General features: G+C 57.2%; 2 protein-coding genes and 1 long non-coding RNA gene across 8 annotated transcripts; 1 reads left to right on the plus strand and 2 right to left on the minus strand.

Annotated features, from left to right (window-relative positions):
- Positions 1-3,732: 3,732 nt before the first annotated feature.
- Positions 3,733-24,218, minus strand: SCARF2 (scavenger receptor class F member 2). Of its 3 annotated transcripts, none has more exons than XM_038152329.1 (12): positions 23,511-24,217; positions 18,298-18,356; positions 17,392-17,434; positions 16,703-16,804; positions 15,877-16,396; positions 15,561-15,779; positions 15,051-15,179; positions 12,618-12,721; positions 11,856-11,973; positions 10,353-10,474; positions 6,040-6,192; positions 4,528-5,729 (listed from the first exon to the last, which is right to left on the minus strand). In XM_038152329.1, the coding sequence occupies exons 5-12, from the start codon at positions 16,356-16,358 to the stop codon at positions 4,528-4,530; spliced, it is 2,529 nt and encodes an 842-aa protein (XP_038008257.1). In that variant the 5' UTR covers positions 16,359-16,396; positions 16,703-16,804; positions 17,392-17,434; positions 18,298-18,356; positions 23,511-24,217. The 3 variants fall into 3 exon arrangements, with proteins under 3 accessions (XP_038008256.1, XP_038008257.1, XP_038008258.1); XM_038152330.1 differs by lacking the exon at positions 23,511-24,217 and adding an exon at positions 20,481-23,492; XM_038152328.1 differs by lacking the exon at positions 17,392-17,434 and having other exon boundaries at positions 3,733-5,729; positions 23,511-24,218.
- Positions 24,219-27,900: 3,682 nt separating this feature from the next.
- On the minus strand, positions 27,901-39,500 carry LOC119707395 (proline dehydrogenase 1, mitochondrial-like). Of its 3 annotated transcripts, XM_038152331.1 has the most exons (14): positions 39,274-39,500; positions 38,545-38,732; positions 33,447-33,481; positions 32,992-33,141; positions 32,791-32,855; positions 32,333-32,449; positions 32,121-32,200; positions 31,773-31,854; positions 31,381-31,473; positions 31,151-31,297; positions 30,773-30,948; positions 30,594-30,692; positions 30,131-30,219; positions 27,901-28,839 (listed from the first exon to the last, which is right to left on the minus strand). In XM_038152331.1, the coding sequence occupies exons 2-14, from the start codon at positions 38,679-38,681 to the stop codon at positions 28,658-28,660; spliced, it is 1,452 nt and encodes a 483-aa protein (XP_038008259.1). In that variant the 5' UTR covers positions 38,682-38,732; positions 39,274-39,500; the 3' UTR covers positions 27,901-28,657. The 3 variants fall into 3 exon arrangements, with proteins under 3 accessions (XP_038008259.1, XP_038008260.1, XP_038008261.1); XM_038152332.1 differs by lacking the exons at positions 38,545-38,732; positions 39,274-39,500 and adding an exon at positions 37,337-38,494; XM_038152333.1 differs by lacking the exons at positions 38,545-38,732; positions 39,274-39,500 and adding an exon at positions 36,860-37,312.
- Positions 39,501-41,786: 2,286 nt separating this feature from the next.
- Positions 41,787-47,571, plus strand: LOC119707396. 2 transcript variants are annotated; one of them, XR_005258759.1, is made up of 2 exons: positions 41,787-44,059; positions 46,262-47,571. It is a non-coding gene; the product is annotated as an uncharacterized LOC119707396 (long non-coding RNA). The 2 variants fall into 2 exon arrangements; XR_005258760.1 differs by having other exon boundaries at positions 41,787-44,055.
- The last annotated feature ends 20,566 nt before the right edge of the window (positions 47,572-68,137 follow it).

Consider the following 68,137-nt stretch of genomic DNA (forward strand, 5'->3'; position numbering starts at 1 on the left):
GCCAAGCCAAAAACACGTGCTGTTGTCCAACCCAACAGCTCCTTCTCTGCTTTGGGAAATCAGGAGGAAACGAGAGGAAGATCAGTGTTGCAGTGTTGGTGGAGGGGAGGATAAGCCAAAAGTGTCACCGTGATCCTCTGACTCCATGGATGGTATGCTGGTGTGTCCTGGATTGTCAAGCAAATTTTATTCTGTTTACTGTAGAATGGCAGTTGTCTTCTGTTAAGTGGGCAGTTTTCTTTACTCTTCCACAACCAGGAGACATCTGCTGATAAGAGGCTATTGAGTGTCACTGCATGACTGATAAGAACTACAGCATCCCACTGGGAGAGGGGAGAGCCAAGCATTCTACCCGGGTATAATCTGGAGATTCTGGAACACCAACACGGCTTTTCTCCACTGGATTTCCCAAAAAAACAGCTGCTCTCTTCCCCTGAATCTTCAGAGAAAGACTACACCCTTTTTTACAGGATCCCTGCTCTGACAGAACCACACCTGACACTCCAGGAGGGCTGCAGCCACAATTCCAATTGGACTGTTGCCAACACCCTGACCCACAGGGTGTCAGGCTGTGTTCTGACTCTGTCAGTGTTGTTTTGGTTAAATGCATTGTTTATTTTATTCTTTTATTTTCTTTCCTATTAAAGAACTGTTATTCCTGCTCCCATATTTTTTCCCTGAGAGTCCCTGAATTTAAATTTTATAGCAATTCGGAGGGGGTGGGGGGAGTGTTTTACATTTTCCATTTCAAGGGAGGCTCCTGCCTTCCTCTGCAGGCACTGTCTTTCCAAACCAAGACATGGTGGAACGGAGGGCTGGTGGCTTCATCACAGCCACTCCCACAACTTTTCAGCCATGGCACCAGAAGCCCCGCCTGTCAGTCAGGGGAGGTGGATCCTGCTCTGTCTCCGGGGAAGCAGAACCCCTGATTTCTCCACATTATGACTGTGTTCAGCTGGTTTTTCCTTGAGGTCAAAGTTTTCTGCCTGCCCAAAACAGCCCCGAAAAGCAGCTCAGAGCAGCAAGTACATATCATTTCCTGGTGGAACTCATAGCTGCAGGAAAATTGTTTGATGGTTTTCAGCCTCTGCTGATTTGTAAACCCCTGAACAAGCCCTCCTCACCGGTGTCTGTCATGGGGAGCTGTCAGTCATAGATATCCAACATGCAGTGCTGGGAAGAAAGCCTGCAGGATGCCTGCAAAAGAGATTCATTAGCTCTTCCTGACACTGAGGTGTGGCAATGCCTCATCTGTGTCCTTCACATGGATGGCATCACAGGACATTACGGGAAGATTCTGGGCTGTCTGAGCTGGAAGAAGCCTGTTGAAAAGACCCTGGAAGCAACAGAGAACCTCAGGGTGGACATCAGCTTGTTTTTCCTCAGACTAAGGCAAAGCCCATGGTGGGAGCTGCTGGGAAGGGCCCAGGCAGATAGATGTCTGAAGGAAGTGTCCAGATGTGCTCTCCTAGTTCAAGAGGGATGTGAAGAAACTGGAGAGACCAAGGGATATCAACATGCTCATGGAGATGGCACACATTGCACCAGTGGGAGAGGGCAGGGCTGGGCTGGGGATAGGAATCTGAGAACAGTCAGTGACTAAGGTCACAGAATCACAGAATATCCTGAGCTGAAGGGACCCACAAGGACCATCCAGCCCAGCTCCTGGCCCTGCCCAGACCCCCCAACAATCCCACCCTAGGCATCCCTGGCAGCGCTGTCCAAACGCTCCTGTACCTCTGGCAGCCCCGGGGCCGTGCCCATTCCCTGGGGAGCCTGGGCAGTGCCAGCACCCTCTGGGGGTGTTAATCCCTGTTAATCATCTTAAATTTCCCCCAACATAGCTTCATGGTAAAGCTGAACCCTTCTTGGTGGTGCTGAATGATGCAATGGGGTAAACAGTCACCAGCTGAAGCTTGGAAGATTCAGGTTCAATCTTGGAATAAAATTCCTCCCCAGGAGAGTGATCCTGGAGCATTCAAAGGGAGCTGGGGCATCTCCACCCTTGGAGAATCCCAGGACTTAGCCTGATATTGTCCTGGCCACCCTGACATGATTGGGCTGGAGCCTCTGATGGCCTGCCTGTGACATGGGATTTTTGCACTCATCCATAGGCTGCTCACTTGCAGCTCTCCTCTGGCTGGCTCGGACTGTGACCGGAGCCCATGGATAGGCTTGTGCCTGGGTGATCCTTGGCTGTGCCAGGACAGCCAGAGGACCAGGGAGAGCTCACGGTGCCCACCTTTCCTGAGGCACCAGCCCCAGCTTTGCTGCCTGCACAAGCAAGAAAGTGAGCCAAGAGGAGGCTGGGGCAATTCCCAAATTCACCTTCCTGGGTCACCACCATGAGCATCATGGGTGGCTGCCCTGAGTGCTCTTCAGCTGACATGAAGAGACGTGTATAAGGACCAGGTGGTGTCTGTGACAAACCTTGCCTCTTAAACTGTATTTAATTTTGCACTTTTATTGCCTGGATTCACTCCTTTACTTCTCTTTTACTAACCTGTGAGTGGTTATCAATCTGAGTGTCTTGGAAGCCTCTTCAGTTTGTCCAACACAGCCTCCGTGGTGGAAGGAGGGGCTTGGATGCCATCCCAGGTCTCATGGATTCAGTATCTCAATTTTTCTATCGATTTTCTCTGTTTTGTATCTGGCGACATTGAGCTCATTCATTCACTCCTTTTTCTGCACTGGGTGATATCCCAGGACTAGTTTCAGCCATGGTCCTTCATCTTCCCAAATAAAACCTGAAGGAAAGGGGAGGGAAAGTGAAGGGACTCTGAAAGGTGACCAGGAGCCTGTGAAACAATGTTGGGATGTCATTCTTCAGCCTTGTGTTATGTGATGATGCTTCTCCAGACGGTGCCAGGCACTGTGCTGGCTCCAGCTACACGATGCTGAGCCATGCCCAGGTGTGGGCCAGAGCCCCAGCCCCTCCTGAGTGCTGTACTGGGCTGGCTGCAGTCCTGGTTCCGTGTGGTCTCATCCCATTCTGGTGTTCACCAGCTGCCTCCATCACCTCTGAGACTGCTGTGGTTGACCTTTTGGTCTGGTGGTCTTCTGGGACATCGGCCCTCACTGTGGGAACAGTTCAGGGTGGCTCAGTGGTGGGCACCAATGCTCCCAGCTGCCCTGGAAGCAGACAGCTCCAATTCTGACGTCAGGGACAGTCCTGGCTAGGAATCTTGGGCAGAAGCTGTGTGGGAGAAACCTCAGCTTCTGGGCTGCCCTGGGCTTGTCCCAGCCGTGTCCTCTGGCAGCATCCTGCCTGGGGCTGTGTGAAGACCCCAGATGCGGACAGAGCTAGCAGCCCCCAGGCAGGGGGTTACTCCCATGACCCCCCATTTGTGTCCCGGCACCCTGAGCACCCAGGGCTGGGCTCTCTGCTCAGTAGCCAGAGCTCTCTTGAACCTCAGGGTCTGACCCAGGCTACACAGAGCAGTGTCTGACCACGGGACCAGGAAGCCATTGGGACAATGCTGGATACTGAGAGAAGAGAGGCTCCTCATCTTGTCCTCAGGGCTCATCTTTGATGCCAGGTGAGCATGGGTAGCAGCAGTCCCAGTGGGGACCTGCCTCCCATTTGTCTGCTGCTTGTTACCACCTGCCTGTGCTGCTGCAAGGTCATCCATCTCCCCACTGCATCCCACTCAGGACCAGGGGGCACCCAAGCCAGCCTAGGCACGTTGCCCGCCCAGGGGAAGGCTGGGGCAGAGACAGATGGCACCCAGCTACAGAAGAAATACATTTTTATTAGGAAAGCGCTCTGCAGAGGTGCCAGGCTCTCTCATACCAAACTAATCCCTCCGAATCCATCGGATGGGATGCAGGAACCCGAAGGGCGTCCGCCTCCATCCATAAATAGTGCTTCCTCCTGGCCAGGAGCAGCGCCACGGCGGAGGGGAGGGAGGGTGGCATCGGTCGAAACCAGCTCGACCCCACTCCGGCATGCGCCGGCAGTGGAGAGCTGTGCCTGGAGGGCGCCGGGGCAGGGCAGCTGCTGCCAGCGGTGGATGTGGGGCACATCTCTGGCACTGCCCAGGGCACTGAGCAGCAGCTCCCTCCCTCTCCCGTGCTCCGCGACCCCGACAGACCGGAGCGGAGCGGGAAGCGAGCGGCGCGGTTACTGCAGAATATACCGTGGGCACGTCTAGTACAACAAGCGCTGCTTATGCGGTCGATAATACTGCTACAAAAAAAGGGGTGGGGGGGGGATACGCCACACACGGAGCCCCCCCGGGCTGGCGGCCGGGCCGGCTCCTTGCGGTCCCGCCCCGCACGGGGAGGGCGGGCGAACTGAGAGCCGGGCAGTGAGCAGGAGGAGGAGGGCACAGATCAAGGGACCGGGCCTAGGGCGGGGGAGACTACGGCAAAAAGGGGGATGAGTGAGGTGGAGGGGGATCAAGGGAGGATCAAGGCTCTTCCAGTGTCCCCAGCCCAGTCCAGGCTCCCACGTTCGCTGGTTGTGCTGGCAAATGTCCTTCTTCCCAGCAGGCGGCCGGTGCGGGGCCGGTGCCCGCTTCCCGGTCACTGCACCGCCTGAGCGGGCACAGCAGCTGCCCTGGGTGGCTCCAGGCTCGCTTCCCGGCTCTTCTTCCTGGGAGGCTTCTTAATGGGGGTTTTCTTGGCCGTCTGCTCAGTGGGGAGAGTCTGATCCTGGCCGCTGCAGGCACTCGGCTTCTCCATCCACTTGGGCTCCCCGGCTGCCGTCTCGGCCGCCGCAGGGATTAGTTTTTGCAGATGGGGAGAGGTGGGCAGCAAGGGTTTGTTGGTCTTCTGGCTGCCGGCAGCCGCCGAGCGCTTGGCTTTCTGTGGAGGGGTGGGCTTCTCCCGCTGGGCGCCGACCCCGTTGGCCCGGATGCCTCCGTCCCCCTTGTTGAGGCTTTGAGTCTTTTCCTTCAGCTGGGCGGCCAGCTCGGAGGCCAGCTGGGGATGCAGCGGCTCGGAGCGGGGCTTGCTGGTGCCGGGGCTACACGGAGCATCCCGGCTGTCCCCGGCCCGCCGCTCCGGCTGGAAGGCACCCATCTTTCGGAAGGCGTTCTGCACCGCCCCGTTGATGGTCTCCATCGGCTCGGAGCCGGCCTTGCTCCTCTGCCTGGGTTTGGAGGGTGACTGCGGCTCCCCGCAGAGGCCGGACTTGCCCTCGGGGACGCTGGGCTCCTTCGGCTGCTTCTGCGCTCTGTCCTTGCTCCGGGCGCCCTTCTCCTCCGCCCTGCCCTGCACGTGGGCCGACGTCTCGCTCGGACTCCTCTTCCTCTTCGCCAAAGCCTGGCTCTGCTCGGGGCTGCCGGAGCGGGCGGCCGCTTGCTCTGGGGACTGGCTGGGTGCCGGCAGCGAGTTGGACTGGCCGGAGCCGTACCTGCCGTGGATCCAGGAGACTTTGGGCTTCGTGGCCGGGTCTGGGGGACGGGGCTTGGTCCTTTCCGGGGATGGCGGCTTCCCGGGGCTGCGGGGCTCCACGGTAGCATCCTCCTCCTCCCTGGACTGTTTGGAGAGGCGGGCCACCCTGGCGTAGAGCGCGGCGCCGGCCGACCCCGAGCCGCAGGAGGAGCGCTCGCTGTCCGAGGACTTGAGCAGGGGGGTCTCACTGCTGTCGGTCGGGAAGGCTCTGACAGAGCCCGTCTCCTTCAGGAACGTGTATTCTCCTGCTTCCTCCCCGCTGACTGGGGCCACCAGCTTGTCCCCGGGACTGGCAGGTGTCCCTCTGTCCCTGCTGTCACCCATGCTCTCTGCGGGAAGAGGGCACAGCAGTGTCAGGTGGGATGTGCCTGAGGAGGGGAAGGACTGAGATGCTCCCGCAGGACAGTGTCCTACCAGTGAGGCTCCTAGTCAGAGATCTCCTGGCTCTTAACCCTGCAGCAGCAAATGCTGGAGGAGGGAGCTCTGAAACCGTGTGGGAGGCATGACTGGAACCTGCACTCCTTCCTGGGGCACCAGGAACCAGGGTGACACAGTCCCCACCGTGCAGGAGTGACAGCTCTCCATAGATCAGGCCCCTGGTATTGTCCCCCAAGTCCCCTGGGGATGCACCCTGCTCACCTTCGTGGGGGACACAGTACACGGGCCCCTCGTCTGTGGTGTCAAAGGAGGAGAAGGAGCCGCGGGAGGACCAGGATGGGGAAGGCTGTTCCACCATGGAGGGTGGCTCGATGAAGCTGCAGTTCAGGGTGTTTTCCAGGTCATGGTGGGCCACTGCGAGGGCAAGGGACTGTCGTTAGTGTCAGTTCTGCCAAACCCCCCAGTCCCTGCTGCCAGCCAGGAGGGTGGGAGGCTGCACAGCTCCCCACTGCCCAGCTTCCTGCTGGGTGTCAGGGACAGGGACAGCATCTGAGGCACGGGGACACTTCTTGCTGCACAGTCCCACCAGGTCCCTCAGCCCAGTGTCCACAAAAGCCATCAGCCAGCAGTAGTGGTGACCAGTGTCCCCCATGCTTGGGCTGTGGGCAGCAGAGTCTGTTCAAGCCTCACACTTCCATCTATCTCTATCTCCAGCTGCCCAAATTGAGGATTCACATGGGGGAGGGACAAGCCACCCAAACGCTGGGTCCCATGAGGACTTGGTGGTCACCCACGAACTGTGCAACCCGGCACAGCCACCCTGCAAAGAGGGTCCTGGCACTGTGACTGTCCCCTTCACAGGGAGAAAATTAGCTGCTGGCTTTAATTCCACAAATTCCCACTTCAGCATCACTGAATGACTGCATTTTCCTTTTCCATGTGCTTTTGCACATGGATTCAGGATGATCAAAGGAAGCCTGCAGCAGGGGGATGTACATTTTCCCTATTCTGCCACTTTCAATCCCTTTGCCAGCTTCTTCCCTCCTGAAGCTGAGTAGGAGTATCCCTCCCTTCCCGCCCTGGCACTGCCCCTTTGCCAAGGGGCCACCCACAGAGAAGCCAATTGGAAGAGAGAAATCAGTGGAAAAATGGTGCTAATAAAACAAAATAGAGAAGATGAGCAGTTGGGAGCTGTCTGGGCTTGAGTGCCTTTTTTTTCAGCTTGATAATTTTTAAGGCTTTTTTCTGCATAAGCTCATGTCCCAGCCCATCCTGAGGTGCTTCCCCAGGTGCCCACAGCTTCAGCAGCCTCCTCGGGTACCCGCAGAACTGAGGCAGCACCCAGCTGGGAGGAGGGACCCATCCTCCCAGAGAGCCATGCTGCAGTAGATGCACTTGTTCCCATCGCCTTCCACTGTCTTTTGACCCCTGGGACAGTGACAAGCTGCCTCCAAAGCACAGCAGAGTCTTGCTTTGGATGAAGGGCTGCAAAGGGGTGGTCCCAGAGGGTGCTGGCACTGCCCAGGCTCCCCAGGGAATGGGCATGGCCCCGAGGCTGCCAGAGCTCCAGGAGCCTTTGGACAATGCTCTCAGGCTCAGGGTGGGATTGTTGGGGTGTCTGTGTAGGGCCAGGAGCTGTGTAGGTCCCTCCTAGCTCAGGATATTCTGTGATTCCATGAAAACCCCATGCACAGAGAGGGTCCCAGCTGTACATGGGTATTGCCAGATATTTTAAACTTTTGACTGAACATCCCAATTGCATCCCAGTCATGCTGCAACTGCCTGCCTGGACTGTTTGAGCCTTGCAGTGCATCCCTGATTTACAATAAAATATCTTTCAGTGTAATTGGGATGCACACTGGAACGTTCATCCTTTACTAGGGAATCTGGCTTCAGACATGTAGGGCTGTTGAAATGACAGCAGTGCTACACACTCACCCCTGGATAGTTTGGCTTCTTGGAGCAAGGAGAAAAAAAAACCAAGCAGAGATATTTAAAGAGCAAATGGCTCAGAGAGGGGGAAGCGGCAGCTCCAACATGGCTTTCCTTGTAATAAAAACCAAAAAGAGAAAATTGAAAGCAGCCGTCTGGAAGCGGATGAAGGGAGACGCTTCCTGAGAGGAGGCGTGCCGAGCGGCTGGGACCCACGGCCACGAGGCGACTCCAGGACTTCAGAGAGACCCAGGACACAGCCAGATTATAAAACAAGCATTTGTAGTGCACCTGGAAGCTTTGGGAGCCTTGGGGGCTCCAGCATAGTTGCCAGGGATTTTTCTTCCCTGGCTGCTGAGGCTGAGAGAAATGCAGATGCTTCCCACATCTCTCTGTCACTGCTGCCCAAAATCCTCCTGAGCCACAGCAGCAGGATAACAACCCCAGCCCTGCCTGCACAGTGGCCAGTTGGTCTCAAGGCTGGGATGAGGCAGAGAAGAGCAGCAGAAGAACCATGAGAGAGGGATCCCAGAGTCCTCCTGGCCACCCCTTCCCACTCATGCCAAACTCCCCATGACTGGCATCACCCTTGGGGCTGGTTGAGCTTTGCTGCTTGGGGAGGACACATGGTGGGGTGCCAGGCTCAGGTTAGCCCTGGCATCTTCAGGGTGACATGAGCAAATCCCACACACAGGGGAACCCAAACGCTGGCCCTGTGGCTGCTGGTGTGAGCTCAGGGTGGCCCTGCAGGCTGCCAGCTCAGGTGCAATCCCTGGGGAGATGCTGTGGATCCAAAACTGGTGCCAAGGCTGGGGAGAACCTTTTGAGGGAGGAACCTGAGGCTCCAGGCACCTGATGAGCTTTAGTGGGGCTTCAAGACCTGCAGTCCCACCTGGGAATGTTCTACCATGAGCAGGCTTGTGCTTACTGGTGTTTGAGCCCAGAAGAGAAAACCCACCTGGTGTCAGCAAACACATGGCCACACGTGGGCAGATCCAGAGTGACCACTGCCCGGGCCAGCCAGCACCAGTTTCACTGTGACATCCCCACAAGGTCCTGAGCACCTCCAGCACTGACGTGACCCTTGGGATGAGGCACTTCAGAAACACTGGGACCCCCCTGCTGGGGCAGCACCAGCGTGGGGAACAAATGGCCTCTGCAGGTGGATGCTGGCTGCTGTGGCTTCCACAGCACCAGGTGCGGTCATGACGTGGCACCCTGGTCACTGGGCATCAGGGAGGCAGCTACTGTACGCAACCCAACAGGGCACTGTCACCCTGGGGCCCTCAGACCCTGTGGGGGCTGGAGGCACTGCCAGACCACGTGTCAGTGGGAGTGGGAGCTGCTGGAGCCCACACGGACTCCACTGTGCCAGATAACATAAGGCAAGCCCTGACCAAAGTCTTTCCCTCCAAGGAGATGCCAACTCTCAGCTCCATGACAGACTCCAGGAACAGCCCCAGCCCTGCTGGGACCTGAGACCATCCTGAGCACCCTCAGCCCTTCCCGGGGCCGCTGCTGCCCTGTGTACACAGAGCAGCTGGACTGCAGCCAGCTACCTGCAGGCAGCCCCCCCTGCCCTTGCTGCACACAGGCACCCTCTGTCCTCCCTGAGCCGTTCCCTGGCCCCTTGCACAAACACAGCCTGTATGATCCTGTTATCCCTGCAGCAGGAATGTTTCTTGGGCTCTGGCACACCCTGCTCCAGGTAGGGCTTTGCTGTGCCCCACATGGCGAGGGGTATTCCCCCAGCTGGGATGGTGAAGGTAGTGCAGGGTGTGCAGGGATGGAGGTCACCTCTGTGTCCTGCCTGGGATGAGGGATTCAGCCTCAGGCTGAGCCACTGCATGCCAGGATGTGGCTGCTCTGTGAGTTCCACCAGCATGGCATGCCCAGGGAGGTGCTGGGCTCAGGAAGGAGGCCGGGGTTGAAACACATCCCAGCTCAGGGCGGGGATTGCTGCCTTCACACAAAGTTTGGTTAATGGAGGTGCAGCAGATCCCCAGCTCCCCATGCTGCAAGGAAGAGCTGCAAGGAGAGTTCAGAGAGTGCAAGGGATAGCATTCCCCAGCTGCTGGGATGCAGGGGGTCCCCAACAGCCCTGACAGTGCCAGGTCAGGGGCTTTGCCAGGTATGAGCAGCTCCCTACCAGCCAGTTCTGCACCTGGGCAGAGTGTGAAGCTCAACCCAAATCTCTGCCCCTCCATCCTCAACTCTGCTGCATGTGGCAGGAGGGAGGGCATCTGCCCAGATGCTCTGGCTCCTGGGCTTACTTCAGGATCAAAAGCACTAACAAGGCATCTTGCTGCGTGAGAGGGACCATTCCTCTCCAGGGGAACCTCAGAAGAATAAACCCAAAACTACTCAGCAGAGCTCTAGAACCAGGTGCAGCCTTTGCATCCTCACAAAGGGAAATGTGCTTGGAGATGCAGAAGCTGCAGACAGAAAGGGCTGAGCTCCTGCGAGCCAGGCTGCTCACACCAACCACTGAAATGCTCCCACTGATCCGTGTGTTCCTGCCACTGCCCTGCCATGCTCGCCGCCCTGCTTTGGGGCTGCCAAGGGTGCTCTGAGCCACATGTGCTGCCCTGACAGGAGTAAAACCTGGCTCTCTGCACCTTCCCCAAAGCCCAGCGCCTTACCCATGACCTTGGGCAGCTTCTGGCGGCGCAGGGGGATGCGTGGGAGCTTCATCCCGATCCGGCTGAACCGCCCACACAAACGTCTTGGAGGCTTTTTGGCTGCTGCCGGGTCCTGGCTGGAGCTGCAGGAAAGGTAATGGCACTATCAGAGGCACTGTGCCCCTCCTGGGGTGGGGACAGCCCTCATGGGCAACAGAGAGAGGCAGCAGCTCAGGGATGCTGCAAGTGCAAGGGGGTTTAGGAGTGGTAATGGGGTGGATGAAAAGCAGGAGTGTGCCCAGGCTGAAGGAGTTGAGGACCCACAGAGGCTGCTGCCAGCCCCAGGAACCAGCTTGCACCACTCCAGGATGTAGAGCAGTGCCAGGGAATGGTGGGAAGGCTGGATCCAACCACGGCCATTGGCAGTGCAGCCCCGAAATACCCGCAATGCCTGGTCAAGACCCCAAATCTTTAAAAAAAAAAAAATCATCCCAACCGAAAGCCAAACATGTGGCTTCTCTTTATTTGCTCTATGGTTTTGAAACCTCCTGGGGCCATGTTTTCAAGCAATTTTCCACAGCCACAGGAGTGAGTGGCTTTGTGAGTTGACTCAAGGGAACCTGCAAGACATCGTGCTGGGACAGCTCCACGGGTCACCCAGCAGTCTGGGGACACTGTGGTCTGGGCACCCTGGAAGAGAAGAAACTGTCTGGAGCCATTTCCCCTCTCCCTGGGCCATTCCTCACCTGATGGGTTTGTGCTTTATCTGCAGGATCATTACCTGCAGCCCACAGGCTCTCCAAACCAGCTGTGCCTGGCTGGGATTGAGCTTGCAGGGCCGCAAGAGGAAGAGTCTGGAAAATTCCTGTGCAGTGGCTGGTGGCACGAGGGGGGTTTCTCTACATCTGGAGGAGCTCCAACAGCCCTCTCATCTCTTGCTGAGCAGCACAAACCCTTCCCCCTGCCTTGAGTCTGTCCCCATTCCTATTATCATGGTAGGATGTTAACCTGGTGCTTCTAAAATGCCGTCAGCATCCTGACCTTGCTGCAGGAACCCACCCTCCCAGCTCTGATCATCCATCCCCATGTGGGACAGCCAGCATCCCCCCTGTCCCCCAGGCCTCATCCCTTTGCCCAGGGATTTGTTCTGAGGGTTTTGGCCATGTCGTGTAGCCCTTGCTGTATTTCAGGGCCCCCTGTGCAGATCAGCTCCAGACCCTGGTGACTGGAGGGGATTTGGCAGGTCTCTGTGAAATGATGGCCCACAAGAGAGAAGCAAAGTCAGAGGAGGAAGGTGTTCCCCTGACAGGGCTCACCCTGAGCACCCCCATCAGCCCTGATGATGCAGCAGGACTGCTCAGACCCTTGTACCCACATGGTGTCATGTGAGCAGCACAGCTCTGCCTCAGTTTCCCCGTACAACTACTGCCCCGGCACGGTCTCTGCATCCCCCTGCCAATCCCAGAACCCACTGATCTCCTGCATTCCCAACCTGCAGAGATCCCTCCTGGCCCCGGCACTCACCCGCTGGCTTCGTCCTTCTTGCGGCAGACGCAGCAGCAGCAGAGCAGGGAGAGCAGGAGGATCAGCAGCAGCGCCATGAGGGCCCCTGCCCCGATCACCCCCATCCTCTGGTTGGCCTCTGCAAGGCAGACCCATGGCTCAGCCCGGGGCTAGCCTGTGGCAGAGCCCAGAGCCCAGAGCCCAGAGCCTGGCCTGTGGCAGAGCCCAGCCTGTGGCAGAGCCCAGAGCCCAGAGCCCAGAGCGCAGAGCCCGGCCTGTGGCAGAGCCCAGAGCCCAGAGCCCAGAGCCCAGCCTGTGGCAGAGCCCAGAGCGCAGAGCCCGGCCTGTGGCAGAGCCCAGAGCGCAGAGCCCGGCCTGTGGCAGAGCCCAGAGCGCAGAGCCCGGCCTGTGGCAGAGCCCAGAGCGCAGAGCCCGGCCTGTGGCAGAGCCCAGAGCCCAGAGCCCAGAGCCCAGAGCCCAGCCTGTGGCAGAGCCCAGAGCGCAGAGCCCAGCCTGTGGCAGAGCCCAGAGCGCAGAGCCCGGCCTGTGGCAGAGCCCGGCCTGTGGCAGAGCCCAGAGCCCAGAGCGCAGAGCCCGGCCTGTGGCAGAGCCCAGAGCCCAGAGCCCGGCCTGTGGCAGAGCCCAGCCTGTGGCAGAGCCCAGAGCCCAGAGCCCAGAGCCCGGCCTGTGGCAGAGCCCAGAGCGCAGAGCCCGGCCTGTGGCAGAGCCCAGAGCCCAGAGCCCGGCCTGTGGCAGGGCCCAGTCCCGGTGCCCAGCACTCACCCATGTGGCAGGCACCCGTCAGGGGGTCACAGGCACCATCGTGGCAGCCGCAGACCTCGGCACAGTTGGCTCCGTAGCGTCCAGGAGGGCAGGTCAGGTTACAGCTGGAGGGAAGGGCTGGGTGAGAACAGTGCATCCCCCACCCCAGGCACAACAGCAGGAGCCACTTGGCTGCCACCTCCTCCCAAACCCTCCATGTTCCAGGATGCACTCCTCCAGCTTGCTCTGACACAGCTCCTCCACACCCTGGGGGAACCCTTAATCCACAGGGATCAGGAACCCATCAGGGGCTCTGCCCATCACTCAAGGGATTCGGCCCAGCTGGATCTGAGACACTCTTACTGCTCTCTGCACGTCACTTCACCATCAGACACAGTAATTAGGAAGGGTCATCAACCCAGCAGTCACATCTAATGATACCCTGGTGTCACTCACAGGGATTCCAGCTCAGCTCAGTGGTGATGTGGCCGTGGCACCCCAAGCCCCAACCCCCACCAAGCCAGGCAAAGCCACAGTGGCCACAAGCTGGGAAAGTGCCAAGATCGACATTTGTTTTTCCTCCAAGAAGGAAAAACAACACAGCAGCCCTAAGACCCTTCCAGTTTGGTTATGCCTGGTGCCAAAGCTCCACTGCTGGTAAAATGACTTCCTGATGGTGTCACAGAGATGATGGGGACACACTTAAATGGGCACCAATCCACAAGTCTCAGGGCTTGAGCATGGAAAACATGGTGTCAGCAGATCCATCCCAACCTGCCTCCCCAGCCACTGGCCAGGCACCGTAGGACAGGAGCAGCTGGAGCTGGGAGATGTTGGCAGCGTTGCTGGGCACCAAATCCTCTGCCAGCTGCATCCCAGCTGGAGTGGCTGCAGCTGGAAGGAGCCAGTGGGCCCCAGCCCAAACCCACTCCCCACGGGACACAGCTGCTCCCAGCCCCGGGCACCGTGCCCCGAGGTGGCTCAGCCCATTTCACACCCCAACAACTTGCAAAGTGCCACCTTGGCCAAGCCCCGTGCCTGCTGTGTGCCAGTCACGTGCCAGTTGTGTGCCCATCATGTGCCTGCCAGGATGGGTGCTGAGCTTCTGTGTCTGCTGTGCTGCACCGGGCAGCTACAGCAGCAGAACAGGAGCAGGGATAGTCCCCCAGCAAGGCCAAACCCCTCACCCCACCACTTGGCCCTGCAGTTCTGCCCCAGGCTGAGATTTTGGGAGAGTAGAGGAGTGTTGATTTTTTTCCAGGAGGGTCCTGATACTTCTGGGAAAGACAGGGAAGATAAAGCACTTTGTATACACATAAATATTTTAGCAGCTGCTCCTTCAGCATGCTCCTGACACAGGGCTGAGGACATGCTGTATGGCAAGGATGTTGCTTGTGCCTTCATTGCAGAAATCCCTTTTTAGCAAAATTGTACCCTGCTGACAAAAACACTGGTTTGGATATAGTCGCAGGGATTTGCCTGAGCACCCAGAACGTTCCCGAGCCTGCCTGACTGCACCACTTGGCACAGCTCAGCTCAAGGTTACAGCACCAAGGCTGCGTCCTGAGGGAGCATCCCCCATCCCCACCTTCCCAGTGCTGTGCCAGGGTCTCAGAGCAGGTTAATCCACACTCTGCCCTCTGGCACTGTGCTGAAAGCATCACCATACCTCCCTGAGACCCTCTCTTTGCCCACCAAAGGTGGCCATGATGCCCAGGCGGGCATCCTAAACTGGTGCCAGTGCCCAGCAACTGTTCCAGCACTACAAGTAGTTGGCAAAGGCCCACAACACCACCTCCCAAAATGCAAACACTCCCTGTTTTTAGGCCTTGAGTGAAATGCCAGCATGGGCGAGATGCCAGCTCCAAATCCCTGTCCTCGCTGTCACCCTCTGTTAATTGCTGGGAAAACCTGAGCACCACGCAGCAGGACCTGGGGGAGCTGTCTGCATGTCCCAGCTGGGTGGGAAATGCTTTCCTCATCTTTTCAAACAACATTTCAGTCCCAGGATGTGAGTAGACCCTCGACGGCCCTTGTGACCCTGGAGTGGGGGAAGGAGAAGGTCTGGGGAAGGCCCCAGCCAGAGGCAGAGCTTTAAATGGGAGCCCCCCAGGAATGCCATGTTTGGGAGGCTGTATGTTATTCTGTGATGTGGTTTTCTCTCTGTTTTTGGATTGAAATTCCACCCTGGACTTAAAAACCCCCAACAAAACACCACTTTCTGTTGATTTGTTTTTGCCAAACAGGCCTTTTCTAAAGCACGACACCCCTTGCTGCTGTGAGCTTGTCCTTTCCCCTCTGCTCCCCACATCATCTGAACTATCACCCAGGAGTGCTTCCGCTGCAGGAAACCTCTCAGCTGGCAACAGCACAGGGCACAAGGGGGCACGAGGTGCCTGAGCATCGCCTGTGCCAGGAGGTGCCCCCAGGCGTGCTCACCAGTGCCTCACTTACTATGTGCCGTGGGAGCCGGGGTGGCAGAGGCACTGCCCGGTCTCGAAGTGGCACTGGCCGTTGACGCAGTCGCTGCAGACGAAGGCGCAGTTCTCCCCGTATGTCCCGTTCCGGCACTTGGTTTCACACCTGGGAGGGGTGAGGGCAAGGGGCTGGAGCACCCATGGCACTCGGGGACCTCCAGCATCCCTCCACATGCACGGAGACGGGGCTGGATATCGCCATGGTGGCTTGTGGCTTCTGAAGCCAGGAGAGGGGTACAGGGATGGGCTGGGCCCACTGATACGGCCATGGAACTGAAGGGAGTCTGCCAGACCCCTGCCTGTGCCCCTTGGACCCTGGATGGGTCACTGGGGCTCAGCTCTCAAGCTGGGATGCTCTTCTGCAAACCACTGTGTCCAGGATCGGTTCCAGGGCCGCAAAACCCTTCAGTGACCTTGTTCCCTGGGAGAATCAGGGACACCAGGCACTGCTTTCCCAGAACCCAGTGCTGCACCCAGCGGCACTCACCGGTCTCCGATCCAGCCCGGATTGCAGTGGGAGCATTTGCCATTGATGTGATTGCAGGTGTGGCCATCCTTGCAAGGGGGACAGAGCTTCTCGCAGCCCTCTCCGTAGAAGCCGGGCGAGCAGGGCTGGTCGCACTTGGTGCCGTTCCAGCCCGCCTCACACGTCAGGCAGCGCCCGTCGGCCACAGTGCACGGCTGCAGGCTCTTGCACTGCCCACACCTGCAACAAGGGGAACCCATCACCCAGCACAGCCCAAATCCCCCTGCTGCCACCTCCCCCCGGCGCCGGGTCAGACCTGGCAGGGATGGGCACTCACCGCCTCCTGCAGCCCTGGCCGTAGAAGCCGGCCGGGCACGGCTCGCGGCAGTACTTGCCACGGTAGCCCGGCTCGCAGGTGCAGGTCCCGTCCACCTGGTTGCACTTGCCCTTGTAGCACTGGCAGTAGCGGTCGCAGCGCGGCCCGAAGGTCCTCTCCCGGCACTGGCAGCGCCCCGTGAACTGCTCGCAGGGCGAGTTGTTGCAGGAGCACTGGTTGTTGCAGCCGCGGCCCCACCAGCCGGGCTGGCACAGGCAGTTGCCTGTCTGCTGGTCACACTGGGAGTTGTGGCTGCAGTAGCAGGAGCTGGAGCACTGCGGGCCCCACCAGTTGGGCTCGCAGGTGCATTTGCCCGTCTTCTGGTCGCACTTGCCGTGCTTGCAGAGGCAGATGTTCTCGCACTTGGAGCCCCAGCGGTTGAGGTTGCAGGTGCACTGGCCGGTCACATCCTCACACTGCCCGTTGGGGTGGCAGGTGCACATTTCCTTGCAGTCGGGACCCCAGAACTGCCGGGGACACTCTGTGGGGAGAGCCATCGGCCTCAGCACTGCCCACAGTGACACCCCCACGCCAGGCACCGATAGAGACCCCCAGTGCTAGCAGCACCTCTCGACCACAGTCCTCCCTCTCCTTCCCCCAGTGCACCGGATCCAAGAGGAGACCCCGGCAAGGAGACAATGCCCTGGGAAACAGAGCCAGGGGACAGGCAAGGGCAGAGCTGGAGCATCCACAGTTCCACTCCTGATGATCTGCTCTGGAAAGTCACCCCAGGATGAGGTAGGTCCACCCTGGTGAGCCCCCTGAGGACACAAAGGCCAGTACTCACTGGTGTCGCAGTTGGCACCAAAGTAGCCGTGGCGGCAGCGGCACTCGCCAGGCCTGACGCACACCTCGTTCTCCTTGCAGGTGAAGTTCCCCTCGCACACAGCTGTACAGATGGACAGACAGCAGGCATGACTACCAGCACTTGCTCCCTAAAGCCCCCCAGGGTCCCCCAGAGCAGAAAAAGGGCTGTGCAGTGACCCTCTGAGTGCTGCTGAGCTGCGACACTGTGACCATCCTGGCAAGCAGCTGCCTGGGCTGGACGGGCCCCTTTGCAGAAAAATTCCAGCAGCCTCCTGTCACCCAGCTCAGTTCCATCTCTGCCGCCCAGAGAGGATGCCACCCATCCTGGCCACCAGCCTCCTGCCACCCAGCCAAGCCATGTCCCTGCCGGAGGCTGCACCCAGTGGTGCTGTCCCTGCTTAGCTCTGCTTTGCTAGAGGGGAGAAGAGGACATGGAGTAGAGGGGTTGTGGGCACTGCCATCTCAGCACTGCCTCTCCCATGTGGCTACCTGCCCCCAAAGGCCACCAGCCCCTCTTCTGCCACAGGGGCCTCATGCTGAGAGTGATGCCTGGAGCCAGGCAAGCACAGGATGTGGTGCAGGCAGCACTCGCAGATCCCACACCACCCTGGACAAGTTTCCTTAGGCACTGGGACAGGGAGACACAACCACCCATCCCAGCCACCTTACCTGGGAGTAGTTAGACCTACGGTGGAGGATATTATAGAAATCCCTAAAATAGACAGATTACACAGGTTAGGAGCAGTGAGTCTAAAGGTTAGAGCAGGTTTGGGGGCAGGAGATGGGAACGGCTCACTGTGGGACCATCCTCCCCCCACTGTCCCGCTGGATCCTGTCCTTCTCTCCTCCAAACAGACCACATCCCCTTCCCAACGCATGCAGCGAGTGGTTACAGGGCTCATGCACAGTGGGTTAGTTGGTTATGTGACCCTTGGTCCCAGCTGCAAAGTGCTACCTCTGGTTCTCCTGGGGTGTGGCGAGCCCTGTGGCCAGCTGGGACTGTGGGGGAGCCCCAAAGCAGCTGTCTTCATTGTGGTGGCAATGCAGGGAAGGATGCTCCCAGGGTTTCATGCTGAGCATCCACTCTGGGCTCGCTGTGGCCCCCAGTAAAGAGCTATGAACCTTTCACGGCCCCAGTCCAAGCTCAGTGGTCTTTGGCAGCCCCAGCAGCCTCTTCCCAGTGAGGCCACGAGAGCCCCCGTGCCTGGTCTGGGCAGCTTTGGCTCCACTGCTGGCTCTGTGGGGAATCTCAGTCCCATCCCTGCAGCTGCACCTTCACCCTTCACTGTCCCTTAGGACCCCAAGCAGCACCCCCAAGTCCTCAGACCCAGAGCTGGCTGGTGAGGAAAGAAGCCCCACAGCTCTGTGACCCCTGCCACTGTGGCTGAGCACCCATTCCATCCTCACGGTGCTGGCCTGGGGCACTGCAGGGAGACAGGGCTCTGGCTGCAGGTCCCCTGGACAGGGAGTCCCAGCCACAGGACACATCAAGGTGGCCCCTGACAGTGGTGGTGAGGCCAGGAGGGCTCAGTGAAGGATGGGCAGAGCCCAATGAAGCAAAATGCTGGTGTTTACCTATTAAACACTCGCTCCCTTGTTGCCTCCATCCCAGGCAGCACACGAGAACCGAGGAGCTGCAGGGATAAAAACAAAGCATCACAAATACTTACAACCCTCAGAAAGTCCTGGTCCTTCCCAAAAACCCACCAGGAGCACTGAGGCCTTGATGCTGAGAGATCCTGCTGGGTTTCTGCACCTCCAAAGGGGAAAGAGAGCTCTTGGCTCCTCCTCCAGCACACAGAGAGTTAATGGATCTGCTGGGGGATCCCATGGATGCCCCACCAGCCATTAAGGTGATGCTAGGAGTAAGAATAGGACCACTTTTTCCCATTAATAAGGAGTGATGAAAAAGCAAAAGTCATGTTTGCAATCTCCACAATAAAAAAAAATCCAAAGCCCCCCCCCCCCAAAAAAAAAAAAAAAGGGAATGTTCTAAATGTCCTGGGAGAAAACATGACTTGAACTGCAGGTTTGCTGCCTTGTGGCCTGGGGATGGAACCCCAAAGGCAGGTTGGAACCACCCGGCTGGAATAGCTGGAACACAGCCAGCTCCCAGGGAATGTCCCCATGTAGAAGCAGGGGGAGGCCAACTGCAGGCAGCTGGAATGTGTCCCTGAGCTCTTGAGAGTCCTGGAGTGCCACAACTTCCAGGGACTACCAGGCACAGGATCATCAGGCAGGACGTTTCTGGCACGAGCTTGACCAGGATGGGGGCTCAGACCCACCCAGAGGCTCAGCCAGGGATGCTCAGCTCTCTGCTGGGAAGGGACACGTGGGGACATCTCACCCACACTTCATCAAAGAACCCACCCAGGAAAATGTCTGGGGGCTCATGATGCTGCAGCTGGGGGTGGGGAGCACACTCCCCATAACCCCACAGAAATCCCTGGAGCCACGCACTCCTCCGTGGGGCGACCCCCACCGCGGGGTCCCACGGGCGAGGGAGCAGCGCTGCAGGATCCCACACAGCCCCGGCCGAGGCTGCAGTCAAGGAAAACTGCACCCGGGCTGGTCTGGCCGTGCAGCCTGGAATGCATCTGGCTTTTTCTTTTCCTCTTTTTTTTTTTTTTTTTTTTTCCCCCTTTTCCTCTTTATATGTAACAAATGCAGAAGAGGAGGAGACAGCGAGGAAGTATTTTCTCGAAACCCAGCGCAGTCACAGGACCACGTCTGGCTGCCAGGCTGCCTCATCCTGGAGCCGGGGCGGGAGCTGCCAGCGCAAGCGGGGTCCCGGGGCAGCCCCCGCTCGGCCCGCCGCCAGCACCACGTCCCCCTGCTCCTGCCGGACACTGAAAAGCTGGAAAGGAGGCAGAAAAGAACCACAAAAATGATTCAAGGCCTGGAAAAAATGCCTTGCAGCTGGAGCCCAAAATAGCTCTATCCCAGCAGCCTGTGGAAGCAGCCACAAGATGCTGCAATGGCAGCAGCACAAACACCCCCCGCAGGGACCCTAGGGCTCAAGGGGGGCTCTGCTCCCGCCAAGCACGCAAGGGGTTAATGCACGGGATTAAGGGCAAAGGTGGGGCAACCACCAAATCACCTCCCTGAGGACTGGGCAGGCTGGAGTCAAGGTCCTTCTCTGCAAAAGGCCTCAGGCTGTGCCCCCCAAAAAGCTTTGTCAGCTGTGCTAGTAAATCCTAGCAGAGGTGGAGAAGGGCCCATGGTGCTCTTGCCCTCCCATGGCATGGCCAAAGCCTCGCTGTTGCACCAGGAGTTGCTTTCACCAGTCCACCCTTTAGAAATTCAGTTTGGTGGCTTTTAGAGTGAAACCTGAGTCACAGGTTTGCAAGAGGAAGCCCTTCCACCTGGGAAACCTGCCTCCAACAGCTCAGCCTGGCCACCGTAACGGGCATCACCTGAAACGTGCCAAAAAATATCCTTTGTGATGAGCTGATGGTGGGGAGCTGGGAGTTACTGGGATATGGTGGCAGGAAGGAAAAACTTCTGCCATAAGCTGGAGGAGGTGAGCGGCACCACAAGCACCCCCAGCTGGGAGCCAGCCCTCTGCCTCACAGGATTTGGGTTTATCTGTTCCCTGATAGCTAATCTCTCCTTCCCCGTGCCTGCTGATGGCCTCCCACACCCTGACAGCACCCATCTCATTTATCAGCAGCTTTGACAACAAATAAACTTGGTCCTGTGAAAAGGAGAGGCAGCCAGGATGTGACACTGGACAACCCTTGCTCCCAGTGGGGTACCTGGACTGGTCCCAGCACAGCCAGCCCACAGAGGGTCCGTGCTGGCTGCAGGTCACCAATGCTCATCAGGGTGTGGGCCTAAAAGGTGTTCCATGGCCTCAGCTCCTTGACAAAGGGCTTGCTCCATGTGCCCCCTGACCACTGGAAAAGGATATCTGAGAGATGTGTTTAAAAGCTCGCTCCTGACGCACACGGACATGGCACTGCAAACATCCACTCTGCAAATACTTTCTTTCCTTCAAAGCACGACAAATGCTGCGAGAAAAAACAATGAAAAGCTGCCTCTGAGCTGTGGCCAGGGCTTGAGACCTCAGCTGATGTGGAGGAAAAGGAGTGGGCTGCGTGCAGAGCTGGAGCTGTCACCTGCTGGGACTAGTTCTCCATGCCAGGCTTGCCCCTGGCCCATAGCCACGTCCTGCTCCTGCTGATTCCTCCTGGGATCTCAGCTAATGGTCCCAGGCTTTTCACACAGGTAGAATATTTTTCTTATGGATTAGTATCCTACACTGCTCCTGGAAATCACTTTGCCAATGGCTACAGAGAGGCCTCTGAGGCAGGAGGGGTGGCTCCTCAGTCAGAGCAGCACAGCCTGCCCTGGACAGTGAGGAGCAGGCTCACACCCCTGGAAGCAGGAGCAAGACTCTGGGGCTCAGCTGGGAGCTGCTGCATGTGGTCCCATGTGAGAGCATCCAGCCCAAGCCAGCGGATGGAGCTGCAAAGGAGCTCCATCCCAGCACACTTCTGGAGCTCAGAGAACCACTGGCACCTTCCCCATGCCCAGGGCTTCTCCATCCCCACCCTGCTGCTCCTTCCAAGCATCACCCCAGTGCTCATCTTCCTTTGTGCCACCCAGCTGGCACACAGTGTTCCTGGGATAACTGGGGCCCAGGCATGGCACTTCCCAGCTGATGCCAGCTGCAGCTCCCTGACGCCAGCCTCAGGGCTCAGACAGACAGACAGACAGACATCCCCAGGGCAGGCAGGAATAGGATCATGGGTATAAATAGAACCCCTTTGGACAGAGAAATAAAATTAAAGACCAAAGGAAAAGAGAGTGGTAGCCAGAGAGCAGGACAGGGTCAAAGCACTGTCCAGGCTGTCACCACTGGCACCTTTGGTCATACCAGTGAGAAAACAGTTATAAAAGAACTTCAAATTTAAGGACAAGTTGAATTTAGAACACAAAACCCCAAAGAGCCCCAAATATGCCCTTTTCTTGCACCCTAAATTATTCCTTGAATTTCTACTTGGGAGCCAGGTGACAAGAAGTCACACAATCCTGAGCCCTCTGAAACCCATGGTGACATTCCCACAGGATGTCTGGAGGGGCTTTGCAGAGGTAAGGGTCCAGCAAGCTCCAACAGCCTTGGAGGGCACTGGGACCTCCTCCCAAAGCCATCTCCAGTCCCACTGCCCCTAGCCCCAGTATCTGCAGCACCAGGGCCTTGGGGCCACCGGGGTGGGTTTGGATGGTGACACATGGAGGGTGGTCCACATCAAGTGTACACAGCAATGATGGGGGCAGGTGCTGAGTGAGTGGGTGCAGAGCGAAGAAGGGCTTGCAGAAGGGTGAGGGATAGGAAATGATGCAAACCTCATCTGAGCTTCTTAGGGACTGTCTCTGCACCACCATGCCCAGCCCCTAGGCTGCCTGCAGGCCCCGGTCCTGCCAGAGGATGGACACAAGCAACCTGTCCCACTCAACAGCCAGTGCCTCTTTCACAGCCCGTGGCACCCAGGGGTGGCACAGTGAGTGAGTGCGGGCCCTGTGGCGCTGGGGCAGCACCTCCCCAGCTTCATCCAGTGGGGATCAGGGGGTCCTTCTGCATGCGGGAGAAGCCGGGCACCCCACCCCCCGCACATGGGGCAGCACACAAGGAACAAGGTGGGGACACTACTCACGTTCCCTCTGCCACCCAAGATGCAGTGGCAGCTTCGCTGTGCAGATCACGTCCCCGAGGAGGGACGGATCCCTGCTGTCAGGGAGCAGCACCGCTGGGAGCTGCGGCCGCTCTGCCTCCCAAAATGCCTCCTTAGGAAACGCCGGCTGTAATTTGAGGAGGGGGCACCAGCGCCCTGTGGCCCTGCTGAATGGAGCCATTATGCGGCCCCTCTAGCTGGAAGCACATGTTTTCCTTGTGGACTCGCCTGACCTCACAGGCGAGATGTAAAGGGGCATTTATGGCCTGGGCCCCCCATCAAGCACGGGGGATCCAGCTCTCCCAGGCGGGAGGCAGAGGCTGCGGGCTCTCTCGCCTCTTGCTGGGGCCAGCCTGGCCCAGGCGCCTGGGCAGACCGAGCCTGAGCGCTGCAGAGAAGCTCGGCTGAGGCGATGCTCTGCAAAGGGACCTGTGGGACACGGAGACCACTGGAGCCGGGACAAGTCAGTGCCATCTCCTGACACCCTGCCCCCAGCCAGCCATGCAGACTATGACCCCCGGACAACTGGACAGTGCCAGCACCCCCTTTCTGAAGCCCAACACGAGGGTCTTGGGGCGGCCAACTCCACAGTCCCCAGCAGCCTGGGACAGCTTCACCGTGACACCCAGAGCATCCTGTATCCCACCAGCCCAGGGTCAGCAGCGCAACCCGATCCCCGGAGACGCCCGGGACCGGCTCCCCAGCGCAGATCCTGCCCCAGGGATGCAGGATTGCCCTCCGATCCCCTCACGACTCCATCCCCAGAGACACCCAAACCCAGCTCCCTACAACAGAACCGGCCCCGGGCATCCAGGACTGGCTCCGGGGGCATCCCGGACCGGTGTCCCGCAGCCCCCGGGGATCAGGACCAGCCCCCGCGTCCCCGGCCCCGCTCGGGCTCAGCTCCTCACGCTCTCCCGCCGCCGGCTCCCCCCGCCTCAGTCGCGCACGGGACGGACTTTGTCTTGGAAGGCGCCCAGTGCCGCGGCTGCCCGGGATGGGGGATGGCCTGGCCAGCCCGTCCCGGCCCGTCCCGTCCCGCAGCCCCGGTCCCGGCCCGGCGCTGGGGGTCCCGTCCCGCCCCGCACACCTGCCCGGCCCCGCTCCTACCCGGCGGCCCTGCAGACGTTCCTGCCGCGGGGGCTCAGCTCCTGCGCGGCTCCGCTCAGCACCGACAGCAGCAGCGGCAGCAGCGCGGCCCCGGCCCGGGCGCGGCGGGGCGGCCGCAGCCCGCGGGCCGCCATCAGCGGCGGAGCGACGGGGCCCGGCCGCGGCCGGCACAGCCCATCCAGGGCCGGGCGCTGCCTGCCCGCCCGGCTCCGCCGCTCCCGGTGCCCGCCCGCCCCGCTCCCCGCCGGTCCCCGCTGCCGCTCGGCGGGCGGAAGCCGCGCTGCGAGCGCTTCGCCGCCGCCTCCCCCGCGCCCCTCTCTGCAGCGGCGGGAGGGGCTCTGCCGCCAGCCAGGAAATTCCGCATTGGTTCCCCTGACGGCGGGCCAGGCTCCGGGGGCCGCCGCCGCCGCCGCCCCGGCCCCGGGCAGCGCCGCCCCGACGGCCCCGAGAGGCTCCACCGGGTGGGCAGCGCCGCTGAAATCGGGGACGGTTCCCGAGGGGGAGTGGGAGGATGCCGAGTCCTGGCTTCCAGCGCAGCCCGGGGGTCCTGCAGCTCCCGGGAGTCCCGGGAGTCCTGGGAGTCCAGTGGCTCGGGGTGTGGATGGCCCGCGAAACGGCGGCACCGGGGATCGGCTGTCACGGCGGTTTGGAAGCCGCAGAGCAGCGGGAGTACCCAGCAGTCTGATGGTCCCCGGGGTCTGGGTCTCCCGGGATCCAGCAGCTCTAGGGTTCGACAGCCGTGGGTGTCCGAGAGCTCCGGGTTTTGGCTGTCCCGGGGGTCTGGCAGTCCCAGGCTCTGGCTGTATCTGGAATCCGGCAGCCCGAGATGCACAACAGCCCTGAGACCTGTCTGACCTGTGCTTCCAGTAGCTCCAGGGGTCCAACAGTCCTGGGTGCCCAAAGACCCCAGGGTCAGTCTGTCCTGGCAGTCTGACAGCCTTCAGGAGCCTGAAAGCCCCAGTATCTGCCTGACCCAGGGATCCATGCTGGAGACAGCCCCAGGATCTGGCTTCCCCAAAAGTCTGGTGGCCCCAGGAGTGTGACAGCCCCAGTGTTCAGCTGTCCTGCACATCCAGGAGGTGCCAGATGCCAGGGATCTGGCATCTCCATGTGTCTGGCAGCCTGGGTCAGCCTGTTGGGAGCCATGCAGGACCCGTGGGAGCTAAATGGTGCCTGCAGGAGTGGAGCCAAGGACCCTGCACAGCGACAGAAAGGCTTCAGAGCAGCCACTGGTTAACCCACTGTAAGAACACAACTGGGAATCAGGGGGGACACCCTGGGCACCTGCACGAATCCCACCCTTGTTGCAGGGTGGGGCAGTCAATAAACCTCCTCAGCCTGACAGTGCAGCAGCACTGAATGGGCCAGGGCTTCCTTGGCCACCATCCTGCGCCAGCTGGATTTTCAGCTTGATGGTCGCTTGCAAGACAGCTCGAGGTTCTTTGAGCTCCCAGGACACTTGATAACAGCATGGGGGAAATGTGGATGGGGACATCCTGGACATGTCCCTTAAGGTGGTGCAAATGCAGCTGGACAGCTGCATGTGTCTCCTGAATGCTGATGGCTTGCACAGAGCTGGGGAAGGTGTACAGACAGTGCATCTCCCAAAGAGCTGCCTCTGAGCGCCACGCACCTCCGGGGATCTCCTGTGGATGGGGAGCCTCCATCCCTGCAGGCGTGAGCTGGGCAGCATCCTTCTGGAGAGCATCAGGGAGCACCTTGGGATCCTTGCACCAACAGAGAGCAAAGGCACTTGGTGGGTTCTCTCCATCCTCAGTACTGGCAATGCTGATGCATGTGAAGGCTTCTCTCCTGCTCAGACGGGTGACTCCCAATGCAGAGTCTCTGGTGGTCTTACCAGTGGGAACGTGACCATAAGGTAGCAGCCCCTCTCCCCCCATCTGTTTTCCCTGGCACATTTCATGTGTTTGGCAGTAGCACCAGGGAGTAGCACCCCGTGCCCATCTCTCCCTGCCTCCACATCCCTGTCCCCCCTGCCCCATCCTGCTCACAGGTGCAGGAATGAGAAGACCATAGAGGCACAAATTGCTTCCTTGGGGTGACTCAGCCTCAGGCTGAGCTCGGCTTCCCTTTCTGCTGAGGAAAGAGGGATGGGGAGGGCCAGCTCCAAAGTTAGGCAGAAATTTGGGATGGTGGTGCCTCCCCTGCCAGTTGTGCCCACCTTGAGCTGTAGCCTCACTCAGGCTGTTTCCACAGCTTCATCCCCCTGCACTGTGCTGAGCAGCTTTGTGCTCTGCTGTCCCAGTCACAATGAGTCAGGGCAAGATCACACTGCCTCACCTTCGCTGTGCTGGTGCTTTGTGTGAGGATATGTCAGCTTTTGTATGTTTTCTTGGCTTCCATAAACTTAACTTCTCTCTCTCTTGGCCAGCAGGCAATGCAGCTTGACTGCTCCGTTTCTACCCGTGTAACCCACGGCAGGGCAGGGCAGGGACTGGGCTGCAGCCGGGGAGATAAGCTGTTCCCTCAGAAGATGCTGCCAGCTGGCAGAAGAGGCTGGAGAAGCTGAGGATGCTGTGGGGAAGAGGCAAGGGGAGGTTTCACAGGGCTCTGGGCTGGATGGTGCTGCCAGAGCCTGGGCACTGCAAATCCCACAGGTAGCACCCACCCCTCCCTCCTCTCCCACTGCTCCCAGCCAGGCTGCTGTCCATGCAGAGCTTGGCCCATGCTTTCCATCACACCGTTATTTGCATTCTCATTTCAGACCCTGCCAGGTGCCTGTCTCCTGTCTTTCTGTGTTTTGGAAAACACCCCAGAAGAAATAAACCCCAGCACTATAATATTTCCGAGCACAAGTCTAAGTAAAATAGGCTGTTTTGTCAATGGTTCCAAAATCCCCATGGCTGCTCTGGTGGGCAGGACTGCACAGGGGGCACAGTGGGACCTACAGTATGAGGTACTTGTCACCATCCTCACTGTACCCAGGCTGTCAGGATGCTTTCTGCAAGGATATGGCTCTTTCCCCTTCCAACTCCCCACTGCTGCAGCAGCACAGGGTCCTACACACACCCCGCCTTTCCATGCCTCCTCTTCCTCCAGGACGAGCAGAAAACAGCAGCAAAAGCTAAAGCTGAGCAGGGTGGGGAACGCCTGGGATATGGGAGTGTTGGCTGGGTCAGTGCACCCAGAAATAAAAGCGGCAGTTGCTATTTTCTGGCTGAGCATGGATACAGCTGTGCCAGGGGACAGTTGGGTGGGAGATCAGGGCAAGGTTCTTCCCCCAGAGGGTGCTGGCACTGCCCAGGCTCCCCAGGGAATGGGCACGGCCCCGAGGCTGCCAGAGCTCCAGGAGCCTTTGGCCAGCGCTGCCAGGGATGCCCAGGGTGGGATTGTTGGGGAGTCTGGGCAGGGACAGGAGTTGGGCTTGCTGGATCCCTGGATCTGGCAGGGCCAGGAGCTGGATCCTTGTGAGTCCCTTCCAGCTGAGGACATTCTGTGAAAGGTTGTGGGGATTTGGGGGTTTCAAGGGCATTCTGTGCTGTGGATGTTCAGGAGGCAGCACCTGCAAACAGGCACACACAACACCCCTGACCCAGGCTGCAGAGCTGTCCTGTCCTGGGAAGAGGGCTAGGAAGGGGATTATCTGCAAAAAAGAGGAGGGCTGAGAGGGGCTTCTCCTGCCCTCCTACACAGATGTCTGTGGGTCTTTGCAGAAGCTCACAGTGCTCCTGCATCACCCAGCCCTGGGTGCAGCTGCAGCATCAGCCCCTGGGGCAGCGGGGCACGCTGTGCCACTGTCACAGCATCCTGCACGAGCTGGAAGGCAGCCCAGGGCCTAGAACATCTCCCATCTTCCTTTGAATTCCAGGAGCCCAGCTGCTGCCTACACCAGTGCTGTTCTGGTCCCATGCTCCAGGCAAGGCTCCCCATTCCCCTCTAGGTTTATTTTTTTAATGCAGAAGAGTCTCAACTGGAGAAAAGGCAGGAGATGAACAGCTCTGGAAAGCCGAAACATCACCCCTTTGGTGTGGGTGGCTCACCAAGTAAAGGGGCTGACCCCGGAAAAAAGGAGACACTACCACAGCTCCAGGCAGAGAATCCCAGAGCTGCCTGTGGTCCTGCAGAGCCCAGGGAATGTGCCCCTAATTTGAGGTGTGAAAGCTTGCAGAATGCATGTCCCCCAAAAGCAGCTCTCTCCCATGCTGCCACCCCCTCTTCTGCAGGTATGGGGATGGCCCAGGGCTCCCAGCTGCCCCCAAACCCATCACAGGAAGCTCCACAGCTTCTCCAGTCCCTGTCCCAGGAAGTTTGGCCTCACCTTTCCCCAAGCTCTGGCTCAGGCCAGAGCATGCAGCATTAACCCCCCTTTGAGACCACAGCAGTGCCTGGGCGCATGTGGCTGCCCAAGAACAGAGAGGGAGAGACGGGAGCAGGAACAGTTGTGATTTAATCATTTCCATTCTCTACAAATCCAGTGTACAGCAGATACGAGCTGTGGTCCAGCTCTGGGTGCTCCCACTGCCGTGGTCCATCATTAGAACCAGGGACTGCGGGCAGGGATGGTGCAGGGATGGGGCCAGCCCACTCCCTGCACCCCTCCTGCTCCACTGGATGTGTGCCTGAGGATGGACAACCCCAGGAGCTCATCCCAGTGGGCTGGGGGAGAGCCTGGACCTGCCCAGCCCTGGTCAGTGCAAAGCCAGTGAGCAGGCAGGCAGCTGTCTGGGACAGGCAGCAGGGGCTGATCCTGTCCCTTCAGAGGCCTGGTGGGGGCTAAGCTCCAACCCTGGCAGAGGCTGGAGGAGCTTCTGGCTGAGGCCAGCTTGTCCCCAAGTCACCCAGCCCACCTGGACCTGGGCCCATGGGCACAAGGCAATAGGATAAATCACCCTGTGCAATCCTGCCAGGGAAAAAACACCAGGACAGCGTTCATCAAGGCACAGGGCGGGATGGCAGGAGAGCCCCAGCATCTCCCCAGGGACAGCCGTGGGATGGCAGAGGGACATCCCTGGAGCAATGCCAGTGGGGGCTATCCCAGAGGCCACCGAAGGCGTGAGTGGTTCAACAGCAACAAGGACACTTGTCTCCCAGGGCAAAGGGAATGGGGGAGCTGCAGCAGAGCCGGGGTGGGGTATGGTGACAGCGGTTCAGGACAAAGGTACGGGAGCCCAGGGCCGAGGCTGGGGTCAGTGGCTGAAGAGGTTTCCTGTGAGGAGACGCCTCTTGACCTCTTTCCAGAGCAGGTCCCGCTCGCGGTTGGCACGCTGCATGAAGCCCCTGTTCTCCTGGGCCCGGCGGGACAGGTAGGGCAGCACCTCGTTCACCGGCCCGTAGGGCACGTACTTGTACACGGGGAAACCAGCCTGGCCTGAGGGAGAGAGGCTGCGGCTCAGGGAAGTGCCGAGAGGGAAAAAAATGTGCAAAAAGGAAAAAAAAAAAGGTAAAAAAAAAGCAGGAAAAAAGTGAAAAAATGGGAAAAGGGAAAAGAGGAGGAAGATACTTGAAATGGGGAAAAAGGGGGACAAGGGGGGAAAGAGGCGGAAGGGACAGGAAGGGGGAGAAAAAAGGGGAGAAGAAGGGGATAAAAGGTTGAAGAAAAAGGGTGAGGATAAAAGGGGCAAAATAAAAATGGGGGGAAGAAAAAACAGGGGGGGAATAAAAAAAGGGGGGTGAGGAAAAAAAGCCACCTGCCCTTCCCTGCCTGCCCTCCCGTGCCCTGATGGTTGTGCAGGAGGCTGTGGCTGGGCACTGGGACGGGCTCCCAGCAGCGGCGGAGCCTGGGGTGGGGGCAGCGGCGCATCTCTCCCGGATCAGCACCGGCAGCTTGGGAAAGCGCCAGAGGGAGAGGGCCGAGGTCACCAGGAGCCCTGGGAATGTCGGCAGCCGGGGCTGGGCCAGCTCAAGGAGCATTCAACCAGAAACATCAAGTTAACACATTTTTCCAGCATGACTGGACGAGGCTGCAGATGGGCGGCCAAGCCCTGCTTCCAAGAGAACTCCAGGACAGAGCAGCATCTGTGCTGGACAACTGCCCAGTTTGTCTCCTGCTGCTCTGCTGGCCTTGGGACTCTGTTCTGGACACTGGTGTGGGTAGGGGGATCAGTCCCTGAGCTGGGCTGGGTACCTGGACCCTTGTGTGTCCTTCTGTCCCGGCCCCTGGCAGTGCTGCTCTGCTGCCTGGGCTGGTGGCTGAAGACAAGTCACACAAGAGGCTGGTGCCATCCTGTTAGCAGAGAGCCCAGGACTCAGTGTTCACCTCCCATGGAGCCAAGGGACACCCCCAGGCGAGGAGGCACAGAAGAGGGTTTCTGTCTGCCAGGACCAGTCTCTGCCCCACCCTGAGACCCCAATCTCTGCTCAGACTCCAAAGTGGGAATGTCCCTGCCCAGCCACTACAGGCTCATGGAACCTCAGGAGAGAGAGGTGACTCTTCACTTATATCCTCATCTACATCTTCCCCAAACCCCCAGCCAGGGGTCACAGCCTTCCCCAGGGCTAGGCACTGAGCCAGTGCTCTATGACAGCCAGCCTTCCTTCCTTCCTTCCGCCACTTCCTTCCGCCCTTCTTTCCTTCCTTCCTCCCTCCCCCCACAGCAGCTGTTTAGGGGTCTCAGTGGGGCTGCAGCACCTCTGCCAAGCCCCCCACTCCCATCACTCACCCAGGGGGAAGGTGATCTGGTCACACATGCCCAGCAGCTGCCCAAAGCACACCTTCTTGTCCGAGGGATGGATCCCCAGCTCCATCATCCTGCAAAGCAAGCCTCAGCACAGGGGGAGAGCAGACCCAGCAGAGCTCACCAGGGCAGTGTGTCCCACTGGGGATCATCTCCAAGCAGGACAGTGTGGCACTGACCACATCTCAGATGGATGCTGGGATGTAGAGCTTGAGTGATTTGTTTTTACGACAGCCCCTGGGTTGGTGATGGGACCACTTCTGCAGCCACGGGGCCACTGTGCTGTACCTCAGCTCCAAGCCCCATCTGAAGCCCTGAGCACCACGTGGGAGCCAGGATCCCCCCAGGTGAGCGCAAGTGGAACCTGGCAAACCACAGCACATCTCCCTGCCTCTCTGCTGGGCCCCGCATTCCTCAAGGCCCTGGTCCCTGCGTGCCCGGCACGCACCTGCGCAGGGTGAACTTCACGGTGTCCTCGTTGTGAGACGCCACCATCACGCTGGCTTTGCGGCTGTGCTTGATCTCCTCCAGCACGTAGTCCAGACACCTGAAAGGCAAGACGGGCCTCTGGTGAGGCCTCTTTCCGCTGGGGCAACAGGCAGCAGCGTGCCTGGGGCTGTCCCCTACCTGTGGTACATCTCGTTGGTCTTCTCATAGGTTGGGTTGATGGGATCCTCGTAGCCCATCTGAGCCGCCCTCTCCCTCTCCTGCTCCATGTAGGCGCCACGCACCAGCTTGGTGCCGAAGTGCCAGCCCTCCCGGCGCGACAGCTCCACGTCCCCCGTCACGTTGTTGTAAGCCTCCTGCGACCAAGTGGAAGGGATGGCACAGGGTCATTACTCCAGTGCCACCCTGACTGCCTCAGCAGCTGTGCCATTGCACTGCCATGGCTTCAGGAGGTGAGGTCTCCTGAATGGCATTCGGGAGGTGAGGTCTCCTGAACGGCATTCAGGAGGTGAGGTGTCCATCCATGCGCCCCAGCGCCCCGGGACATGCCGGCCTCACCTTCAGGTAGCACTGGTAGGTATTGTAGATGATGGGCTGGCTCCCGTTGAAGCGGCGCTGCGTCTCCACCGTGAGGCGGCTGATGGCTGGCTGGAAGTAGCTCTGCTCTGCGTCTACCATCAGCCTCACGCCCTTCTCCATGGCTCTCTGGGGGGTGAAGGACACGCAGGCTGGATTCACAGGGCTGCCTGCTCCATGTGTCCCCCTCTGTGACTCCCCCAGCCCCTCACCCTTGCAAGGACATCCATGCGTTGCAGCACCCTTTTCATCTGCAGCTCCTCCTCCTCGCTGAAGCGCAACAGCAGAGGCTCCAGCTGCCCAGTCTGGAACAAGAACAGCCTTGTGGCACCCTGCCTGCACCCAGCTCTGCTCCTGGGGGACACAAACACCCCTGGAGGGAACCCATCCCCAGGACTGCTTCCCCACCCCAGACCCCAGCCCACTCCAGCCAGCAGGGTGTGACAGGGTGCCCACCCCGCCAGCATGGTGGCTGCACACTGTGGTCACAGCATGGCTGAGCTTTGCAGCCACCAGCACCTACTGGAAAGAGCACGAGAGCCTTGCCCTGCTCCCACAAAGCCTCTGTTGGACCACTCTGGGGGTAGCAAAGGGGGGTACCCACCTTCCTGTTGGGGATGAGCAGAGGCCTGGAGAGCTTGGTGCGGCTGTCAAAGAGGCTGTTCCAGTCCAGCAGGTCCACAGTGCTGGGAGCAGAGAGCCAGGTCCTTGCTGGTGTCTTGCAAAGGCAGGGGGCTCTCTATCAGCTCCCGACCCCCACCAGCAGGAGGGACACATGACATGTGCCACCCTGTCCTGTCTTGTCACCTCCACCCACACTTCCCCCATGTTCCATGGCTATGCTGAGCCACAGCAGGGGCTTGGAGACCTCCCCTAGCTGCTGCCCCAGGGACAGGGACACAGTCCCCCAGTGTCCCTGCGCTGCAGCACCCCCAGCTCCCAGGCAGATTACCCGCTCGTGCCCAGGCTCTGGCCGGTGAACCACTGCTGGCTCTCTGCCTTGCTTGCAATGCCGAGCTTGGCCAGCGCCTCCTGCCACCAAAAGAAGCATCAGGGGTCTGTCTGCTCGAGGTGTCACAGCTCAGGGCTGCTCTGGCACCTCCGTATCCATGGCCACCTCCAGCAGTGCCTCCCTGCAGCACAGCCTCCTCCTGTAGGCCTCACCTGCAGCTTCTCCACCTCCAGCTTTGTGTCCAGCACTGCCCGCCCCGCCTGGCCCTCCTCTGCAGCCATCTGGTGGAAGAACCTCCGCCACTTCACCAGCACCTCTGAGAAACGCACCTGTGGGGACAGGGCTCCAGGTGAGACACCCAGGCTGGAGTCTTCTGTCCTGCCAGGGCTTTGCAAGATCACAGCCAACCCGAGGCAGCTGCTGACCCCAGAGCAGGGCAGTAGGGACCCCACACATCCACCTTTGTGTCATCTTTGAAGTCCTAAGCTCTTTGTGCCCCCCCAGAAGTTGGGGCAGGGTCTCCAGGGTCTTGGGCTCTCAGGGGACAGGCTGTTGGTGCCCAATCCTCACTGCCATTACTAGAGATGCCACCTGGCACCTGCCCCAGCAGAAGCATCATCTGTGACCCTGGCTCTGCCCCACCACACTCTGTCACGGCTCTGGCACTCACCAGGAACTGCGGTCTGGCCAGTGCTGTCAGCTTGATGGCAGAGAAGCCATCCTCTGAGCTGCCACCTGCATGGAAGCACAAGGACAGAGTCAACCTGACTGTCAGCCCTCGGGCAGGCGGGATATGGTGGTGGTGGCGGGACTGAGACATCCCTGCAGTCCCCAGCACGGTGGGGCTGTCCAGGACACGAGGAGCACTCACTCGAGGCATCAATACACCGCAGGAAAGTCTCCATGTGCTGGTCACACTTGGCCTCATCGGCGTAGAAATATGTGTGGGCCCCGGCGACTCCAGCATGGTGATCCCCAGATCCCTGATGCACTCGGTATTGCTTCTCCCTTTTTTCTGCTCCTGCGGTGGAAGAGGATGGAGATGGGCCATGCCCCACCAAGCTCCTGCAGCCTCCCCAGGAGCTCCCAGTGTGGGTGAGGGGAGAGAGGCTCTGGCTTGGAGCTCAGAAGAGCCCCCAGCGCTGACATGGGCCCTGCTTGCTCTGTGCCTGAGCAGAGGCCGAGTCTTTGCTGAGCAGCAAGACTGGGCCAGGAACCACATTGTTCTTCATCCAGCTCATTTTTTGAAGCTGTGGTACCTGGGTCCTTCCCCCACAACACCAGGCCTGCTGTGCCCAGACCTCCAGGCTATCTCCTGTCACTCACCTCCCATCTCCTTCTCGGCTGCAGAGGTGCGGGAGCTAAGAAGAGAAACAGGAGAGATAAGGGCCAGTTCAGCAACCCCCTACAGCCCTACGCTGATGGACAGGACAGCTCTGAGGCTCCTGTGCTGCCATCCTGGTGCTGGACCCTGCTGTTCCCTTGCCATCCCATCACTGATGGGATCCAGCTGTCAGTTCAGATGCCCAAAACCCTCCTGTGGAAGGGAATAGGGCTTCACCATCCATCCAGGGAAGACCTGGGAGCCCTGAGGCAGCACAGTGAGGGTGCCCTGTCCCAGGGTTCAGAGCTGCTCTCCAAAAGCCCGCACCATGGCAAAGACAAGGTCAGTCCGGTGGGGCTGGCATGCTCCATCTCCAACCTGCTCATGGCCCTTGCTGTGGTGACACCAAACCTCAGCCCACTGCCTCCTCACCTGGATGGCACCGGCAGCCAGACCACAAAGCACGGAGCTCCTCCAGAGCCTGAGTGCACCAAGCCGAGGGTGCCTGCTGCCCCATACTCTTCTGTGCCATTGCTTCAGCAACAACTTACAAACAGCACCTCACTTTCAACTCCAGCTGGCCTCAGATGTCATTTTAATCCAAACTCTCTGCCATGGAGATAACAGGGCTCTGACAGCCTGGGGGATGATGGCCAAGTCACGACTTCCTTCCTGAGCTTGAGTAGCTAAGCCTTCTTGCTGATACCCTAAAGCTAGCTGCAGACCCAGGGTGTGAGCTGGGACAGGGCCAGCTCCTGGAGAGCAGCCCTGGGTGGCAGTAGAGCCATCCCCTGCAGGAGGCTCCTGCCTTGGCATCCCTGTCCCCAGACTGGCCGTGCCCGATGGTGAGGAAGCACGGTTCCAGGGAAGGAGCAAAGCCACCCATCCGGAGCCAGCAGGCTGGCCAAGAGAGCAGAGGGGCACATGGCAGGGTCCCAGGACACGTTCTCCCATATGAAAGCCCTGTGACAGGGATTAGGGGCTGCTGGAAGCATAACAAAAGGAAACAAGCTGTTCCCTCTGGCCCCCTGGAGCCAGGAGCAGCCCCACATTGCTCCAGGTGCCACAAAGCCCGGCATGAGCCAGGGCAGGAGCAGCTGGAGCTCATGGGAAGCAGAAGGCACCATTTCTAGCAGGCTCTGCTCCCTGATTTTACTCACCTGAGGACAGGGAAAGCAGCCTTCTGTCCCTCAGTAGAGAGGGCGGAGGAAAGGAAGGAGGAGAGATCATACACTCGGCAATGGGATTTGCCAGCAAAGCCCTTGCTAGGTGGAAGCTCCCTTTGGAGCAGGTGGCACGGCATAGGGGACAGCTTCAGCTGAATGTGACATGAGGGCACACATGGGTCCTGTGGCCAGGGGACAGCTCTGAGCACACCCTGGGCACCGCATCCAAGGTACCGGGGGCAAGTGGCTGGAGTGAAGGCACACAGCTCAAATAGCAAACAGTGCCCTGGGAGTTAGAGTGTTTTATGTTCCTGAGGATAAACACACCCTTCCCAGCAGCATTTCTGCTGCATGACTGCCCCAGCTGTTCCTTCATCCTCTAGGGGGGCATTCAAAGCAGTGCCATGGTGCTCGCTTTGTTCTTCTGCATCAAGCAAAATAAAAGAAGATGCTTCCAGCTGAAGAAATAACTTTGTCCTGGATATCAGCTGCTCACTTTGCAATGTTTATCTTGGCCAGCAAAGCCATTCCCTTACCCATCAAGTGCCACTGAACCCAGCTGATAGCTGACCACCCCTTCTACAAACCCACAAGTGTCCCAGAGCAGGTCCCATCTGCAGGCACTGTCCAGATGCTCCTGGCAGGCTGTATCCAGACAGGAACAGCCTCAAGGTTCAGCTCAGGGCCTGGGAGCTCACACTTGCCTAAAGCAGGTTGTGAGGACTTGCTGGATGGCTGGGAAGGGTAATCCAGCTGACACAGCAGATGGGGCTTTCAGGAAGCTTTGGTTAGGCTAAGTAAACCAGCTCAGGAGCAGCACAAAGGTCCTGCTGTGGGAAATAATCCCTTTGGCCCTGCAGGTTACCCGGAGGGTGCCAGCAGCACAGCGTGTTTGCTTTGCTCATCAACAAACGGGCCTGGCAAAGGGGACGAGGGATCAGGGAGAAGCTGTCCTTGAATTACTGCATCCAAGGAAAAGACTCATGGTTACATGAAGTCCATTTTGGACCTATGAGTGGTGCTTAAAATCCCACAGGTAGGAATAAAGCAAAGCTCTTGGCAGAGAGCATTGCCCAGGCTGGGGACAGTGATCCCACGCTGGGGCAGGTGTCAGATATCCACACAAGGAATGTCTAGAGGAAGTCAAGTCCACACTCTGCATGGCAGAGCCTGAAGAGCATCTGACAATGCTGGGGGCAGATTGTCCCTCCCCTGTGTCAGCACAACCCCCAACCCACTTGCAGCCTGTGTGCCAGCAATGCCCCAGGGCTGCCAGGAGGCTACAACCACCTTCACTATGGGGGGGCTCTCTGCTTCACCCCACAGGAACCAGAAGCCCCTGCCCAGAGCTGCAGCCACGCTGAAGCCCCCAGACCTCTGCTGCCTGGAGAACACTTATTTTCCAGCTGAGTCACCATGACCTGGCAGCAGCCTCTAGCACGTGGCTGAGGCCTCCTGGGCCAAGCTGGCAGAGTCCTGGATGCCAGCCTGAGCAGGGCAGGCAGGGGCCTGTGGCAGGCAGGATAAGCTGGTTCTTGCCCACGGTGCATTGTTCCCAGCTGGAAAGGCTGTGGAGAGGTGCCACAGCCCCTTCCTGGGGCAGAAAGAGCATTTCCCTGCCATTATGTCAGGCTTGCTCCAGAAGAGCAACAGGAGACGGCACCGAGAGGCCAAAACACCCACTGACTGCTGTGGTGTAACTGTGCTTCCTGGCTGGCAGCAGGACAATCCCAAAGCATTCACCAAGGGGAAGGACATAGCTCCGGGGTCCAGCAGCCATGAAGGCAGGACTGCCCATCCCCTCAACCATGTGCAGCCCAACTCAGCACCAGCCCTGGCAGAAGCACTGAGAATTTGGGATTTTACCCCAAACAGAGCCAGGGAGGACCCAGAGTGATGGCTGGCAAGGGACACCATTCAACATAACCCATCCAATCCCATCCTGGGCTTGGTCCCTGTTCAGAGAATTACAGAACATCCTGAAGTGGAAGGGATGAATGAGGACATCAAGTTCCACTCCTAGCTCTGAAGAGGACAACAATCCCATCCTGTGCCTGATTGTCCAAACACTCCTTGTGTGGCAGCCTTGGGACCATGACCATTCCCTGGAGATCCCATTCAGTGCCTGACCATCCTCTGGGTGATGCCCCTTTTCCTGATATCCAGGCAAATCCCACTGGGGCTTGGGCAGGGATGCCTTGGGAAGTCCCCTGAACGTGAACGGCCCACACAGCAGAGGCAGAACTCACCTAGCCAGGAGTACCACACATGCAAACCCCAAATGTGCAGTGGGGGGAGCAGCACAGTCCAGCCAGCCCACGAACCACGGCCCCCATCAGCAGCAGGGATGGGTGCAGGCAGAGCCTGTCTGAAGTCTTCCATGGTCCCCCATGGGAAAGCTGAGGCACAGCCAGGCATGGAGGGCAGCCGTGACAGCCTAGCAGCACCAGTGTTGCTGGCCCAGCCCCACGGAAATGCTGAGCACTGCCTGGACCATGGCTGCGCATCCAGGGGAGACACACCTAACCTTCACAAACAGCCACACACCCTCAAAACAGCCATCCTCCTGGCCCGGCAGCAGCAGGGTGTTTTGAAGCTTTTCTAGAAAAACCCCGAAGTTTCAGCCCACTCTGGGATGGGGCAGCTCTGCCTGCCCCCGCACAGCGCTGCCCTCACCAGTGTCTGCTCCCATCACGGACACACAGACCCTTCACTGACACACATACCCTTCACTCCCGGGGATGAGCGGCAGCAGCGAGGGGCAGCGGCACCCGCCACGGCCCATGGGGATCCCAGATAAGCAGCTCCCGGGTGTGGAGCAGAGATAAGGGCCCAGCGGCAGCACCTGCCTGACTCACATCCTGCTCGCAAACCATCCTAAAAAGCCGTTCCCGAAGCGTTTTTGACACCAGGTGACAAGCACATGACGGCCGGACGGTGTCCCCAGCTGCCAGCAGCGACTGCCGCCATGCAGCCTCGCCCGGGGGACGGCGCATCCTCAGCCGGTGTCCTCCCGAAGGGCCAGCCTTGCTGTGGGTGGGGGACACCGCCCACCCCCGTGACCGTGGGGTGCCGGCCAGCGGCCCATCGATCCGGATAGCGCAGCTGGCCGGAACCGGAGCCCGAATAATGGAAAGTTACCGGCAGCTTTGGGCCGGTGCCAGCTCTTAGCAGAGGGCGGGAGGCAGCGAAGGCTGCCTGGGACTGGGGGGCAGTGCGTGAAGGGGGGCAGCACCCCAGCTTGAGAGAGATGGAAATGGTGGAGGGTGGAAATCGTGAAATCGTGGAATTGTTAAAATTGCAAAAGAGCTCCAAGATCATTGAATCCACCAAAATGAGTGAGGCGGCATTTGTACGGTGAGGAATGGCAAGGGCAGGAATGGGGGGCAGCATCCCGAGGTGGGGAGGAGGAAGGGGGACTTCAGGGGTGACAGCAATGCTGTGTGTTGTCTGTGTGCAGAGGGGTGTGGGGGGGACATAGCACCCCAGGGGGCTAGGGAAAATAGGACGTGGCTGGCAGAGGGAAGATGGAATGGGGGGGTTATCATCTCATAGGAGATGGAAAATAGAGGTGGGAACCCCCTTAAGGTGTGCAGGAGGGTCCGGGGTGTACAGCGCCGCTGGGGATGGGTGCACTCCGGTGTGTGCAAGGGAATAGATGGGGACAGAGGGGTGCAGCAGACAAGGGGGCAGCACCCGGTATGTGCACAGGGGCGGGGGAAGCGATACAGCCCAGTGGGGGCTCAGCACCCCAGTGTGCAGGACAGAGCCCTCGCCGTGTGCGGTCACAGCCCCCCCCGCGTGCCGGGCACTGTCCCCCCGTGCAGAATGGGCGGTGCCGGGGGGGCGAGGCCGTGACGCACGGCGCCGCAGCCAATGGGAGCGGGGGGCCGGGCGGGCGCGGCCAATGGCAGCGCGGGCGGGGCGCACTCACCGCCCGTCGCGCAGGTCCTCCTCCACACTGTAATCCAGCACGGCGCCCACGCCGAAGGCCTGGTTCCGCCGCAGCAGCGGCTTGATGGCCTCCTGGTCCTCCCCGGCCACGAACTGCCCGTAGAACGTCATCTTCATCAGCCGCTCGAACAGCGTCTGCCCCAGCACTCGCTGGCACAACTGCAGCAGCTGCGGGACAGCGGCGGCTCAGCAGCCGTCCGGCACGGGCGCTCTCGCAGGAAAAGTCCCCACGACCCAGGACCGGCATTGCCCAAAACGGGCACCCGCCGGCCCGGGCCCGAGAGCTCTCCAACACCCGCAGCCTCAAACCGAGGGTCCCCCCGGAAGGGGAACGACACGTTCCGAAATGGGCACCCCCAGCATGAGAGCCCCCCAGCCCAGGACCGGCACCCCCCGGAGTGAGAGTGTCCCCGGCACGCACCAACATCCTGCAAAACAGGCACCCTTCCGGAACGAAAGATCCCCCGCGTTTGGAGCCGCCCCTGGAGCAACAGAACCCCCATCTCGCACCGACACGTCCGGAAGGGGCACTGCCCATCCTGAACTCGCAGTCCCAAAATTGAGCTTCCCGGAGCAAGAACCCCTTACAGAACCCCGCAGAGCGGGCGCCCCTGAGCGAGAGCCCCGCCGGTGCAGAGCCGGTGACTCCCGAACGGGGACAAGCCCGCGCCGGAGCAGGCCCCCAGGGCAGACCCCTTCCTCCACCCACCTCCCGGTTGTGCTGCACCAGTGGCTCCACGGCGCACAGCCCCAGCACCAGCAGCCCCCGCAGCAGCTCCGCGTTGCTCTTGCTGCGGAACGCCTCCCGCGGGTCCCCGAAATCCACGGCGGGCGGCGGCGGGCCCCGCTCCGCGCCCCGCGGGGCAGGGGGCGAACCCGGCGGGGGTCCCGCGCCCGCCGCCGCCGGGGAGAGCCCGCGGGGGGCGGCGGCGGGCGCGGAGCGAGGGCGGCTCGGGGAATCGCACCGGCGGACGGCGGCGCGGAGCGCCCGGGCGGCGCTCGGGAGAGCCATGGGCACGGCGGGGCCGCCGCCCGCCGCCGCCTTAAGTACGGCCCAGCGGGACCGCCCTCGGGCCCCGGCCCCGCTCCGCCCCGCCTTTGGCCGCGCTCTGCTGCCACCGGAACCGGCCCCTCGCCCCGGCACTGCCCCAGCACCGGCACCGGGACGGCGGCCGGGACTGCGACTGATTCTGGGATCGACACCGGGCCCAGCAGCGGGACTTGGAACGGGACTGGCACTGACTCCGAGACGGGCATCGGCACCGCCGCGGGGATGGGAACCGGGATCGGGATCGGCGCTGAGGCTGGCACCGACGCGAGGACAGGGACCGGCAGCGGAACTGGGAACGGGACCGGCACCGAAACCGGAAGTGGCACCAGGACTCGGACCTGGACAGAAACCGCGACCAGCACCGGCACCGAGACTGGCACTGGGGCCGGAACTGCGAGCAAGACCAGTGCTGGGATAGGTACCGGGTCGGGGATAGGAACTGGGACTGGCAAGGTCACCGCGGCCAGCACCAGGACTGCAGCCACCCTGCCCAGCGCACCCCGCTCCCGCAGCCCCTTGCCCGGTGCCTTCCCCATTCCCGTCCCCTTGGAAGCCGCCGCTCCCAGGGGCGCCTCCCGCCCCGGAAGCCCCAGGAAGGGCCTGGAGGGGCAGGTGCGGCTCGACGGGAGCCCTGGGTGGGGCCTGAAGGGAGCTCTGTTATGGGAGCTGTGCTGCGAGCGGGGCAAAGAGGACCTCCTGCCTCTGGAGAAACCGTCGGGAAAATGATGAGGGTCCCAAGGGAGTCCTGAAGGGGACCTGTGGGAAGCACTGGGGCCAATCCTGCGGGGCTAAGGCGGCCCCAGGAAAGGCCAAAGGATGCATCAAAGGGTGCTTGCTGCCTCGTAGCCATCCCTGGGGCAGGCTGTGGTGTGTCCAGCCTGAGGAGCTGGAAACACTTGGAGAAGAGATCTCAGACCTGCTGGACCTGTTATGGGAGAGAAGTTTCAAACCCCTGTAGTTCCTCCTCTCCTCCTGATGTGTGCGTGAATATTTTAGGGGTTTCAGCTGAATCCTCACTCATTTGGTGGGGTCCCTGGGTGCCTCGGTTGCTTGAGGCAGCAGACTTGGCTCCCTCGTCATGGGCTGGGGCTGCTGGACTTTGCCTGCTCCGCGGAGCACTGGAGAGGGCTGGCAGGACCTCGGGATCTTCCCAGGCAGGACGAGTGCCTGTCCTGCTCGTGGCAGGCGTTTGCCTGAGCTGCTCCTCCCCGGCACACCCAGTGCTGAGCTCCGGAGATTACCGAGCACATCCCTGACCCCCGTGTCCGGGAACGCTCCCGAGACCTGGCCTGGGAGATCGGGTACCTCCCTTCCTTTCCGCAGGATTGTTTCACAGCTGCATCACAGCCTCATACTTTCTCTGTGCCCGTGTCCCTTCTCTGTGCTCTCATACCTTCTCTGTGCCTGTGCCCTCTCTCTGTGACCATGTTCCTTCTCCATGCCCCTCTTTCCAGTCCCGTTCCCAGTGGCTCGCGGAGGATGGCTCCGGACTGATGAAGAGCTGTCCAAATCCAGCTCCTCAGTGACATCTTGTGCTGGGAATGCTCAGCGCAGGCAGGAGATGGGAAAATTAGTTCCTGCAATTGTTTTTTCCTGCCCACCCCAACACTGACATTGCTGTAACTGGCAGTGAAGCCACGGGGATTCCTTGAGCTCATTTGTAAGGTTTTCTTTGGGAACATCTTGTCCTTCCACGAAGACAGCCAGGCAGTGGCATTGCCTCTGAAAGAGCTGGGTACAAAGCTCTGGAAAAGCATCCACTTATCCACTTCCTTCAAAACATTCCCTGTGCTAACTCTTTTGTGCCATTTAGGGATAATAATAATTCACCCAAAGTTCCTCACCATGATGAGACTGCACATATGAACTCTTGGGATGCAGTTCAAACCTTGTTTCTCAGCCAATTGCCACAGAGAAAATTCCCTTCAAAGGCTCCAATGGCACCAGTCGCCCCTGGGAAACACTCGCCTGGTCTCAGCAGGAAAGGCTTCCAAGTGCTGCCTGCTGTGCCAGCAGAGCTGCAGCCCTGCAGCATCCAGCTGGCTGCAAAACCAGCTCTGAGTTTCTTCAGAAACGTTAGTTTCAGACACAAACTCAGAGATGAAATGTTAAAAAGCCACTTTTGATGGAAGTGAAATCTGATGAGCTTTCTCTCAGGATGGTTGTGCCTGAGCTGGCAGCCCTGCCAGTGGCAGGGAGACCAACAAGGGATGCTCCGGGCTGCCCTGGGGGCCATACCGAGCCCTCGTGGGTCACTGTGGCCTTGCAGAGCACTGACCCCTCAGCTCCCAATCTTCCTTGGCTGTGACATTATGCCCTCCAGGCCGCTGTCCCTGTCCCCACCATGTCCAGATGGGTGCTGCTGGCACAGAGGGGCTGGCCCCTGCTCACGGTGGCTGCAGCTGGCATGGGAAGCTCAGTCCAGCCCACGGCTGGAACACACCACAGACACAGCTGTGCTGCTCCATCCCACACGGGGAGCATGGCTGGGTAACACGGAGCCAAGTCCTTCCTTAGACACTCTTGCCTGCAGCAGCAATGGGAATAAATCCAGGAGAAGCTGTTTTGGATGGCTTGAGAAGCTGTAAAATGTGAAGAAACATTTGAATGTGAGATTCAAATAGGTGAGGAGGGAACTCGGCACAGGAGGAGATGCAATTTAGAAGGAGAGGCCACGCCATGCATATTTCATGGGCCAGCCCTCAGCAGAGGCTCCTCTGACACCACCAACATCACAGATGGCAAGGAGTAACAGCAGCCACTCCCAGCATCTGGGAAGGAGAACAGTGGGATGATTGTTCCTCCTGCCTCCTGGTAGAAGTGGGCCAGGACACAGATCCTGGAAGCTGCTGGCTCTGCTCCCCGGGTGTGGGACCAGCCTTCCTCACCCTCTTCTTCCTCCAGCCCAGTGCCAGGCTAGGGGCAAGGCTGCCCCATCCTTGGGGCTGGGGCTCTGTGCTCACTGTCCCACCGCTCTGTGAGCCTTCCAGCCCTGCTGCCCTAGCATGCTGTGCTTCCAGCATTGCTCCTCTGAGGTCTCCCTGGAGAGTGCTGGCTCAGGTCCTCCTCTGTCAGGTGTTTCTCACTGGCCATGTGCCTGACTTGTGCCCAGCACCTGCACTACTAAATCACTCCCAGCGCAGGCCAGCATGCAGGAGGGACACCTGCAGCCTGTGGGAGCAGGGTGGATCCTCAGCTGGCATCTGGCTCTGCCTCAGGTGCCCCTGGACCAGCAGGTGCTGGGATGGCAGGAGCTGGGTGGGTCAGAGTCTGATGTGGATTCACTGGCAAAACCCAGGAGAAGGTAGACTTCAGGACAGTGCTTCCCAAATTGCAGCCACGAGTGGGTTCTTGTCTTGTAGGGGGTTACTTTTCTTCACAAGAGGCTTCATCTCCCTCTGTGCCACTCTTCAGGGGGAACTCCAGCTCTACTACTGCCCACTCTGAGGGGATAAACCCATGTGGGGTGCAGGAGCTCCCAGCTCCTGTGGGTGTGTTTGGATAATGAGTTGGGGTGAATCTCACTCGTGCCACAGTACGGACCACACTCTGGCAGCAGGATGGAGGAACCAGCCTTCCTTCTCACAGCTGGGGAACCAGGGAACTGCATCCTTCCCCTTGCACTTGGTGCTGCAGAGGCCACAGGAGTTCAGCTGCTCCAGCAGGATTAGGGGTGGTCACTATCCAGGTGTGGCACAGGCAGGTGAGGCTGCAGTGCTTGGTGTCCTGCCTCCATGAGAGCAGAGTAGGAGTTTGGGAACTTGCTGGTCACCTGGGGAGTGACAGGGTGGGAGCTCCCTCTGGTTCCTGGGGCATTCCTTTGGGCTGGGGGCCCTGGAGAGAGCAGCTGAGAGCTGCCACAGACTCTGCAGAGGAAAGAGATGCTGGGTAGCTCCTCTTGCAGCTGATCTCCTGGCCAGCCCAGACCTTGCTCTCCCAGCATGGTTGGGATTTTGAAAGCTGGGCTATGTTCTGATCCCTGGCATTTTCCGCTTGCATCCCATTGATTTTTGGTGAATTGCTTGCAGCCCAAGAAATAAATGTCTTCTTGATTCTTCCTGTGAGCTCCTGGGTGCAGCTCAGCAGCCATGAGAAAATATCCAGGTGAATTCCTGTCTCCATAAAGGTCAATGCTATTGAAAAACCAAATTGCCTCTGAAAGGGACCCAAGGAAATATCCAAGGCAGGGAAAGACACATCAGACTTACCATATCAGTTAATTGTTTCTTTGCATAGAGTCTTTCTCTTTTTCCATCCACTGGCATAAGGGAGTCATCTGAGATGTCCGCAAGTGTGCTTGGGGGAAAAGGAACGCCAGCGAAGACCTGAAACAATTTTGCTGCTCTTACAGCTGAGAAAGGATCATGCTGGAAGGTTTCTGTGGAAGTGGAGCCTGGGGAATGGACATGAAAAGCCTTTTTTTCCCAGCTGACTCCCTTGGTGGGTGAGTTGTTTACAGAGCCTGGATGCCAGAGTGCCTGGAAGGGAGCCAGCTCTATTTTAGCCCTTCGTAAATGATTTAAACACCTCGTGCTGGGGAAACATTCCCAGGAAAGGGGATGCTTGGCTCTTCTTCCTGGGCGGAGCAGGGGTGTGCAGGAGATGGTGGGAGGCAGAAGGAGCCAGCCCTGGCAGGGACAGCAGGAGTGTGTGGCGAGGATGGCTGTGCCCCTCCTGTCCCCCAAGAGCTGCTGCTGAGACCTGAACCAGCTGCTCCTCATCCAGCTGGCCAGAAGCATCCTCCCAAACCCTTCCTAGGTGATGTTCCTAAGGAGCCTCTCTATTTTTTGCAGCCTTTGCCTTCCAGGAGCATCCCCTGAGAAGGCCAATGGAGCAAAGGGTCCCAGGTGCCCTGTGGGATGCCAGCGAGGTGGTGACAAGGGGCAGAGCTCCCTGCAGCACCTGGGGGCAATCACACATCATGGGACTGGGGACAAGATCCATGGAGCAGGACAACTCCAACCCGCCTTACCCTTGAGGAGCTGGCTGCTCCTTATTGATTAATGTGGTGGCTCATTTCCCTGAAAATAGGCTCTTAATTACTGAGCCTCTGGAAACAGAGTTGTCTCACAGCAAAACCTGATTGATCTGAGGGCAGCTGTGGCTCTGGTGAGGGCCTGGTGGCCACAGGGCCTGGATGGCCCCTGCCAGAGACAGCTCCTGGCCAGAGGAGGTTTCAGGCTGGTTCAGGTCAGTTCCCAGCTCACAGCTCATGGATATTTGTTTTTTCCAAGTGTCACTTGGTTTTGCTTCTTAACTTTCTGTGTATACAATTGCAAGCATGTGGCACTGAGAGGCATTTGGACTTCTCTTCCAGGGGAAAAAAATGGGAGGAAAAATGTTCATTTTCCCCAAGTGCTCCTGAACCGTGTGTGGAGAAGGAAAAAAGCTTTCCTTCCCTCCTTCCTTCCTCCCTTCCTTCCTTCCTCCCTCCCTCCTTCCCTCCTTCCCTCCCTCCTTCCCTCCCTCCCTCCTTCCCTTCCATTTCCCACCTTCTTCCTTTACACAGACAAATACTTTGTGGGAACTTTCATGCTTTTCCCTTATTCTCCTGTCCGAGAGAAGGTGAGCAAGATCCCAAAAAGGCTGAAAAGAGAAAAAAAAATAGAAAATAGAGTTGAAAAGAGATTTATTTTCTGGGGTTGTTTAATCTCCCTGAGTTTGGGTTCTTGTGTCAGGAGTGTCTTGCCATGTCCTGGAGATGGAGAGGGGGTATTCGAGAGCCCTGTGGTCCCTCCACAAGCACCACAACCTCTGTGTAGCTGAGGTGAGGGGAATACAGAGGCCCTCTGAGACAAATTAAAGAGAAAAAGGGAAGGGTGGCTGCAGTTGCTAGCTGCCAGCACTGGCCCTGCCTCCCTCCCTGGCCAGCATGAAGGCCATCTGTCACTTGATGGATCAGCTGGACTCTGCTGTCCATCTCCATCTGCTCCTGTCCAGGCTCCATGTCTGCTGAGTGTCACTCCTGCTCTGTGTCCCCTGTGGGCTCTGTCTGTGATCCTAGTCAGTCCCTGCCCCAGGCTGGCATGGGCACCAGGGGATGCTCAGAGAGCTCTGAGCATCCAAACCCTCGGGTCCTTGCTCGCTGCATGGGCTGCAGATCCTTGCTGACCTACTCATAGATTTCTTTCACCCCTTGTATTTTATTGTTTTCAAGGCTGAATCTTTCACTCTGGTGGTTGTGGAGCTTCATTTGGCTCATTCAAAGTTTCTTCCATTTGAAGTTTTATGGGTAGTTTTTAAATTCGTTGCCCAAGGCAGTATCAAAGGGAGCACCCCTCCCTTTGAGGGAGGGATTCAAGTCATGGCATCCACAGGGAAGGTGAGCCCCATTCCTGCTGTCCCACAGCTGTGACAGCCACCCCAGAACAGGGGAGAACAGAGGACAGAGCTCCTCCAGAGCTCTGGAGGATCCACCAGGGACAGCCAGGGGACACTGGCCATGGGACAGCAGTGCTGGCAGCTGTTGCCAGAACTTACACCTTGACCCTGTGAGAACTCCAATAATTTTTCAACATCACCAGCCAAATTTCTGCAGATTTTCTGGGGACAGAAGAAGGCAACACTCCCAAGTCCCTGTTCCTCAAGCTGGCAACATGACAGCTTTCCACTGGAATGACAGAGGTTTTTTTTTTTCCTAATGCAGGCCAAAGTAAATTTCTCTCATTAGAGCTGCTGATACAGCTGGAAGAAGAGAGCTCTCTCCAAAACTTCATCTGCCAGTGAGGGGCAGCATGACCCCAGAAAATCTTGGGGTCTTTGGCTGCCTCAGCTTCTCGTCCCTCTGGCTGTGGCTCTTTGCACTGGAACTTTGAAAAAAATTATTCTGGGATGGAAAATTTCAAACCTAAAGGGTAAAGTTGGACAAAATCCAGGTGAGGCTTGGCAGAGAGACCCGATAAAGGTTGTTCCTTATGCTGACGTTTTTGTTCTGTGCTTTGGAGAGCCTCCCTGCAGCTCTGATCTGGCCAGGCCAGGCTCTGCTCGTGTAAGAGGTGATGTTAACACCACCACGTGGGACTTCCTCTGGGTTTTCCCTATTTATTTATTTTTTTTTTTTGTCTCTGGAGCTGTGAATATTTCAGAAGCAGACGCTGCCGTGGTCTTACACCCTGTGGGGATGGCTGTCCCATTAGCCCGCCCCGCTCCCAGAGGTGGCCCAGTGGCTTTGATCTTCTGGCTGCCTATCCACAGCAGATGCTGCACATCTGTGGTGGCACCAGAACACCCTGACACAGCCCAGCTAAATCACCTGATGGAAATGGGGAGCTGGGATCCTGTTGGAAACTGGAAACCAAAAGCAAAGAGCAGCTCTGTATGTGTGCTGGCTCTGGAGTGCGCACGAGGGTGCTTTGAACAAGGGACATGCTGGAGACTGCTGTGACTCCTCCCTCCTGTGAATGCTTGCACTCAGGTCTCGCCAGAGCGTGCCAGCCCATCCCTGCAAGGTTGGAGGAGCTCTGCAGAAGGACCTCCATGGGCTGTGCTGAGTCCTGGGCTCCTCTGCATCAGGAAGGACCCCACAGCACTCCGTGGGGTTGCCATGGGTCGCTGAGAAAGTTCCCAGGTGCTGAGGCCAAAGGCCTCAAAATTCATCTGTGGAGAAGCAGGAAGATTAGGTCTGATTAATTCCAAGGGTTTAAACCATTTTCGTGTTACTAAAAAGATGTCTTTTGCTCTAGTTTAAAAAAAAAAAAAAAAAAAAAAAAAAAGAGAAAGACAGCAAATTCAAGGTTAAAAAAGCAATTTGAATATGAGAGATGAATCTGCTTTGCCATAAATTTGGAGAAGTCGTCACCAAATTTGATGTGGGGTTGCTGTCTTCTCCTTCCCTCCAGGGAGCACTGTGGCATCTCCTTTCCCCTGGATTTTCCCCACTCCAGAGAGAACAGATTTGTGTTTCTTACCCAGAAAAAGAAATAAAGCTCCAACAACCTGCCTGTGCAGGTCTCTTGTTCCCTGCTTTTCTGAGCGTGTTCCTTCTTCAAGAGGATGATGAGAGGCAGAGACACACCAGGGCCTGTGCATGGCCAGGAAGGGGCTGCTCATCCCTTGGGAGGTGGATGTGCTTTGTCCTGGGGCAGAGGTGCTTAAAGCACCACACTGCAGAAGTGATCCTCAGAAGGTGCTCCTGCCCCTCCTTGGGTCACATCACCCACCCGAGACAGCAGCACAGCTTGGACATGATTTTGGGTGGAGCACGTTGTGGTGGCAGCAGTCCCTGGCTGCTCTGTGCTGAGGGGACAGCCGGCAGAGTGAGCTGGGGCTGGCTCTGCTTTGGGTGTGCTGGAGGAGCTGCTGGAGAGCCCAGAGGAGGCCACAGGGTTGCTGCAGGGCTGGAGCCAGGCTGGAAGAGCTGGGGGTGCTCACCTGGAGAGGAGAAGGCTCCAGGGAGAGCTCAGAGCCCTGCCAGGGCCTGAAGGGGCTCCAGGAGAGCTGCAGAGGGACTGGGGACAAGGCATGGAGGGACAGGTGTCCTAGTTTAGGGCAAATTTGGGAGAAAACCTCCAAAGGGGGCCCCTCCAGAAAGCAAACCCACACAGCCGCTCCCCCCAATGGGTTTGGGAAGGGTTCTTTGGAGAGAAGTGGAAAGAACTGTTTATTTAACAGGCACAGCACCCCCAGCACACAGAATGAACAATACCGGATGACAACACTCTTTCACTGCACTGAAAAGGATGACAAATTCAGAAAGTCTCTCTTGGGGGGTGGTTGCTCTGTTGTCAGTCCCTCCGGCGCTGGGGATGGCTGCTGCAGCCACAAGGTGCAAACTCTCGGTGTTTCCAGGTCCCAGTCCGGAGCAGGTCCGAGTAGTTCCAAAAAAGGGAAAGGAAAAAAACAGTCTGGGGAAAAATTTGGACTGCTTAGCTAAACTAACTAACGAGCAGAAGCAAAAGCAAGAGCAAAGCAAAAAGCAAAAGCTGCACTATGTACTGCCCCATCTCTGTGTCCCGCCAGGCGTGGGGGAGCAGGCTGATAACAAAACCAAAACAAAACATTTGCTCTTCAGAGCCAGTCTTGAAGGCACAGAGCATAATATCCAGTCTTATAGGTAGAAATTGAGCCAGCCAATTTAATAAAAAATGAAAAAAAATAGTATTTATTTTGTGACTGCTATACAGTCGCAATAGCCAGCAATCGAGGGACAGCGCCGAGCCCGGGATCGGAGCCAGAATTGGGAACTCAGATTTATGTTCCCGATGGCTCTGATCATCTGCACTGGACATCTTCATGGGCCATCATTGCTGGGTGGCTCCTGGTCAATCCAGCCACAATGGTTGTCTCCTGTGCTGGGCTAGGTTCCTGTTTGTATATTAATTCCTTTCTCTTCCTCTGCTGCCAGCCGTGATATTTTTTTGCCATCTCGAGTGGCCACCCTCTGTCCCCCGACTATGGTGTTTATTAAGATTTTTATAGTTCGGACATATTTCATACACATATGGTTTTAATAAGCACGAATTACTAAATTACTCATAACATCCAGCATAAACAGAACACACGGATGGGGATACAAGCATCACAACGTCACCCTAGGACAACAGGACACAGGGAATGGTTCCCACTGCCAGAGGGCAGGGCTGGATGGGATATTGGGCAGGAATTGTTCCCTGTCAGGGTGGGCAGGCCCTGGCACAGGGTGCCCAGAGCAGCTGGGGCTGCCCCTGGATCCCTGGCAGTGCCCAAGGCCAGGCTGGACAGGGCTGGGAGCGGCGGGGGCGGTGTGAGGTGTCCATGAGGTGTCCGTGAGGTGTCCGTGAGGTGTCCGTGCCGTGTCCGTGAGGTGTCCGTGCCGTGTCCGTGCCGTGGCGGCCCCGGTGCCAGTGCGGGCCCTGAGGCCTCCCCGGTGCCGTGAGGGGAGCGGGGCGGCGGCGGCTCCCGCCGCTGGGTGGCGCTGCGGCCCCGCTCCGGGACACGGCGGGAACATGGCGGGACACGGAGGGACACGGAGGGACACGGAGGGACACGGCCGCTGCCGGGCTCCGCCACCTTCTCCTGCTGTCCCTGCCCCTTCCCCTCGGGTGTCTTCATCGCCGGCCCAGCGTTTGGGCGACTCTGGAAGGGGCTGCTCTGGTGAAGTTTTGCTGCCTCAGCCCCGCAGGCTCCTCCAGCCTCTGCACCGCTCTCCCCTCACGCCTCCCTCAGCGCAGAGCCGGGGGCCCTCCAGTCCTCATGAAAACTCCAGTTACCCAGCTTCTAAGAAACTCCCATTACCCAGCTGCTCTCTGAGAATCTCCAGTTGTCCAGTTGCTCTCTATCTGAGGTGTCCTGGCACCTGTCCCCCAGCCTGAGCCCGGGTTCTTCAGGCAGCAGGGTGAGCGGTGGGCAGGGGTGTTCAGCTGTCCCACAGTGCAGGTGGAATTTGCGAGGTGTCAGGGACTGAACAGGGTCCCCAGGGTGGGTGTTCCAGGTGGGTGGCACTGAGGCTGCCTTTGGGTGCCTGCAGCAATTCCCTCGCTGCCTGCCTGCGCCGGGGCTCCTGCAGGGTGCTGGGTGGGCCAGGTGAGCTGGGGACATCTGGCTTGTCCCCTGTTCATATGCTGTGGGACATGCCAGCTGTCTGAACGAGCCCTCCTCCTCTGTGTGTTGCCCTCCAGCCCCAGCAGAGCCAGAGCCCACGGGGGGTGGTGGGGGTGCTGGGGAGCAGGGTGAGCATGCAGGGCTGTGCAGAGTGTGTGTGTGTGTGTGTGTCCCTGGAGGTGCATGCCGGGGGGCTTTGGGCAGAGAAGGGTGTTTATTGGGGTACACTGTTGTGAGATTCGCAGGGGTCCCAGGAGGAGGGAAGAGATGAGAATCTGGACTCCATGTTTCAGATGGTTGATTTATTATATTATTATATGTATTATATTAAAAATGCTAAACTAAAACTATACTAAAAGAATAGAGAGAAAGAATTCATCAGAAGGCTGGACAGGAAGAGAAAGGAATGAATAACAAAGGCTGTGACTGACCAGAGAGTCTGAGCCAGCTGCCTCCTTGATTGGTCATTAATTAGAAACACCTCCCATGGACCAATCCCAGATGCACCTGTTGCATCCCACAGCAGCAGGGAGTCATTGTTTACATTTCTTTCCTGAGGCTGCTCAGCTTCTCAGGAGAAGAAAATCCTGGCAAAAGGATTTTCATAAAATATCATGGGGACTGTACACATGCGTCCAGCGGGTGGGAGGAGGAAGAGGTGTGTGTGGAGCAGTGCCCAGCGAGACCAAGGTGGGTCCATCAGCCCTGTCCCTGCTCTGCCCCAGGAGTGCCCAGCTGGTGCTGGGCTCCCCAGAAAGGCTCCTCTTCAGGTTGACACCTCATCCTGGCCCAGCTGGCAGTGGAGTTTTAGTGCTGCTCCTGAGAGCTGCTGTGCAGAGATCCTGGGAGGAGCTCCCAGCCCATCCATGACACACTGACTTGGCATTTATGGAGAACCTGAAGCAACAAATTCTCCCTGGGACATGTGTTGTTGTCGGTGTCAAGTACAGGCTCAGCAAACTTCCCACTACCCCTGCAATGTGCCTGCTTCCTTCTTGCACCTGCAGGACCCACCTTGGGCTGGCCAAGGGCTGCCTTTTCCTGGGAAGGGGACCCCAAAGTCCCCTTGGTCACACTGCAGTGTGCCCATCTGCCAGCCTGGCCCATGTCACAGCTGGACAGGGCTGGGGGCAGTCATGTTTGAGTGTCTCGGCAGGACAGGCGCAGCTCCCACAGCCTGGCTCTCTGGTGCCAGGGATTAGAGGGGCAGCAGCTTGCTTTTACAGACAGGCGTGGTGGCATCGGGAGTGCTGCACCCTGCTGTGCTCCCCAGTACAGGGCAGATGCTGGTTACTGGGCTGAGCCCAGGGAAGAGCTGCGAGGATGGTTAAACTGCTCTCGAGAGAAGCCGTGCTCTCCACCCTTGGAGGTATCCCAAAGCCTGTGGGCTGTAGCCCAGAGAATCCAGCTTTAGGGGGCCCTGCCTGAGCAGGGGTGGCACTGGACCATCTCCAGATGTTCCTCAGCCTCAGAGAGCTCAGAGGGTGTCGAGCCCTGGAAAAATGGGGCAAATGTTCAAGACTAGAGAACAAAAAGAAATAAGAGAATATAAGAATAAGAATCTTTTGGAAGCAGCTCTAGTTGCAGAGAATGGACAGCAATGAAGGGAAAACCTGGGGGGTGGAGGAAGATGGAAGAGAGCTAAAGTCCCAGACCTCCTTTAGCTGTCCAGCATCACCAGAGGACACCAAAGGGAAATGTGGCCTGTTTCCAAACAAAGCAGCAATTCAGGTCCAGTCTCATATTTCTCCACCCATAAGCAGATGCTGCCAACAAAAAATATCAGAAACAATATACAGTTTGTCCAAAATTTGGCAATTTTTTCCATGAAGGGTGTTGGGATGCTGATGAAACCTGGTTTTATCGTGACATTTTGCTCTGTGAGAAAGCTCTTTTTGGCTGTGCCCAACGCTGTGTGTTGCTCAGCAGAGCACAGACGGCCTGACAACAATTTGGCTGCTAAAACTTCTAAAAATAAAAGCCATCCTTTTTTCTTTCTTTTTTTTTTTTCCTCTCTGAAGAAATGTTGCAACATCACACCTTCCCAGTACAAACTGTCAAACCTCTTCAGGCTGAGGGGCTGTGCATGACACTGAACTCCAAGATTGTGTCATTCTGGTTTTCTGCAGCATTTTGTTCTCAAAACAGGGTATTTTCTCTGGTCTTGGCAGAAAAGAAGGAGGAAATAAAAGGTCATAGGTTGGGTTCAAACACTTTTTGTTGTCTGGGGCTGCCCAGAGAGGAGCACTTGGGGGGCTCTTCTGGAATTGTCTGCTCTGATAAGGAGGTGGAGCTGGAGCTCACCCCTCTGCTCTCTGGGGTGGGGGTGGTTCCTGGTGGTCTGTGCTGAACTGGTTTCAACTGGGATCTCCATCCTGCAGCACCTCCCCTCACTGCAGCAGGGCAGCTGCCTGAGGCTCCCCTCGTGCTGCCCCGGGGCTGAGTGAGAGCTGGCACTGCTGCTGGTCATGGCTCAACAGCCGGGAGACTTCAGAGGGGGGCTGCAGGGCATCAACCAGAGTTAAATAACAATAATAGATCATTTTCATCTGAGTATGTATCAGTATCTATCTATACCTACATATATCTATATCTATATCTATATCTATATCTATATCTATATCTATATCTATCTATATCTATATCTATATCTATACCTACATCTATCTATATATCTATATCTATATCATCTATATCTATATATCTATATCTATATCACCTATATCTATATTTAACAAGGCTTTACTCAAAGCCATGCACCTTCCATCACCTGAAATGTCCAGTTGAGAGGAATTGCTCTCAATTGCAGATGTTTTGGAGAAATCTCTCCCCTCCATCCCAAGGGAAATGTGGCACTACTGAGTGTCAGACTGGGGTTGGAGGTCCCTGGTGTCTTGGGCATCCACAGAGGGGTCACCCCTGTGTTTGGACATGGACATGCCCACCAGTCATGCTGTAGGAAAACAAAAGGCATCCAGACCATAGGAACAGCCCTGCCATCCCTCTTGCCCTTGCTCTCAGCCCCCCCAGCTTTGCTTGGGGCACCTCTTGCTCTCAGTTTCACCCATCTCCCATGTTTCCACTCTGATCGTACTTCCCTGCCTGTTCCTGGGAATGCACCAGAGGCTTTGTGTAATGAATCATATCCATCGTTTCTTCCTCCATTAGACCAAATACCCTGGCAAGGAGGTAAATTAGATCACCCTGACATAAATTTTTTCCTGGTAGAGTTGTGTTGTCTGGTTTTTATCCTTTATTTTTATCACATATTGGTACTTACAAATAGATTGTTCAGTAATTTGTTCCTAATTTTTTCAAGGAACTGAAGCCAGCTTGGCTGATCTGTAAATCTCCAAACTTTTTATTTCCTTTATTTATGTATTTTTATTTTTCACAGAAAAAGTGCTTTTCTTGCACTTCCCCAGGATTCCCTAAGCCTTCAAATTTGGTCACAATCTGCTGCTAATTGTTCAGAGGTTGCTTACATTTTCCAGGATGATTTCTCTTGTCTCCTGACCAGTCAGTGCACTGAGCTTCTCTCGTTACTGGGGATGCCTCTGGGCACTGGTTACAGGCTTGCACTGTGCAGCCATGGGGAGGAAGTCACTGTTTGTGTCTCTGTGTCATCCCTTTGGTTCTTTCCATCACAAGACATGAATGCTGACTCATTTTTCTTTTCATTGCACTTCCAGTATATTTCTGAAACTTGTTTCCTTGCCTTTTATGCCTCTCACTGGCTGTAACTCTCTCTGCTCCTTACCCTTTCTCATTCTGCCCCATGCGCTTGAGCTTTCCCTTTATACTCCTCCTTATACCCTCATTCCCATTTTTATGGGATTCCTTTTTGATTTTCAGGACACTAAAGTGCTCTTGATGCAGCAATATTGGCCTTTTACTGTTGTCCTGTGGTTCCTCTGCAGCAGGAAGTTTAGCTGCTGTGCACCTCATATACTCTCTTTTAGTAACTTCCCCCAGTCCAATATTTTGGATTTTTTCCTTGAGATGTCCTCCTGAAGGATGCTGCTAGTGGAAAAGTATCCCCCCGAGTTTGTTCTGTTCATGTTTGTGCAGCCACCTGTCTCTTTTTGGATTGTCTTTTAATTTCATAACCGATGAACCGCTGTTGGTGATGGCGGCTCTGCCCCACAGGACCCAACTGGTCCTTCCATACTGGTTAGAGGCTGAAAGAGCTGCTCCCATCCTGCCACCCCAGAACAGCACTTTGGAATAAAAACAGTATCCAGAGAACTTTCCAAATGGTCTTTGGGTGGGCTGTGTCCTCCTGTGTTTGTTTGTGTGATGGAATGTCAAAATGGGGTGGTGTTGACATAATTATTGCTGTTTATTCAGCCAAATACTCGCTGAATAGAGCTTTAACTTGAGAATAATTGCAGATAAAATGAAGCTATATTTTTGATGAATAAATTGTTCTTCTTTCAAATGTGCTCAATTTGAGGTTTAGTGCTATGATAAATCTTCACTCACTTCTCTTCCTGAGAGAAGCAGCAGCAGGGAGGGAATGTGCCCAGCCCAGTGTGGGACAGATGGTCCAAGCAGTGATCCCGCAGGGAAGTGAAGCCCCCTCCCTCTGCAGGGAGCAGTGGGGACCTGCCAGGTCTGAGCCTGAACGTGCAGTAGGAAGGGAGAGTGGGAGGGCAGGAGGGATGGGTTAAAGAGGGATGGGTTATCACCACAGGGAATGTACCCAAAATGCCACACTTGTTCTCTAGCCAAAGGTAGTCTGTCCACTCATCCATCCATCATCCATCCATCCCTCCATCCCTCCATCCATCATCCATCCATCCATCCATCCATCCATCCATCCATCCATCCATCCCTCTGTCCATCCATCCATCCATCCATCCATCCATCCATCCATCCATCCATCCATCCATCCATCCATCCATCCATTATCCATCCATCCATCCATCCATCCGTCCGTCCGTCCATCCGTCCATCCATCCATCCATCTATGAACTGGGTTTGCATGGCTGGGTTTTGGTAGTAGGGAGGCTCCAGGGGTGGCCTCTGTGAGAATCTGCTGGAAGCCTCCTCCATGTCCAGCAGAGCCAATTCCAGCTGGCTCCAGGATGGAGCCACCCCTGGCCAAGGCCGAGCCCAGTGGTGCCAGTGGCAGCAGGACTTGGGACCCTGTGGGTGACCCACGGGGAGCAGCCTGGTCCTGAAGGACTGACGTGGTGGAGGAACCCACGCTGGAGCAGGGCAGGAGAGAGGGGTCCTGCCCCTGGGCTGGGAGCGGTGGCAGAAGCAAAGGGGGACCAAGTGTGCTGGGGACCACAACCCCATCCCCCTGCACTGCTGGGGGAAACAGATGTAGAAATCGGGAGTGAAGTTGGGCCCAGGAAGAAAGGAGGGGTGGGTAGAAGGTTTCAGATTTGGGTTTATTTTTTATTGCCCTACACTGATTTGATTGGCAATAAATCAAATTTTGCCCAGCCAAGTCTGTTTTGCCTGTGATGGTAATGGGTGTGTGATGTCTCCTTGCCCTTACCTTAAACCAGCAGCCTTTTGTTGCATTTCCTGTCCTCTGTACAGCTGAGGAGGGCAGTGATGGAGAGGTTTTGGTGGGCACCTGGTGTCCAGATGGAGCCAACCCACCACAATCTGCTGCCTATAAGGATGGGAAGTGGGAAAAGGGACTGTGCGTCCTGCAAAAGCCTTGAAGCTAAGGACCACAGTCCACCTGTAGGGGCCGTGGGAGCCTGAAGAGGCCCCAGCTGCAGCCCCGTGCAGCAGCCAGGGGAAGGTCAGCAGCAGGCTGGCATCGGGACAAGGACTCAGCTCTGGGCTGGGAGAGGGAAGGGAGCCAGAAACTGGGCAGTCAGGAGAACTGGCCGACAATTTCCCATCCCAAAATGTGAAACCATGTTCTGTGTTATTTTGTGCAAATTTTTCTGCAAGTTTGTGGCCTCTGGAATCAACACTCAATGAATATATCAGGAAACATAATTGCAGTAGCCCACTGGCTACAAAGTCATCACCAGGCCTGCTAGGTCCTCAGGGCAGTGGGGACTGCTCTGGTGGGAAGGTTCTTCAGCCTTTTTTCACTCCACATCCTTGTTGGTTCTACCCATCCTCTGTGACCACTGGGTCAGGACTGGGAAGCAATGGCCAGGCCCCATGGGGACTGTGCCAGCCCAGAGAGGGGCTGTTAGGGGATTCTGCCCTGCTGGCAGAGGTGGCAATGCACACCATTGTGAGCTGTCATGTCCTGCCCCTCACATCCCTGCCAGTCTCTCTGACCTGAGAGAAGAGTGGGTTCTGCCCTTTGTCTGGCACAGAGTGGGCAGTGGGGGACCCAGGGCCACCAGCATGGACCTGTCCGGGGACATCTGCTTGTGCCACCAGGGAGGGCAGGGCTGGCCCCTGAGCCAGTGGGCTGCGAGGGCTGCCCAGTCCTGCCCCGGGAACAGCAGTGGCTCAGAGAGCCACATGTCACATAGGTGACCTCAAAAGGGAACTGCTAAGCTGCTCTGCTTTGGGAGAAGCTTAGCACTTAAAGCTGATTTCAACAGCTTTTGCCTAAAGTTTTAAGACCTGTCACTAATCAGCAGCTGGTTTATGGCTGTTGTAAAAGATCAGAAAAAAATAAAGAAATCTCCTGAAGTTGGGGGAGCGCTTCCCAGCTCCTGCATCCATCACGGCCATGCCGACATTTACGAGCAGAGGGAACCATAAATCCATGCGGGGTGACATCGGCCGGGACTTGGTGCTGAAGGGGAGGTGTTGTGTCTGAATCTGTGTCCTGCTCTGGGAGAAACTTCATTAATGCTTTGCATGGTAAGACAGCCAAGCCCTGGGACATTCATGCCCAGATTTTGCAGGCTCTCCTGCCTGCTCCTGCCACAGCCTGGCGCTCCTGGTGAGGTTTTATTCTCCCGAGCCTCCTTCGGGCAGAAAACCCGGGTGGTTTTTTTTGGGAGAGGAACAGGAGGTGGCACATTTTGCTGTGATTTTGGTTACTCTCCTGCCTCCTCTGATTTGTGGAGCAGCACTGGTGCAAACTGCCTCTTTCCTAAAACTTGGAATTGAATGGAAGTATTTGGTCCAGGGGAGTCCTTGGTGCATGACTGCTTGATTGCTGGACAGAACTTCCCTGGCCCAGGTTCTGGGATGCTCTGGGACATGAGGAAAATCGCCTTCAAGAGATGGCTGTGGTCTGAGGTGTCTCTTTTCAGACTACAAACACTTCTGTGGATAGTAGGTGCAAGCACTGCTGCCACTGGAACTCACACTGGGGAAGGCTCCTGGCCCTGCACTCCAGGCTTGTGGTAAAACTCAGCCCAAGGGAGGGTGTTGTGGGCAGCAAAAGTGTCCTGGCTCCTGCCTTTGGGCACAGCTGGGACCTCCTGGGGAGCGGAGGAGCTGGAGCAATCTCATCCAGCCCCTGATGCTGGACATGTCTGTGGGTCTGCTCAGCCTGGTGCAAACCTGAGCTGAGTCTGCTGGCAGCAGAGAGCAGAGCCAGCCACCTCCCCTGCTGCTGGCAGCTGTCCCAGAGCACTCTGTGTGTGTGCACAAACCTTGTGCATGGTGATTATCACCCACCCTGGCCAAGCCTCCTCTTCTGAGTGCAGCAGCTCGGTCCTTTCCCTGACAGGCATAGGGCAGGAGCAGGAATGAGCACGGGGCAGCTGAAGTGAGGGGAAGACAGGTGGATGCTCCATCCCCAGCCTGGTGAGCACAAGCAGAACGAGGTGCCTGTGTAAGGCAGAGACGTGGCAAGGATACCTTGGCCACCACCAAGGCGATGTGCTTGCTCAGCAGCCCTGCTTCCAGGGCAGAACCTCACTCCATCACCTGGGAAAATATTTCCTTTGCAAACCCGAGGAATCTATGTGTGTGTGTGTGTGTGCAGGGAGAGGCCTGAGCTGTCCCCAGCCACCGCCTTGCTCTGCTCACACATAAATTGACATCTTGTAGGAGAGCTGTCCAGAATACTGAGTAATTATAGCTCACCCTGAATCACAGAGCAGTGTGGGCACAGCAACTCTCTTACAAATCACTGCAAAGGCCTTACAGATTAAACCCTCCTTCCCCCTGTTAAAGGGCTGCATTTGTGCTGTAAACAGTAAAAATAGCAAGTGCTGTTATTAATGAGGATGTGCTGCAACTGCTGACTCGAAGGCGCAGCTTGTCTCCATATGGCCATTACAGTTGAAGGACAAAACCAATATTTTATGTTTCTCACAGTTATTGTTCATCAAATGTTTATGAAAACGCATAATGACTGTGTATGATGAGCATGCTTTCCAGAAACAGGAGTGAGATGAGGACCTGTGTGAATTTCCAACCCAAGTAATAAAGGCCATTAAATTAATAGCTTAATTACATGATAAATTTAAAAACATTTTCTAGAATGCATTTTATTTTTATTTAGCCTAATAACATGTTTAGCTGCAAGTCTTTCTAAGAAGCCTGAAGCAGTGGTGAAGCTTCTCTGAGTCTCAGTTTGCACTTATATTGCTGTTCTGGAGGATGCTGAGGGTGGGGTCCTGCTGCTGTGCAGTCCCCTGGCACACCCCAGGCTGGGCTGTGTGGTCACAGACAGGCTCTGAGAGGACTCAGTTCCTGCTCCCAGAAATGCTAAATACATTATGGTGCCCATCTATGCCCAGTGTGGTTTTATTCTCCCTCTCACACCCTCTGAGGTGTTCCCTGCTGACTCAGGGTCCTGCACAGGCTCTGCAAGTGAAATTCAATAGTGCGTCTCTCAAGCAAGCAATTGCTGTTAATTCCCTTTCCCTCCTCACTGCAGCTGTCCTGTTTTGTGCCAAGTCCCTGCAGTGCCATTCCCAGCTCTGAGTGAGAGGCTGGATCCTCTGGCTGAGGATGGCATCCCCACTTTGTCAGGGGTGTTGATGAAGTGGGAGATGGATACAAGAGAGCTGCAGGAAGGGCAGAGTGGCTGGAAAAGCTGCCTTGGCCTGGGCAGTGAGGGGCAGGGGCCCCAGTGAGCTGCCTGCAGAGCAGGAGCCCTAGCTTTGGGAGAGCTGCATCAGTGAGAGACAGAATTTGGGTGAGAGCAGCACACAGAGTAGAGCCCGTGGTACAAACAGTCACTAGGATGAGTCAGACCCAGAAACAAAAGATGTGCATGAACAGCTTAATTAAGGATCTATCAGATTTCGTGTCACTGATGATCTCCTCCCAGGGAGTCGCCAGGGAGCCTTGGGCCTCTGCCCCACTGTGCTTTGAGGTCAGTGTAGAGGGGGGCTCAGAGAGGTGGGAGCTGAATCCTGCAGGTTTGAGGTGTGTCAGGGCTGCTGGGGCTGTGATCCTTCTTCCACATCTCCTTACCTTGGCTCTGCCCCTGTCCTCATCCCCTTGAAGCCTCATGCCCCTGTGCACCTCCAGTTCCTCCTGCACATCCCTTATTGGGCAAATACAGTGCTTGGAACACGTTCTAGCCTGCACGGTACCTTCCAATAGGAACAGGGGCTGCCAGGCCATGCCACTGAGAAAGGTCCAAAGGTGGCATCCAAATGGCTGCATCTCCAGGCTGCAGGAATGGTTTTGTTTACATCTTAATGAAAAGCTCTCCAGGAGTGATCAGAGCTCCATGATCTGTGCAAGGTGGGCTGGAGTGTTCCCTCTGCACCTCTGCTCTGCTGCTGCCCACCCAAAGAAACAGTGCTCACACCATGGCCCAAGAAAACTCTCTGGGAATGGTCTTGTAGCAGTTTTGGGAACAGCCTGTGGTGTCCCATTGCTGTCCTCTCACAGATGGGCTCCTGGCTTGGCCTGTGCACATCACTTTGGAAAACTGGGGCAGTTTCTCTCAAATCCATGAGAGAAACCAACAGCTGGGCTATTTTCTCCTCCTCTGCTGGCTGAACTATCAATGGAAATGTCCCTGCATGCAGTTAATGTGTCAGGCAGGGAGATTTGAGGCTTGTGCTCCTCGGCAGGTCTGCGGAGCACTCTCGGCTGCGGGTATGTCAGTAACAACCAACGCCCCACAACCGCAGCAGGCCTTGCAGCAGCTTCTGAGAGGCATCATGCAATTAGCTGAAACTTCTGTAAACTATAAATATATAATTAGAGTCTGTCTAACAAGTTATAGTGGTGGAGGGGGGTGTGTGTGCACAGTTCCTGGCACAAACTCCTCCCTTGCTGAGAGCAGCACATTCCAGCAGTGTCGCAGCGTTTATGTCCCACTTAATATTCCACTTGCAAAAAGGTGTTTTATTAAATGACAATTTGAAACTTAATTATATTAATTTTCCATTGATTGCGTATCTAATTCTAAATGAACTCACTGGCAACTCACTTCCCTGCTGCATGTTGAACTAACCTCAACATTGATATAGCTGCAAACACAACATGGGAAGGAGTCACAGACTTGTCACCTGCCTGTCACCCCCCTCCTGCAGGTGCTGAATACTCACCCTTTGCAACCAGGGCTGAGGCTTTTGCTCTGCAGGGGAGGAGGCTCTCGGGAACTTCTATCCAGCCAGGGCTCCTGGTCTGACCTTGGCTCTTGGTCCTTTGCTTGTTGAGATCCTGTTGGAGGCTCATGAGTCATGCCAGGGATGCCAGGCTGGTCACAAACAGTCCCCTCAGCAGGTGTGGGTGTCTCAGAGGTGGTGTACACTGCCCCGTGATTGCTCCAGGCATGGCTGTGCCCCTAAAGGAACCAAGAAGTGCCACTGGCCAGGACCTTCTTTGTGTCCCTGGATTTCTCTTCTGTGCTTTACTATGGGGCAGTTGCTCTCTGTCCATGCCCACTACCAGCCTTGAACCCCTTCAGGCCCTGCTGCCCTGGTGGTACTCCCATGTGTCCAAGCACTGGGGTGCACAGTGCCTGCACAGAAGGGTGGGATGGACTGTGAGGACCCAGTGAAGTGACCACAGCTCCTCTGCCATCAGCCACAGCCGCTGCTACCCCTCTTGGTCCTTCTATGCCGTCTGCCCCTGACTAGGGTTGTCCTTGTGACCAGGAGCTGTGCTGGATCAGTGGCCCTGCCTGGTGAACTGCAATCTCTGGGGTAAGATCCCTGATATGGGAGATCTGTGACACAGCTGAAATTCCCTCCTGCCAGCACAAGAATGAGCCCAGATGTTTCTCCAAAAAGCCTTTGAGGTGTGGGAGGTGCTGTGCAGTCCCTTCCTCTCAATACTCTCATGTCCCCTGATGCTGGATCCAGAAGATGAGCTGAAGAACAATTACCAACAGCTTCTTCATCCCTAATCCATCCAGGGGCTATTCCAGAAGCTCCTGTGACTGGGGAAAGGAGAGGTTCTCAAAAAGAACCATTTGCAGGTACCAGGCAAGGACATTGCTGAGTCCGTGAGCTGTTGTTAGTGCTCTGCTGCCCTGGACCCTCCCCAGCCCGAAATCCCTGTCCTTCTAAGGAAAATAAAGAGTGTGGCTCACTTAGGAACACTCATGCTCTGGTTCCCACTTCCACAGAAGCTTCTCCATCCACACCAGGTATGAGAAGAGGCATAGGCAGGTCCCCAGTCCCAGTTTGCTGGATGGGCAGGGTGGTGGTGGGAACCTGCAGGGAAGATGGGAGCTGTCTAGTGGCCAGAATGGGGTGGTGGCCTTTCCCTTCAAAGGGACGTGGGACACTGTTAGCTGAGGGACTGTGGGATAGCAGCACATGTGCAAAACTGGCACATGGAGAGGTCCTAAGGTGCAGGGGTGGCTACTCTTGGCCCTATGGACTGGAATGGCTAGGGGAGCTGGGCAATGTCCTTGGCCACGAATGACCACGGGAGCTGGGCAATGTCCTTGCTCAGGAATGACGATGGGAGCTGGGCAGTGTCCTTGCTCAGGAATGACCATGGGAGCTGGGCAGTGTCCTTGCTCAGGAATGATGATGGGAGCTGGGCAGTGTCCTTGCCCAGGAGTGACCACAGGAGCTGGGCAATGTCCTTGCCCTAGGCACTGTGTCCCTGCTCCTGCTGCACCCAAGCCCAGCATCTCTGCTGAACATGGCCATCATCACTTTTATAGGCACTACAGCAGCCATTGCTTTATTCGAATGGAGGCTTCTTATGGTTTAGCATCATTAAATACAGATGCAACTTGTGTTTCTAAAGCCATAATGCCCCTTCCTGTTACTGCCTCACAATTAACTGGGCTATAAAGCTTTCAAACATATTGCAGGCACTAATTCAACTGGATGGTGAAGAAACATGGTTTTATTGGGCAATTACAATGCTTGGAATTTGTTCCAGTCTGCACGGTACCTTCCAATAGGAACAGGGGCTGCCAGGCCATGCCACTGAGAAAGGTCCAAAGGTGGCATCCAAATGGCTGCATCTCCAGGCTGCAGGGATGGTTTTGTTTACATCTTAATGAAAAGCTCTCCAGGAGTGATCAGAGCTCCATGATCTGTGCAAGGTGGGCTGGAGTGTTCCCTCTGCACCTCTGCTCTGCTGCTGCCCAGCCACCCCCACCTTGCTGCTGCTGCCAATCTGCTCATCCTGCTGCTCCCAGTTCAGGTTCCTGGGCTATGCCCTCTACACTCAGCCCACACCCAACCCCTCCATTCTGCTTCTCCTGGCCTGCTCTGGGGGTGCTCAGGTTTCCGGACAGGAGGAGCAGTGGGGACATAGCAGCTCTCAGGGTCTTGGTCTCATGTGTGGGGTCCTGTCCTGGCTCAGCGTTCACTGGGAAGGGTGAAGAAAGGTGCTGAGCTGGGTGGTCCTGGGCTGCCAGGGGAGTAGGAGAGCCTGAGAAGCTGTGAGGGGCCCTGGTATCATTGCTCTGATGGCTCCCAGGTAGGAGAGGGTCCTTGCCTCCTGATGCACCTGCAGACTGCCCCAGGGACAGATCCCTCAGTGCCTTTTCTCCTGACATGGGAGACACATGGGTGACATGCCATGGTGTGACATGACAGGAACCAGACTGGTGGGTGTGGGGGTGGCCAGGACACGAGAGCAGGCATGAGTTTCTACAGCTACACTGAGTGTAGAGCTCTCCCTGGGGAACGTCCTCCCGCCAAGTTTCCCTTCTCATCCCTGCAGGCCCTTGGAAAGGGGAATCTAAACACTGTGGGCAAAGTGCCACACAGATGGGACTGGGCAGGCACAAGAGAGCCACAGGCAGGTGGCCATGTCCTTTCAGCCCATTCAGCTGGCCCTGCTCTGGGGCTGTGCAGAAGCCATGTGGTTTTGCTGATGACTCTCACCTGCTGGAGCAGTCAGAGGATGTCAGGTAGGAGCTGATGGGACAGCTGGGACACAGGTGACAGTACAGAGAGGGGCTGGCTGCTCTTGCTGTACTGTCACAGCTGCTGGTTCCAGTTGCATCCAGAGAAGCATCAGGGAAAACTTGCTTTTTGGTCCTTTGCAAGGTCAAGCGAGACACTGTTAACTTCCCAGGAAATTCCCTGGCTGGCAGAAGTGGTTCAAAGCCAAATGGACAGACCTGGGTGTGAGCACCACTGTGGTCCCACAAAGACTTTCCTGGAAGAGGCACAACACTGAGAATTCCCTGTGCCATTCAAGGATGAAGCCTTCAGTCTGGGGCAGGAGAATAAAGCTCCCAGTCACTGACTGACCCCCCTGTGGCCCCCCTTGCTCGGCAAGAGGATTTTCCTGCCTCTTCTCTAGAGATGTTCTTTCTGTGGTGTCCAGCTCCCCATGGAACATGAATCCACTCCCAGCCTGGTGCTGCCTGTGCCTTGAGCTGGCAGGGGCTGCCTTTTGCTGCTGATGGCCGTGGGTGATGCCAGCCACCTTGCTGGCAGCAGGGAGGGGACAATCTGTCCAGAGAGTGATTTTCTCTTCTCTTCCCAGAAAAGGGGTCATTTCCTCAGTGTGGAGAAAGGAGTGGACACTCCTCCCTGCCAGCAGCCTGTGCTGGTGCCAGCTCAGCCCTCCCCCTGTCCTCAGGTGGGAGCAGAGGCTTCCTGCATATCCACAACCACCCAGTCGTGGGGCTGCATGACAGCAGGACCCAGACAGCAGCTGGGCAATTCTTCCCTGCCCCAGGGTCAAGGATGCTGTGTGCCAAAGAACAGCTGGGGTGAGGAATGGGATGGAGCCTGCTCGGCATCTCCTTGGCAAAGCTGTGCCAAAGGCAGCAGATACTGGAACATTCCTGGGGTGCAGGTGGGGTGTCCTCGTCTCCACACTCCTGGATGGCCATTCCCACCACAGAGCTTTGCCACCCTGCACAGAATGATACCTCCCAGGAGGATGGCTCAAGGGAAGGAGGGAAAGAACTGCTCCCATGTCACCTGTAGTGACCTCTGGTTAGTGACAGTGACCCCTGCCAGGGCAGGGCCCAAGGCGTAATCCCATCCAGGTGTCCCTCGTGCACAAGAGGTGCTCCAGCCTGTTGCTGTATGGAAACCCTGGTGACACGAGGTGGGGATGCTCAGCAGGCTCGAAGGGAGAACGTTCACTGCTGAGCAGCCTCAGTGAGCCTGAGCTGGGGAGGTTTTCCCGGTCATTCCTGGAGGTCCCTCACAGCAACAGCACAGGTGGCATGGCCAGGAGCAGCCAGAGGGCTGGGAACAAATGCTGCTGCCAGCAGGGCTCCGTGACACTTCTGAGCCCAAAGGCAAGCAGGAGCGGGGCTTTGGTTTGGGAATTTCTCTGGAGTTAATGACCACATTCATGAAGGAAATTGGAGTTAGATACTCCCTCTTGAAACTGATACACGGCCCAGTCTGGGAGTAAGAGCAGACTGTATTCATAGTCCTTTTTTATTTTTTCCCCCATTTTGGAAACGGAGAAGATTTGTTAAGTCTTGAAGGAAAATGTGCTATAATAGCACATTTTTGTATTCTTGTTTATCCTTGACATGACTGCTGCTTTCATGGTATTACCTTCAAGAAATGACTTCTCACTTATGCTTTTCTCTCTGGAGGGGAAGGTCATTCATATCCCTCACAAATGGGAACACTAATTAGGGAAGTAATTCAGCAGTTCCCTGATAGGTCAGACATCAGAAATAAATATACAGGTTAATGCATTATTATGACAGTAGTTTTGGCCCCTTTAGCGAGTTGTCATGAAAACGTGTTGTATTAAGAGAAGATTCATTTTATCCCCCAGTGGTGGGGCAGAGGGGCTGCAGCCCCTCGGGGGGTCCTGACCCAGCCTGCACAGCTGGAGCCTCCCAGAGCCTCCCCTGCAGCCCTGGAGAGCACCACTGCAAGGGCCCCGTGGGTGGGCAGCAAAGCCTGCTTGAGAAGAGGTGTGGAATCACGGAATTATGCAATCCTCAGGGCTGGAAAAGCTCTCTAAGATTAACCACTGAGTGCAACCACTGACCCAGCACCACCGACCGATGTCCCCAAGTAATACATCCATGTGTCTTGTAACTCCTTCCTGGGGTGGGCCCTCCAGCACTGCCCTGGGCAGCTGTGCCAGTGCCTGACCACCCTTTTAATGGAGAAATTTTCCCAATATCCAGTCTAACACAGTCTAATCCTTGGCCCAGCCTGAGGCTGTTCCCTCTCCTTCTGTCCCTGTTCCCTGGAGCAGAGCCCGACCCCCTCCCCCCCTGGCTGTCCCCTCCTGGCAGGAGCTGTGCAGAGCCACAAGGTCCCCCCTGAGCCTCCTTTCCTCCAGGCTGAGCCCCTTCCCAGCTCCCTCAGCCTCTCCTGGGGCTCCAGCCCCTTCCCAGCTCCTTCCCTGGACACATGAGCAACACGAACGAGTGGATGTTCCCTTCCCCAAACTCCTGCAAAGGGTGCAGCTGACACAGAGAGAAGGGAAAGCAAAGCCCCACACCACCAGCCGTGAGCCTACTTGAGATCTCTTCAAGCATCTGCTGGTTTAGGCACATGCCAGGCCAGGCTCCACCAAGCAGCAGCTCTGGACCCTGTCTGCCACAGCTCTGCACCCTGGAGGATGCACTGCTGCCTCGCTACTTGCCTGTAAGTTCTCTTTCCTTGAATGTGCCTGCCTGGGAGTGGCTGAGGAGGCTCGTGGAGCTGGTGTGGTGTTCAGAGGATCACTGGTGCTTTTGTGCTGCCTGGGATCCTGCAGATGAAAGCCCAGCGTTGGTGAGACCCCCACAGCCCTGAGCCCGAGGGGCAGGAGCAGGGGCATCCTCCTGTGACACCATCCTATGGGTGGGAAGGCAAAAACTTCCTCCAGGAGCTGGAGCCCGGTGGGGCTGGAGAAGGACACGCACATTGTAGCTATTTACTGCTCGCAAATGAGCCACAGCCTTGGAAATGTGCACAGGAACGACTTCAAGTAACAAATTCTTTTGAGAAAGCCACAATCTGCTCATGGCTAATTCGAGAACTGAAAGAGAAGAGGGCTGGGGCATGTGATGAATTATTCACAGGGTGCCGAGGGGGTGCAGGAGGCCTGTGGTGCAGAGGCTGATGCACCCACGGCTGGGGCTCTGCAGCTTCAGGTGGGGTGCAGCCTGAACTGTCCAGGCCTGGGAGCAAATTCCTGTCCTTATTCTTGAAATGGGGAGAAACAAGTGAAATACTGGGCTTGCAAAGGCAAGTCCAGGCTGTGAGGTGCCTGTGTGTGTGCACACAAATGCCTGCAGTCAGCAGGCAGCTTACACCTGCCAAGAGTGGATAATGTGCTTTAGGTCCTCCTGAAGTGGGAACAAACCCTGCCCCCAGCCCAGGAGTGGCCGAGCAGGCACCCTGGAGAGCAGGCTGTACACCCAGCAGATGGGCGTGCCATGGTCTCAACAGGTCCTGGCACTGCTGGGGTGCAGCTGCCTGGCCAGGATAATTGTGGGCACGGAATTGTCTAAAGGCAGCTCTAAAACCACACGGGAGCCCAGGAGCAGGAGTGAGAAAGGGGGACAGTGCGGGAGGACACACTGGGACTGACAGGGATGCTGGGCTGGAGGTGAAGCTGAGCTGGAGGCAAGGAAGGAGTGGGGGGAACGTGCAGGGCAGGTGGAGGGGCCAAGGATTTTGACCTGCTCAGTAAACCTGGCCCTGGCAGTCACAGCCACAGGCAGTAGGCTGTTCAAATGGACACTTCTTTTTTCATGGGATGGGCACAACAATGCTCCAGACTACCCCACAAAGGGGTCACCCACAGGGCTAGAGACTTCTGGATCATCAAGTCCCGCCTGGCAGGAAAGTATCCTAGGGCTGGAGCTGTGAAGACAAGGTCAGCTGCTTCCCAGTGGTCTTGACAGACTCAAGATTTCCTCAAACTGGAGATGAGCAGGAGCAGATAGAACCTTGGGCACAGAGCAGATTGGGAAGTTGGACATCACCACTATCTGTCTGGCCAGTGCTGCTGGGGGCTTGGTGCTCAGTCAGCTCTGATAACAAACATTTTTGGACAGAATAGACAAGAAAATCAAATCCTTCAGCTGAAGATAGTCCAGGTGAAGCAATAAAGTGTCATTTTCTCATTTAAGAAGTTTTTTAAGAGTCTGCATGGTTCCTGTGGATGAGATGGAATGGGAAAGAGGGTGATCACTCCCCAGCCCTGTGCTTTGAGCAGCCCCCTCCTACAAATGCCATCTCTGTCCTCCAGCCCCTGTGCACTGGATCTGCTTTCCCCTTTCCTTCTGCCAGCTGGGGGCAGTTTCCTTGCCGCAGGGCTCAGGAATGGGAGCCTCCATTAACCTGCCCCGTGCCTGTGGGAGGAGGCACTGGCCCTGCCTGACCCTGCTGTTTGTCACGGCTTTGTCATTTAATTTGGATTTATTGATTTGTTTGTCACGGTCTGGGATCGATCCCTGTGGTGATCGGGATCCAGAGCTCAGAGGTGCTGCTGACCTGCTCCTGCTGCTCCTCCTGCTCCTCCTGGCCAGCCTCGCCAGCCTGGAGCAAACCTCAGAGCCCCAGAGCCTGTGGACGGCTGTGAGGAGACTGGGGACTGCCACCCACACCAGCCACACGCCCACACTGCCAGGCTGTGGCTGTGGGAGGGACTGGGTGACAGTGTCCTCTGCAGGGACGTGAGGAAGGCAGCCAAGTGGTGACTAATTAATAAGTGTGACACTTGCAGGCGAGCTCTGGTATCTAAAAGCACTTTTGTATCACAGCAGTGTTTTCTGAGTGATGGAGGGAGC

The sequence above is a fragment of the Motacilla alba genome, chromosome 15, assembly GCF_015832195.1.
Source record: "Motacilla alba alba isolate MOTALB_02 chromosome 15, Motacilla_alba_V1.0_pri, whole genome shotgun sequence".
NCBI lineage: Eukaryota > Metazoa > Chordata > Aves > Passeriformes > Motacillidae > Motacilla > Motacilla alba.

Bases quoted from the DNA above. Each gene is read 5' to 3' on its own strand.
- SCARF2 (XM_038152328.1), bottom strand. From the start codon at position 23,644: ATGGCGGCCCGCGGGCTGCGGCCGCCCCGCCGCGCCCGGGCCGGGGCC. The intron at 16,805-18,297 runs GTAAACACCAGC...CCATCTGTACAG, and splicing joins AGGGAGCGAGTGTTTAATAG to CTGTGTGCGAGGGGAACTTC. The intron at 15,180-15,560 runs GTGAGTGCCGCT...CACCCCTCCCAG, and splicing joins CCGGGCTGGATCGGAGACCG to GTGTGAAACCAAGTGCCGGA.
- LOC119707395 (XM_038152331.1), bottom strand. From the start codon at position 38,681: ATGAAGATGACGTTCTACGGGCAGTTCGTGGCCGGGGAGGACCAGGAG. The intron at 33,482-38,544 runs GTGAGTGCGCCC...TTCTCTTCTTAG, and splicing joins GAGGACCTGCGCGACGGGCG to CTCCCGCACCTCTGCAGCCG. The intron at 30,693-30,772 runs GTAGGGGACAGC...CTTGCCTTTCAG, and splicing joins ACCAACGAGATGTACCACAG to GTGTCTGGACTACGTGCTGG.